This window comes from Misgurnus anguillicaudatus, chromosome 19 (assembly GCF_027580225.2).
Source record: "Misgurnus anguillicaudatus chromosome 19, ASM2758022v2, whole genome shotgun sequence".
NCBI classification, from domain to species: domain Eukaryota; kingdom Metazoa; phylum Chordata; class Actinopteri; order Cypriniformes; family Cobitidae; genus Misgurnus; species Misgurnus anguillicaudatus.
In genome coordinates this window covers 6,973,735-7,045,823 of record NC_073355.2, presented here as the reverse complement: position 1 = coordinate 7,045,823, position 72,089 = coordinate 6,973,735, and the positions used below count along the sequence as shown (strand labels likewise).

The 72,089-nt window shown below is 36.8% G+C and overlaps 4 protein-coding genes across 5 annotated transcripts; all 4 read left to right on the top strand.

Annotated features, from left to right (window-relative positions):
• The first annotated feature begins 23,656 nt into the window (after positions 1–23,656).
• Positions 23,657–27,871, top strand: ppp1r27a (protein phosphatase 1, regulatory subunit 27a). Its single transcript, XM_055185266.2, has 3 exons — positions 23,657–24,372; positions 25,909–26,059; positions 26,783–27,871. Exons 1-3 carry the CDS (start codon positions 23,955–23,957, stop codon positions 26,901–26,903), a joined length of 690 nt encoding a protein of 229 aa, XP_055041241.2. The 5' UTR covers positions 23,657–23,954; the 3' UTR covers positions 26,904–27,871.
• A 1,201-nt stretch (positions 27,872–29,072) lies between these two features.
• On the top strand, positions 29,073–31,918 carry mcrip1 (MAPK regulated corepressor interacting protein 1). Of its 2 annotated transcripts, XM_055185268.2 has the most exons (5): positions 29,073–29,166; positions 29,594–29,653; positions 29,746–29,861; positions 30,560–30,664; positions 31,153–31,918. In XM_055185268.2, the coding sequence occupies exons 2-5, from the start codon at positions 29,646–29,648 to the stop codon at positions 31,215–31,217; spliced, it is 294 nt and encodes a 97-aa protein (XP_055041243.1). In that variant the 5' UTR covers positions 29,073–29,166; positions 29,594–29,645; the 3' UTR covers positions 31,218–31,918. The 2 variants fall into 2 exon arrangements, with proteins under 2 accessions (XP_055041243.1, XP_055041242.1); XM_055185267.2 differs by lacking the exon at positions 29,073–29,166 and having other exon boundaries at positions 29,560–29,653.
• A 2,349-nt stretch (positions 31,919–34,267) lies between these two features.
• Positions 34,268–37,110, top strand: alyref (Aly/REF export factor). Its single transcript, XM_055184957.2, has 6 exons — positions 34,268–34,611; positions 35,891–36,052; positions 36,135–36,282; positions 36,361–36,427; positions 36,514–36,712; positions 36,807–37,110. The coding sequence occupies exons 1-6, from the start codon at positions 34,366–34,368 to the stop codon at positions 36,819–36,821; spliced, it is 837 nt and encodes a 278-aa protein (XP_055040932.2). The 5' UTR covers positions 34,268–34,365; the 3' UTR covers positions 36,822–37,110.
• Positions 37,111–37,949: 839 nt separating this feature from the next.
• Positions 37,950–67,727, top strand: arhgdia (Rho GDP dissociation inhibitor (GDI) alpha). Its single transcript, XM_073856866.1, has 6 exons — positions 37,950–38,109; positions 54,004–54,199; positions 60,916–61,003; positions 61,488–61,560; positions 61,710–61,773; positions 66,239–67,727. Exons 2-6 carry the CDS (start codon positions 54,013–54,015, stop codon positions 66,436–66,438), a joined length of 612 nt encoding a protein of 203 aa, XP_073712967.1. The 5' UTR covers positions 37,950–38,109; positions 54,004–54,012; the 3' UTR covers positions 66,439–67,727.
• The last annotated feature ends 4,362 nt before the right edge of the window (positions 67,728–72,089 follow it).

Here is a 72,089-nt window from a genome sequence, read left to right as displayed (position 1 = left end):
TCAGCCATGCCTGACGTAAATGCAGCAAGCTAGGGTAACCACAGCGCGTCCGACTTCACGTCTCCGTTTTCAGCTCCTCCCCGCCTGCACGCGGCTAATCTCGCCGATCGGTTACATCCAGCCACAGCCGATGTCGAACACACCTAATTATTCCTCTTATACCATGGTTACCACAGACATTGCTCTGGCCGTTATTTTAAGATATTTAACAGGTCAGGTTTGCGTTTTGCAGAAAAATAATCAACACCTGTGAAAAATTTTCAACCAATCAGAATAAAGCATTCACTCTAAAAACCAACGGGGCTAATAGCACTAAAAGTGGTTCACTGGCTCAAAATCATATAGGGGAACCATTTTAAGTGCCATATGTAGTACCTGTGTAGCACCTGTGTTGTGCTATATAGCACCATACAGTATGGTGCCATAGTGATGCTTTATCAACCCCGGATGGTTCTTTATAGGTGCTTTAGGTGCTATATAGCACTAAAAATTGTTCCCCTATGATTACGAACTTTTAGCTCTATTTTTTTAGAGTGTTCAACAGCCCTGTGGTATTATGTTAGCTAATGCATTTACAACTTTATTGTAAAGTGTTACCATTTATTCTTTACTGCAGGACTGATGTGACATCTTTGAGTGTCGTGTAACATGCCAATCTAGACGCTTTTCAGCATAATTCACCGTTTTGAATCAAAATATGTCATTTATGTAAATCGTGTAATTGGAAACTTATTGGAAATGAGTATACTGGAGTGAGGTGCCTCTCGAACTATTTTTCTCCTTAAACATATTTGGTTACCTGTAGCCTTTTGCCCAATCAGAATCAAGCATGGATCAAGACAACGTTTTACAGCACAAGAAACGATAGCTTGCCGAATGCGGCTGGTATGTTGTGATGCAGTTTTTCCTAAGATAAGCTATAACATCGAAGCTATTAATATGTCAGTTCAGAATGAATCTGAATACTTGTGCTGAGGTTAAGGCTAACTCCCACTGCACATGTACCTTTGATTTGATCATCTCTCATTAAAAGTTGCAACGTAAATTAATGGGACAGAGGATGTCTCTTGTACAGTGGTTGTAATATGGTGGGGCGCGTCCCCGCAGAGAGGTTGCAAAGGGGGCACAGAACATCAGTGATACAAACTTTATGGGTCATTGCATGTGCCAACCCCTAAAAAGTGTGACGACTGAATATCTGTATGAACATATAACTGTATGATAGCCATAAAATGACTTCTTCCATCCTCCTCATTTTATCTGTGTAAGGCTGGATTTTTAAAAGTGCCAAAGGCGCGTCCAGGTGGAGGATGACATCGAGCCCACACTGTCCAACACAAAAAGGATATTATTTTATTTAAAAACCAGACGGGTTAATTTATATGTTAAAATAGCAAAAAAATTTAAAGGGGAAGGAAGCGACATACTGTGATTATTACATTCGTAAACTTGTTACCTTTTTTATTGTGAGTTTGCAGGTACACTCTTAGAAAAAGGTTGTTGCTCTTCTTAGAAAGTACACTTTTGTAAGTAAAAGTAGCCTGTTGGTACCTCAAAGGTACACACTGGTACTTTTGGCTTAGAGGTGCATATCTGTGCCAAAATGGTTCATATTAGGTCCTTTTATAAAGGTACCATCCCAGTGACAACTTTCGTACCTTTTATCAGAGTGGGTGTAATGCGGCAACATTTTCTAGTATCTCTGGATGGTGCCAGGTTGCTTAAGGGCTTCAGTGTGACAGTCAGGAGCTTTTGAGCATGACCCCATCAATCACAATGATGTCATGAGCTGACACCAACAATAACACCCTACTGTGACTATAACAGAGGAATCACCCATATGGAAAAAAATATTTCCCTTTTATTATGCTTTTCTTACTAGAATATGCAGCATACTTCCAAACTAAAAAACATGCTTCCTTTAAATGTAACAAAAATGTAGTTCAAGGGCAAGAAAGGGTCAATTTACAAATACTGATAAAAGCTTGCATGTGCTCTGATTCATTTTAATATTTGTTAAATTAATAAATCTAGTGAGAAAACTAAAACAAACATTTCAGTAATCTACAAAATTTATTTTTACGTAAAGGACCATTTGAAAAATGTTTCAGAAAAACAAATATTATAAATATTACATTACGATAAATGTTTATTATACATTTGATTAAAATCTTGTTTTATACAGCTGTTTTTGGCATTATGAATATTTAATTTAAACATATGTTTAAATATGTTTTTTTTAACATAAAAGTCCTTAAAACTGTCCTGGCAGAAAATTACGATTTACAGTGTATAATGTATAAATTTGTGCCACAAGGAGTGAAGCATGTGCTCTGCGTTTTCACCTCTCTCATACTGGCTTATTTTAGGGAGGGGGGAACGTAATGTCCTGCTGTTTTAGTACCATAAAGTGTCCCTCACTCGCCCTGTCCGTCGTTCATAACACGAGCCCCGACTCAAAGAAGAATCCCAGTCCTGCCATTAGCTGCTATGCTAAAAGTGGCACGCTGACCCCTGTAAAATGTATTCTGGGAATACGTTGACTTCCACTTTGCCTTATGCGGCCAGTTCAGTGTGCTACATTATGAATATTTTAGACTTGTGACGAGAAGCTCCTCTTTCTTGGATGCACCCTTCGTAAGTTCAGCTAACTGCAGTTTGCATGTTGCACGTGTTGAGTGAAGAAAAATGATTCTCAAAGAAAAAAGTGTGTGACTATTATACAACAAATAACTGATTGCTCACATTGTTGTGTTACCACCAATTAAATGTTTACACTTATGTACAGAAACACAGTTAGGCAGTGACAAACCATAATTGTTTAACATTTCATATTTTTAGCTTCTTCTAAGTAGTCTTTTTTGCTTAGATGCCATCTCTTCACACTCAGTTCCAGTAAAAGCAAAACTGACGATTCTACATTTTTATGTAATATTGCAGGTGATCATTATACACAATTTATTAAAATAAATCATATATTTTTTCATTCATGTCCCCTCATGAACTTCAATCAAAATCTGCAGATCTACTTCCGCCCCCTTGTGGCGATCATTCTCAAATGACGTCAGTTAAGCCTCATTTTATATTAGCAGCGACTAGCAGTAGCAGAGCAACATAATCTCATTGATTTCAATGGAAGCTTGGCTACTTTGGGCGATAGTGACCGTTGGCGACTGGATGGGGTGTGTCCAGTAACGCAACAAATTTGAGAAAACTTTAACTTTATGCAAATGATGAGCGACTTTTTGGTGCGACTACCAATAAGAGCGAAGCAGTGGAGTTCACATCATCCGTCTCTCGTCGGTTACTGGAGTAGACGGTACTTATTTGTTTAGATAACCAGATTTAGAAACGCCCCCTAATGACCTCTTTGAAAGAGACAAGCGACACATAGCGACAAAGTCGCTTGTAATGTAAATGCGGCTTTAGACAGCTCAGGTGGGAGCATCCATTAACTCCGCTACCTCCAACTGTCAGTCTGCTGCCAGTTCTATTTCTGAATGAAACGTCTACTTTTCTATATCCAATCAAAGCAGAGTGAAAAACACAAGCCACTCCTACTATTTTCCCACACACAATATTCAGGCTGCGCCGGAAAGCTTTGATAGCTAACTTGTTGGCCGCTATTGCATTTTTTCAAACTCAACCAGGCTCAACCAATCACATTCCCCGCTCACACACGTGCATAGAATTGTGGGACAAGACGATGAAGGTTCACAACCTAAAGGTCACCCTCATATGGCAATTTTTCAAGATGTAATATTGGTGTGCCTGTGACGTTTTAGGTCCAAATACCCTATAGATAGATTTATTATACAGTGTTGAAAAGGTTTATTTTTGGATGTGCAGGAAAAAGTGCTACTTTTTGTGTCTCTTTAAATGCAAATAAGTCACTGCTTCCCCCATTAACTGTTATCTATACCTGAAAATATACACCGTTTTAATGACACAATCACCTTACTTCATTGTTCATAATATATGTGCGGTAATGAATTATGTAAAGAAGATTTAAAACAGAAATTATGACCTTACTGTGGTCTTCGGACGGTTGTAGGCGGGGCCTGCGCTTGTCCCATGAGACTATTAAGGTTAGGGTTAGGATTTCAAAAATAGGCGAGACAAAATTATGTTCAAATTACATATAAAAGTAAATTTCTCATATAAGGTGACTTTAACAAACTTTCTAAGGTGAATCCTTGTTCCCATCTATACTCAATTTAAAAAAATAAAAAAGCTCACTGGCTACTTTATTAGGTACACCGTTTAGTTGCTGTTCAGTTAACACAAATTGTTAATCAGCCAATCACATGGAAGGAACTCAATGCTGTTCAACAAGTTCAACCCGAGCACCTGATTGGGGAAGAAAGGGGATTTTGGTGACTTTAAACGTGGCATGGATGTTGGTCTGAGACTTGATTTCAGCTGCGACATTTAGATGGTAGGGTCAGAATTTAACGTAAACAACATAAAGGCATTGATGCCTTGTATCATTTGTTCAGGTTAGTGGTGTAATGGTGTGGGAGCATTTTCTTGGCGCACTTTGCGCCTCTTAGTACCAACTGATCATTTTTTAAACACCGCAGTCTACCCGAGTATTGTTGCTGATCATATCCATCCCTTTATGACCACAGTGTACCCTTACCCTTAGCAGAATAAGAGGTCCAGGGCCAGTAAGGGGCAACAATCTCAGGGTTAGTTAAAACAGGCAGAGGTCTGAACACAGAATATACAGGTAGGTAGGCAGGTTTGGGTAGGTAGATGGGTAGGTAGATATGTGGTTGGTTGGGTGGGTGGGCGGTTGGATGGACAGGTAAGTAGGTAGGTTGGGAGGTAGACAGGTTTGGGTAGGTAGGTAGGTAGGTAGGTAGGTAGGTTTAGGTAGATGGGTGGGTGCTTGTATGGATAGGTAAGTAGGTATGTTGGTAGGTAGGCAGGTTTGGGTAGGTAGGTATGTAGCTAGGAAGGTTAAGGTAGATGGGTGGGTAGGTGGATGGATTGACAGGAAGGTAGGTAGGTAGGTATGCAGGTTTAGGTAGATGGGTGGGTGGGTGGTTGGTTGGATGGATGGATTGACAGGTAGGTAGGTAGGTCGGCAGGTTTGGGTAGGTAAGTAGGTAGGTAGGTAGGTGGGTGGGTGGACAGGTAAGTAGTTAGGTTGGTAAGTAGGCAGGTTTGGGTAGGTAGGCAGGTTTAGATAGGTGGGTGGGTGGATGGATTGACAGGTAGGTTGGTAGGTGGGTGGATGGACAGGTAGGTAGGAAGGTAGGTTGGTAGGTAGGTAGGTTTAGGTGGGTGGGTGGATGGATGGATTGATGGATAAATAGGTAGGTAGGCAGGTTTGGGTAGGTAGGATAGATTTCTTTCATATTAATCTACTGAATTAATTTCAAACACACCCCTTTATATGATGAAAAACATAAGTACAGTCAACTTTTGATGCTGGTTAGCATGAGACATCGACTTAAAAAGTCAAGGAGACTAACTTATGCAACAGTGTTGGCTTGCTAAGCCCTGATATTTACAGTATATATTGTATGTTATTGACTTCAGAAATAACCAACCTGTTTAATCCCATTAGCAAAAGCTCTGGTACTACATGACAGATCTGCGAGATATAGAAGGTGAGATAAAAGCAGGCAGATCAATTTTGAAAAGATTATTAAATAAATCTGTTAACACAATCTACGACTGTAGTCATCATAAACATGTTTAGGCAGTGAATACTTGGCTGTTTAAAAGTATAAATTAATTTAATGAGTTTGTTTTATTTCTTATCATATCTTGATAGTAAATGTTGAATTCAATTTAGAGTTACAGAACTTTTAACAACATTAAATTAAATGTTTGAGTTCATAATAAAATCTTCAATCATATTCATTTTGATTGCAACAAATCTGATCTGTGGGATTATTATTTCTGTTAAACACTAGTGAAGACATATGTGAGACTTCTGAGTCTGTTTCTCACAATACATTTAAACTCTCTCTGCTGAAGTTAAACGGAGAAACAATTGAGATATCAAAGTATTTTTCACTTTGTGATTTTGCATTTTCTTTGGATGGTCTTGAAATGATAGGAAATCTTATGAGGTGGTTTGCTTTCTTATGGGATGAGCTCTGTTACAGACTCACTTTGCAATATTAGCAATAATAAAAAACTTGTAATGTAACATTTATCATATCAAGTTGTGATATTGTGTTGCATTATTAATCCAGTGTGAATTGTCTATGCCATTCAAAGAGTTATTTAAGCATTTAATAAAATCCCTGGTGATGTGTTTGAATGACGGTGTGCACCACCTGCAGTATAAATGTCTTGTTTTTGTAAGTGGAGTTTCCTACAGGTGCTTTACAAGTTGTGTCACTTTCCCGCTAGCATGTCTGCAAACCTTTCCCGTAGTCATGAAATTAAAGTTGAAAGATTAAATATAACTCAACAAACTCAAGGTCTGTCAGCAACTATATCAGACTAGTCTCATGCTAACACTTAAAATGTTACAGTCTTGTGGCTATTTAAAACCTGTATTTTAATAGCCGTTGTCTGGACTCTTTAATAGCCATTGCCTGGATTCTAATGTGTCCAAATGTTTTAGAGAAAGACAGGCTGTTGCATGAATGTCACCGAATGACATGACATCATCAGTTACCATCAGCATGTCCTGTCATCAAGGCACACTACATCTCTATTTCTCTCCGTTTCTCTTTTCCACTTTCCTCGAAACGCCCCGGTGGGATATGACCTGATGATGGGACAGGAAAGTGCCTGGAATAGGCCGTGCTTCATCTGCAGATGATATCTGTGGTATGCAGTGAGCTCATGTGTGTGGTTTGCTCCTCTGTAACCTTAATTTGGCCTGAAGATATATGAAATAGCTATAGTTTTAGAAAGAGATGGAAGACAGCATCTACTTTGCATTATCTTACATGCATAACATGCGTTCTGCATTTACATACTGTTTGTACCCCGAAATACTGCAAACCAATGACAAAATCCATTTGCATTGCATGTATTCCAAATATAATCTGTGAATGAGGAGTGGCATTTAGGGTGCGGTTACATGGCAACGATGTTACACAAGTTTGCATTTTCGCATAGAGACGACAACGTTGTTAAAAACGATCCCACATGGCAGGCCAGTGCTGATAATGTCACTTGGTGTATGAAGGTGTAATACAGTACCCATGCGCCTAACATCAATGTTTTTACGAATTAGCATTCTCGTAGTTTACTCAGAGACGATTTGCGGTTTTCATGAACAGCCAAAACGCATAAAAACTTTTCTGTTTTGGTACTTTCACCCATGCTCCCCCCTATTAGAATATTACAGATATTAATAACAGATTATTAGACTAGCTGAATGCCTAAAATAGGAGCAGTTATTCAGTAATAGCAAGAAACTTTCAGAGGCCGTAATCAGCTGAATGAATTAAGCTAATATTTGTTTACTAAAAGCTTGAAAAAAATTTGCTAACGTTATTTAATTTTCTATTTAGCGTAGTTTGGTACAAGAGCACCTTTATGGATGTGACATTTTCAGTCAAAATTTTAAATATTATTGATCACACACTCTCTGAAAATAAGGAACAATAATGTACAAAAGTTGTCTCTGGGGCAATACCTTTTCGAAAAGTACACTTTGTACCTAAAAGGTGAGTATTATGGAGCCCCTAAGGGGACATGGAGCAAAAATTAAATAAAGTTTAGTTTCGCGTGCGCACGTGAAACTATTGCGCGTGCATGTGAAACTATCGCGTGTGCACGAGAAAGTTTTGATTTCACGTGCGCGTGCACGAAAGTTTCACTTGAGCATCCAATAGTAAACTTAAAGAAACTAAATTTAAAGGGGCTGTATGTAGTTTTCAGCAGCCTCTAGTGGTGATGTTTCAGATTGCAACCAATAAGTTTACAGGCGCGCGCTCGAACTCATGAGCGACGGCCAGACTGAGATGCAACACACCGGAGAAAGCATCACACAACATGCTGGAAACTCAGGTAAACTCCCACTGCAACGTTAAATTGACTGCATTTAGCCTATGTAATGTGGTGTTACATAGGTACATTATAACAGTAAAGCCCGGTATACATTGTGCTATTTTAAATAGTCCTTTAGGATTGTTGCTTGCCACACTGTGCGATCAAGATCATAGTTAGTTCATGTCACACTTTATAATCTCAGTTTCAATCAATGTCAGACTGTACGACTTTAAAGACTTTTAAAAATCGGACGCATTTGTTTGCAGTTTTACGTCATCGATCGACGACGGCTGGGCGAACACACGCTAAAGCGAAGGCTAGCAAACCAAAACAACATCTAAAAAACTAAAGCACAAAATCGAAATATATTTACATGCTTTGTAGTAATGTTAGCTTACCTGTCCAATAAGATGAAAGCCAACTCCGGATCCGTTTTTATACCCAAAACAAAGCGGAAGTTTCTCCATAATTCAAATGCCCTGCCAATGTTAATCCGTGTTTTTGTCCGAAGTTGATTCGATTTAAGTAGGAACAATACATACAGCACCTTTAAAAAAATTCTGCACATGAAGGTTTCGCGTGAGTACATGAAACTAATCTTTAGATTTTTTTACTCCAATGTCACCTTAGGGGCTCGGTACAAATTAGTACCTCAGAGGTACAAAATAGTACATATTAGGACCTTTTTAAAAGCTACCGTCCCATGCTGAATGCCTAAAATAGTAACAGTTATTTTGTTTGTTATGTAGCTATTATGTTTCTTGATATACTAACGGTGCAATGCTTCAAATGTGTTTGTAGGTTTCAGTCAGGTCTGCATCACAAATCAATGACAGTTTTCTTTGCAAAAGTAAAATTACCAATACATGCATTTTCGCTGAACCATTTGTTATATAATCAATGGTAAATTTTTATTACCTGTACCATATATTTTATTTCCAATGACAAAACTTTGACAATGGGCTCTTATAACCAGCATGTTAAGGACAGCTGTGGCGGTGCCTGTGATCAAATAGTTGTGAATGGAGAATAAAAAAATAATATTGAGTACCACTGTATTTTTAATAACCTTTTAATTACCTAAATTAAATGTAAGGTGTTTACACTAATGTGCTACAACATGGTGTTCTTTGAAACATTACACCAATGTATTTTTCCTTCGGAAAGTTTCCTAACAGTGTACCATGTCCTGTCTTTTTAATTTTCTTTAACCTTGCTAAGCCTGCTCTCATTGGCTGAATGTGCCCCGTTGTGTAAGCACCACACAGTGACCGACTAACACACCCATGGTTTTATTAGGGGGGACTCTATCCTCACACAAACAATTGTAGCATCAACACTTTCTCTATGAGGTCAGATGCACACACTCGTGCCTGCAACGCTCCGAAACAGCTGCACGGCTCTTCTCAGAATCTTGGGCGGTTTGCAAGCCAGCATACCTGCTCAATGTCACTTCACCCTGGCCTACGGTTGGTTCACAGTTACACGAAAACAAGCGGGCATACAGGAGAATGCTGAGAAACAAAGAGTAACAACACTAAGCACATCATATAAGCTTTCGTGTAAACCTCTCTGTGCTGGACGTCCTGTATTTGAGGATTGTTTTTTGGAAGTTAAGGAATCAGAAACACTTCATAACATTAATATGAGCTCAGAACTTGAACACTGCTGAAAAAATCAGCCTAGACCAGTTTAGACCTCTCCAAATTTTCATTTCGAAAATAAAATTTCGGTGAAGTATCTTTATTAGGGAGCTCTTGCCTGGTCCACATTGGTTTTAAGTGGGCTGGTCCTGGTTTAGCTATTGGGCCAAAACAGAGAACAATTTAACATATTATTTCAATGCATTCTTTTGGCACCTTTAAAGAGACAGGAGCTACAGAGTGTGAAAAGTATTACGTTAACGTAAAGTATGAGAAAAACAATGTGTTTATTAAACTTTAATTTATCCAAATATATCCTAGCAAACCCCAAAGAGGCTTTTTTCTACAGCTCTAACAGAATGAGTCTGAAAGGTATGAGGGTTTATGATGTCACACTTCTTGTGACATGTTTAACATTACAGTCCAGCTTTACAATCTGCCGTCTGACCTTAACTGTGTTTCAACATTAACAGCCCGTGAAGAATTTGACTCATTTAACACGTTTATACGGCTTCACATGTTTGCCGAGTTACATGTTGACCTGTGCTGTCTGAGTGTTGTTATGTAACATATCTGGATAATTCAGATGGACAGTTATTTTCTTACTTAACACACGGTTTATTCTGGATTTTGTCTGCACATTATCCACTAAATCTAAAATAAATTCATTTTGAAACCTTAAAGGAGTAGCCAACCAATTCAAGAGTGTTTTGTCCATAAATGGCAAAGAAAAAAGAAAAAAATATGCTTCATATGGCTAAAAATATGTTTTAATTCATATGTATTTAAAAAATATATTTACCTTTAACCTTCAAATATAAACATATATTTCAAAATGCATTTCAGTACCTTTCTAATTTTACAACCGATATGGGAGAAACATTTTAAAAAAAAACATATTTTTGCAGTTAAAATATATTTAATTTTAATGTTATGTTGACAGGTTTGTAACATACAAGGTTTTTTTCAATGCGATGTGAATATAAATGCTTTAAAATATATTTATTTAAAAAAAAATAAAAATAATAAATTGATGAAAAATACTTTTTTCTAAAGATATATATTTTTCTAAAAATATTTTATCTTAAGATATATTTTTTCCAAAATATATGTTTTTCTAAAGATATATATTTTCTAAAAATATTTTTTTCTAAAGATATATATTTTTCTAAAAATGTTTTTTTAAAGATACATATTTTTCAAAAAAAAAATTTCCAAAGATATATATATTTTTCTTAAAATATTATTTTCTAAAGATATATATATATTTCTAAAAATATTTTTCAAAGATATATATTTTTCTAAAAAAAAATTCTAAAGATATATATTTTTCTAAAAATATATTTTTCTAAAGATATATATTTTTCTACAAATATTTTTAAAGGTATATATTTTTCTAAAACAAATTCTAAAGAAATATATTTTTCTAAAAATATTTTTTTCTAAAGATATATATTTTTCTAAAAATATTTTTTTCTAAAGATATATATTTTTCTAAAAATATCTATTCTAAAGATATATATTTTACTAAAAATATTTTTTCTAAAGATATATATTTTTTCCTAAAAATATTTTGTTTTTTAAAGATATATATTTGTCTAAAAATATTTTTTTCTAAAGATATATATTTTTCTAAAAATATCTTTTCTAAAGATATATATTTTTTCCTAAAAATATTTTGTTTTTTAAAGATATTTATTTTTCTAAAAATATTTTTTTCTAAAGATATATTTCAGCAAATATATATTTTTGGTCATATTTGTATATATTGTAATATTTGTAAAATTATATTTAAACTTGTTTTGCCGTAATACTATGTACTTAAACTATGTCCTTTGATGGGAAGTATAGCCTTTGGGTGTGCAGAAGAAGCATTTGCATTATGGTGACCTGTTATCAATATGTCAAATGCTCCTTAAATAAACCATTTTAGCCTTTTTATATAATTATTTTTTTCTAAAGATATATATTTTTTTACAAATATTTTTTTCTAAAGATATATATTTTTCTAAAAATATTTTTTCTAAAGATATATATTTTTCTAAAATATTTTTTCTAAAGATATATATTTTTCTAAAAATATTTTTTTCTAAAGATATATATTTTTCTAAAAATATCTTTTCTAAAGATATATATTTTTTCCTAAAAATATTTTGTTTTTTAAAGATATTTATTTTTCTAAAAATATTTTTTTCTAAAGATATATTTCAGCAAATATATATTTTTGGTCATATTTGTATATATTGTAATATTTGTACAATTATGTTTAAACTTGTTTTGCCGTAATACTATGTACTAAAACTATGTCCTTTGATGGGAAGTGTAGCCTTTGGGTGTGCAGAAGAAGCATTTGCATTATGGTGACCTGTTATCAATATGTCAAATGCTCCATAAATAAACCATTTTAGCCTTTTTATATAATCCTATTCATTTTTATAAAACTAAAATTTCAAGTTCTCAAAATGTGTCTCATGTTATTGATAAGAAAAGCAGATCTACCAAACTTGAACTGAAGTTTATCCTCAGTGAGCTGCCATGGACATGTGCTTTAGTAGTAAACAATAAAGGTGCATTTGGGACACACTAATTCAATTTAAATACTTTAAAGCACACATGTCTTCCCATAAAATGTAAGTGAACCCAATGAATGAATCTCGGGATTTAAGAAGTGTATTTATTGACTTAGCTTTTTCAGTCATTGAAGTGTTAATGACAAACTGTGTGTAGGTGGAGGCATTTTACAAGGTGTTTAAAAGGTTATGGTACCACAATATCATAGCTTTTTGTAAGTTTTTCGGTAATCATCTCCTATTTTTGACATTAAGGGAAACCCAATGGAAAACATGTGCTGAAGTCTAGAGAATGGCATTCACGAGCCCATCCCATCCAGCCAAAGGCAGCTGTAGAAAAGGCTTGTTGTGCCGAATGCAAAGCTCAGTTTATACCTGGAACCAAATAACAAAGCACACAGTGACCGATCCCAGAAGATTAAAATATATTCACTCTTCAATCTTTCTCAGCAAACATGATTTGTCTATTGTAAAATCAAATTACATTATAAGGATATTATTTATGAATTATTAATATATTAATATAAATTCTATATTAAGTTTTTTTTAGTTTGTTGTTGTTTGTAGCATATTTCCCAAACATTTGATCTTGAGCCATTAGAATCGGTCTTTACTATGTTATTTATAAATATAGGATTTTGATAAATGCCATGAAATCCCCACCTATTCATAACAACAGCATAAGTTATAAATACAGCCTTCCAGGTACTGCATTCACAACTTCATGCTAGCCAGCATCACGGAGATTAAAGGTGGATTACTGAATCCTGATATAGATATACATTTGTGTCTGACTGTCTGTCTGATTCTGTTTCAAAGGGTCACGGTCTGATCCTTCATTTGCATGCCCATTTGCTTATTTAGTGTTTATGGTCAAGAAGTAAAAATCTAAGGATCTGTTTGAAACCCTGCTATATAAATATATGGTCAGCGACTTCTATTTGGGCAAAAGAAGATATCTTCAGCATAATCTGGAGTACATCTGTGATGCCTTAAAGCAGGGGTGGGCATCGAGGGCCACAGTCCTGCAGAGTTTAACTTCAACTTTATCGAACACACCTGAATGTCATTTCCGAACAGTCCTGAAGACTTCAATTAGATTTTTCAGCTGTGTTTGATTAGGGTTGGAGCTAAACTCTGCAGGGCTGTGACCCTCAGGTTTCAGGAATTGCCTTAAAGGGATAGTTTATATGAAAAAATAAAATATCATCCTCATGTTGTTCTAAATCTGTGTGAATTAATTTTCTCTGATGAACACAAAAGAATATATTTTGATAAACGATGGTAAGCACACAGCTGATTGTAACCATTGACTTTCATAATAGGAAAAACAAATACGATGGAATTTAATGGGTACCATCAACTGTATGCTTATCATTTATCAAAATATCTTCCTCATCATTTATCACAATACTTCCATAATATTTGTTTTTTCTACTATGGAAGTCACTGGTTACCACAGTAGTGTGCTTACCATCATTTATCAAAATATCTTCTTTTGTGTCTTCCTCAAACTAAATGATGACAAAAAATGTATTTAAAATCCTGCCTACATAGGCAGCCGCAGCTTTAATAATATAAATTGCGTTGCGCTGGACCGATGTTAAAGGCACCTCTGAGAGTTTTTCCCCCCGCTTGGCAAGCCGACCGGACGTGACATGGGGGCGTGGCAGCATTGACGATCCTATTTTTTTTCAGAAGTTCGTGGTTGTGACTTCATTTCGATCGATTTCGATTTAAAATCGAAATCGTGACACCCTTAATAATGAACTGTATTGTTTTTATTATCTTAGAATGAAAGTCTGCGTCATGTTTCTACAGTAGCCCCTAAACTCCTCTACGTTGCCCCCGCTAAAATTTACACACACCACCTTTAAAGAGCCACGAAGATCCAAAATCGAAACTGACCTGTATTGCAGTGTGTCACGTAGCTGTCCATCAATGTAAACAATGTGCAAAGTAGTTGAACCAAAAAGTGCACGATTAATAAAGTTATTGGCTTCTAAAGTAGGGAGTTGACTCTCGCTGAATAGAGTCATCATATTAATTTGAATCTCCTGCCTGACTTTATCCACGTAATACCAACACTTTCTATAATAATCTCAGCCTACAGCCTTGAACGCGGGAAAAACGAAAACTATGACCTGCTCACAGCTAGTTAGTGTGTAAACATCATATCAAGCTGTGTTTTCAATTTGTGTTGTTTTCACTACCGATGGATGAAGATATATGAAGAATCTGTGGTTAAAATTACTTTTTCAAGGTGGGATATACTAACCATTTGGCTGTGAAGAATCAGTGGTTAAAATTACTTTTTCACTAAGGGATTTACTAAACGTTTGACAATGAAAGATGGTTCAGTACCCACTTTATTTGTAACAACCTGCGCCTCCTAACCACCACCTGTAAGTATGATTATAGCTACATACTAGCTTATGTATGTGTAAAAATGTTAATGTCTGTCGTCGTTTTTATAACCTGGACTAATGATGAATGATGTGTATTGATGTTGTTTTTTAAACTCTTAATATACTGTCAGAGAGTCACGTTAGCAAGCGGCTAAAGCATTCTACACTTACAGTTTTGCTATGACCTGGTTAGTTTACATAAATGCTTAAATGAGTGTAAAATGTTAGTTTCTATCGTCGTTTTTATTGCTTGGATTAATGATGAATGATGTCGATAATGTCTTCTCATTAAATCATGTTAGCACTAGGTCAATACATGCTGCACTATTGTTGGTCTGTACCACTGATCTGTGGTCTGTGCGGAGAGTTTGTCAGTTGACCAATCAGAGCAGAGTAGGCTACTAAAAGTTGGGTTTAGGCAGACTTGGTCGTTGAAATGTGTTTTTTGACCTTGCATGCATTTATACCTGTTGTCCGGGACTTATAAACAGTGATAGGACGCTTAAAGCTGGCATCTTACTGGCTCATCAAGGAATCGCTAACACTTTACAATAAGGTTGCATTATTTAGTAAACATTAGTAAATGCATTATCTAAAATGATTATCTCAGCATTTATAAAATCTTGTTAATGTTACTTAATGTAAAAACAGTAATTCATGTTAATTCATGGTGCATTAGGTAATGTTAACAGTTTCAGTGTTTGAGTATTGTTAGACAACGCGTTAACTAATTGTTAACAAATACAACCTTATTGTAAGATGATACTTATTTATTTTTCTTTGACACCCTTAAAAAATCGATACAGTTAAAATAGTTAATTGGCATTCGTAAACACCTGAAAGAAGATAAGCCTGTTTGACAGATTTTACAAATGCCTGCAGTCTTAACTGTGCTGTACTGGGACTGGATTTGTTGGTCAGCTCATGGTCAGCAGAAGTGCATCTAAATAATGCGGTACCTGACAGCAGCATCATCAGGCCTTCTACGGTAAAGCAATGAGACAATCGCAAATCTACCGCAGTGACAGCAAGAGTGACAGATGGAGGCACAGGGGTCAAATACTAATCTTACATAAGTCATTAACTTTATCAGATTAAGAACAGCACATAAACTGCCTTTTCGAAAGCATCACAATTATTACATAAGGAATAATTGACGACGGGCCATTGAATTATAAGAAAATAATGCACACCAAGGTGGTAATGCGGCATTCAAATAATTCAAAGGACCGGAGTCAATTATTCCTCTTATACCACGGTTACCACAAACATTGCTCTGGTACCTATTTTTAAGACATTTGAAAAGTTAAGTGTGCGGTTACCAGAAAAATAATCAACACCCATAGAACATTTCTCAGCCAATCAGAATGCAGCATTCAACAGACCCGTGGTATAACAAAAAATTAAACCATTGATGCACTTTACAGTGACTTTACCACAGGTTATACATTACATACATTCTTTAGTCACGAATCAGAGTAAAACACTTTCCCCGTCCTCATAATTTGATTAAAATGCATTTTCTATCATATAATATAAACATAATTAACAGAACAGATGTTCTCCAGGTATAAACTTTAAATAAATTAAGTAAACTTGTTCTAAAAGGTTTTGTTATGTCTGAATTTTAAACATATTTTTTATTTTAGTTTACTTTCCTTATTGCATTCAACTCCTGCCATATAAAATCAAGTCCCGCCCCTACATTTCCCCATAAATATCCTGTTTCACAAATTGAAATTGCTACGGTTAAACTTTCGTCTTTCTTTCACCATTTCTGTATTGAAAGTTATTTTCTTCATGTTTGTCAATATCAAATTAATACAAACTGACATTACCTGCAAAAACATAACAGCAGCGCAGATTAAAGGGGCCATGGCACTATACTTTCTTAAGATGTCAAATAAATCTTTGGTGTCCCAGAGCACACACGTGAAGTTTTAGCTCAAAATACCATATAGATAATTTATTATAACATGTTAACTCTTCCGCCGCAAGTGTTTTTTTTTTAAATTGCCAGCGCCAGCGTTTTTCATGATTTTCACAAAATTTTGATGCCTTCCAGAAAATTTTCTTCTTTGGATGTATAGGCATGCAATGTACCAAATGAAAGAACGGACCCTCTGCTTTCAAAAAAAAAAAAAAAAACGTTTCATCCTACCTTCAGTAGTTCTTTTGTAATCAGCTCTTGAATATGGGTAGGTTTCTGCAAAAACACCACATTTTGAGCAAAAAGCTGAGATAATTCAATTTTTGTGACAGACTTTTCATAGAGATCCCATTCAGAGCGATCTTTAAAACATACACGGACACGCAGCCACTTGCCATAGGGCAATACTTCCGGGTTCAAAAAGTTGCGGAAGGGCACCACCTGGTGGATAATAGCGGTATTGCGGAAAGCCGGAAATACTCGTCATTGGCAGGAAAGCGTTTTCTCTTGATTGACAAGATAACTCGTCAATGGCGGCGAAAGAGTTAAAATTGCCACTTTGTAGGTGTGTGCAAAAATGTGCCGTTTTTGGCGTGTCCTTTAACATGCAAATGAGCTGATGAAATTCAAACACTGATAACAATGATGGTGGTTTGTTGCAATTAAAACTCAATTGTGCTTTTCTCTGCACTAAATGGCAGTGCTGTGATTGGATAGTGCAGATTAAGGGTGGTATTATTATAATAAGAGCTCCTTATGACATCATAAGGAGAGCCAAATTTCAACAACCTATTTTTTCATGTGATTTTAGAGAATGGTTTACCAAAACTAAGTTACTGGGTTGATCTTTTTCACATTTTCTAGGTTGATAGAATCACTGGGGACCCAATCATAGCACTTAAACGTGGAAAAGTCTGATTTTCATACCATGGCCCCTTTAAAAATCATTATTATAAGCTTACAGTTTCGAATCTGGCTAAGGATTATTTTTTACTGTACTCGCTTAAAGGTGCCGTACAATGGAAAACTGTATTTATCTAGGCATAGATGAATAATTAGAGTACATGGTAATGACACATAGTGAGCCTCAAACACGATTATTTCCTCCTTCTTATGTAAACCTCGTGCATGCAAAAGACCGCTAGAAAACAGACAAATCTCAACATCGACTGTGACGTTACAGTCGAGATGTACACCCCAACATTAAATTACACATTAAATTAATTACAATGTTGTTACAATGCTAAAAACAAAGTTGTGACTGTTGAGTAAGCGCTATATGCTAGTGAATGCTATATGCTAACATTTAGGCTAAAGTTCTGCTATTGACGTTACAGTTATGTTTGGTAAGTCCATACTAAAAAAAAAAACTCAGAAACATCCATTAAAAATCTCCAAACAATTGATTATTCCAAATTCTGTATTTTTATCTAATACAGGCTCAAACATAAAGTCTGTTTACACACACAGAGCTACTGAAGGAGCTGCTCTGTGAAACAGCCAATCAGAGCAGAGCTCAACATTATTATTCATGACCCTTTCAAATAAGGTAATAAAAGACCATTTCATTCTAAAGATGTAAATCCTAGGGCTGTAAATGGATATGCAAAACCATCTTTTTTGTGCTTAATAATATATATATATACGTTACTTATGGAATATATATATATTCAGATAACAGCTTCAAATATCATATATATATATATATATATATATATATATATATATATAATTTTTTTTTTTTTTCAGATAACAGCTTTAAATATAAATTAAATACTAAAATCTGCATAGCAATTGCACCTCTGAGGTGCAAAAAAAAATCTTTGATAATTAATGTAGAGACACCCAAAGCCAAAGCCGTACACTTTGACCTGCTGTGTGAAGTGTAGGAACTCCTTGCTGTTTGTTATGAAGTGTGTAACACGTACGCTACGCTTCTGGGGTGTACAAATGTCTGCTTGTACTATGTATAGCATAATTGATGTGTGCTGGTGATGACCCTGTCACGTGAGGGTTCGCATCGTGTTGACACGTATCCAAGAGTGATGCAATGCACTAAGAAACAAACCCTTACAGCCAATCAGATCTTTTCTCTCCTCAGCCATTGCACTGCCATAAAAGCAAGTGTGTAATATGATAGCAGGAAAGAAACAACAGCACAGACTGAAGTAAATCATCTCCACCTTAATATATCTCAGTCTGGATGTGAACTTTGAGATCACGCTGGAAACCCTAAGCAGGGTTGTAGAAAATGTTGAGTTTGCTTCCTTTTGGTATTATAAATAGACTGACAGGGAGAAAAAATTTATATAATCTAAAAAACTCATATTTTTTAATTTTTTTAAATATACTCACATTTAATTGCAAGTTTCTATAGGTTTCAGACTAGTATATATAAATTCATCTAATTTTTAAGATTAATAAAATCATGGCCTTTAGCACTCTAACAAGGATGCTGAAGGCCATGACCTCTATCATCTGTTACTAGAGTACCTCTTGAGGTCGGGTACTGAGGTTTATTTTACTGCACAGCTTTCACTCACTAACCTTTGTTACATATAGTTAACCCCAGACGGTGAAATGAGAGCTAGTGCCTGGTGGGTATGAAGAAATCTTCATTTACTGACAGTTTTGGTGACAAAGCTGTAAACATCCCGTGATATTATTGTGCATTGGTCATGTTCGAATGATGTCAAAGCCGTGAAATGGTGTTGCTAATATGAGCCGTCGAGAAGAGAGCCAGTGGATTATGTCTTGCTATTTCTCTTGGCCTGAGATCACCTTCTTGGCAATGCTGGAGAATGAAACCAAGGCCTGTGAAATCTAGATGGAAGTGGCTCTAGAGGTCTCAGTGCTCATGAGAGGACAGCTGCAGTCCTGTGGATCTGACCTAAGGATCAAAGCCCTGTGAAAAGACTCATACCTCTGAGCAGAATGTGTTAGCAGTCACGTACATCAATCTGACCTCCTAAAGCCCCTTACAAGGTCAAGAAATCACTTACTGTAATAACATTATTGTCATGGATGAAAGGTGGTTTCTCAAAAATGTTGCAGTGTTCATCTCAATTGGTAGAGCATTATCCAGTGCAAAGGGTTCATATGAAGAGTTTCTTTGCAAAACGAGATAACCACCGTTTTTTAAATTGTTCAGAAATCTTGTTTTTTGGCTGTGCATTCCAATTAATTTCAATACAACTGCAGTTGTTTTGTTTTGATTTAAACCTTCATAACTTAAAAAATACAGCTAAGTAGCACCATAAAACAAAATAATAACATGATAACATAATAATAAACATGTTTTGACAAAAATGTTAAAAAATGGATTTATCTCGTTTTGCAACGAAACTCTTCATATAATGACGGCATACGCTGGTATTCAGAACCGAAACAAGTGTCATAAAAGTAGTCCCCAAAAACAGGAGAAAAGTGATAAAGAGTTAGGATTTCGGTTTATTTTTTAACTCTTGGGGATACTCCCTGGCTGTGTTATATTTAGGAGTTCATTCAGTGGTGTTCAGGAGCATCTTTTAACACCCCATCTAAGGTTATATGTAGAGAAACTGCGCCATGACGCGACCCTGGTTCAGCAGCACGAAGCAGTTTTGCCAATGCGGTGACTTTGTCACTAGATTTAGCGACTGTCAAGACCCCTTTGGCAACTTTTTTTTAAAGTGACTACAAATTAAGTGACTTTTCCTGGCATGGTTGGAGACTTTTAGAGACTAAAGGGTGGTTTCCGGGACAGGGATTAGTCTAGTCCTAGACCAAAATAAATGTAAGAGCTCTCCAAACGGAAAAGAACTTGCACTGAGATATCTTAAAATACATCAGTGCCCTTTGTTTTGTATTAAAATGCACACAAGTAATGTTTAGTACGGCATGTTTGTTAAAACTAGTTATATTTTCTAATTAAACTAAGGCCTAGTCCTGTCTTAAGCTAATCCCTGTCCAGAAAACGACCTCTATGTGAAAACATGTATCATTTCTACTGCTCTGAACGACCAGTGGGTGCTGCTGCTTATTTTAAACCACCATTATTGTGATCAGTGTTTGCTCTAGTTAAGCCCTTGACTCCTGAATTTCTCCAATTTAATTCTTTCTTTTCTGTTTTTAGTGATTGTATGTGTTTAAGTAGAAACATATGTGCATTGGAAAAGATGTTTTTAAAATTAAGTTTAGGAAGCTTTTGCTTTTTTGCTGGTAGTCATGCATTAGTTTAGTACAGGGGTGTCCAAAGTCGGTCCTGGAGGGACGGTTTCCTGCAGAGTTTAGCTAAAACTTTCCTCAACACACATGCCTCAAAGTATCTAGTCTGCCTAGTAAGACCTTGATTAGCTGGAACAGGTGTTTGATTAGGGTTGGAATAAAACTCTGCAGAGACACCGGCTTTCCAGGAGCAGGTTTAAACACCCCTGTACTACGTTGATACCCAGTATGCATTGCAGCATGAAGCTTTCTTTTGTTGTGTTAGGGTTAGTTACATTTTCACTCTTAACAAGTTATTCTAACTCTGCACTGGAGTTGATTTGATGATCACGCATGTACACTCACATTGAGTTGATTTTAACAGGGAGTTTCTTCCTAAGACCAAAATTTGCTATGTGTCATCTTCAGTTGTTTTAGAGACGTTGGAGTAGTGAACCTGCTTGGAAACACCATACAGTAGGGCTGTTAAGATTGCAGATGCTTTTGCTAAATGAGCCTAAGAATAATTCCCTTTGGACATCTGACAAGTTACCCATTTAACCAAATGCTTGCACACACTAAAAAATGTTGGGTTATTGTCAAACTTTGGCTTGAAAGGGATATACCCTACCATTGGTTTAAATTAATACATAGCACAGGTTCTCTATTGTGGATAGAGGATGTACAGATTGTAAAATATATCTTTGGAGAACCCCAAATTGTTCTTCTATGACTGTAGAAAACCCCACTTTATGTTAAACAATGCAGCTAGTGAAAGCTTTATCTCATCAGGCCACATATACAGAACCCAAGTTGAAATATTTTGTGACTATGTACCATATGACCTATTGGGGCAATAGTGAGGAGGTGTTAAATATAGCAGATTTATTTAGAGGCTCGTGACACTAGACAGCATCAACACACCAGCAGTGTACACAGCCAATGTTCGATGTTTGTTTCACCACAGATTTTGTTTTGCCCTTAAATCATATCAACATGTATAGCCATAAACATATAAAGCAGATGCTTACAGTTTTCTGGTGTGGAAATACCCCAACAATATTAGTAATAGTATTTTATGATCTAAATATAATCTGTCAGTAGCTGCGTTTCAATAAAAAAATTAGTGCTAAATTTCAACAAAAAATGAAAAAACTATTGCGAAATGACAGCATTTCCATTAACCGATGCAACCAAAGCATAATTTTGTTGTCTTGCTAGAAGTCATTTCATAAAACCATTGCGACGGGTGTGTTCGACTTCATATGGCACCGCGCAGACCGACATGCGGATGACATTAAAATACAGCGTCAGTGACTCTAAAGCATAGCCCATTCAACTCCCAAATCGCTCTTGCTGTATTTTGATGTCATGCACTTGGTTTTTGTGACACCACATGAAGTCAACCACAACTCTTCTGTCTTGTCCTCCCATAGATATGTACACTAGATGTCGCCTTTGCTACCGCAGTTAATTGGATCGAATGCGTCAAATAGAGCTGTCATCTTGAAACAGGGGAATCCCGCATCAGCGTCATTGTAGGCAATGGTGTAACAGAAATAAAATAAACATAAATTCGTTTCAACAGTCGGACATGTATTTAGCATTGAGTCCATAAAAAATTAAAGTTTTGATATTTTGAAAATCTACTTTTTCTAACTGCAATGCATAGTGCTAGTAGGCCTAACGTCCATACGCAGCACAAAAGTCCGGCATCGTCCATGAATTCGGAGTACAGGTGGAGATAACAGCGTTACCTAGCTACTTCCTATGACAAGACCCCTGTTCCAAGATGGCGGTGGTTTTGACGCATGCCTAGAATGCCAAGGCGACATCTAGTGTATATATCTATGTTGTCCTCCAACCAATGTGCCATATTTAAAGAATGATCATGTGACTTTTGCACACATCAGCTGATCTGTAAATGCAAAAAAAAACTTTCCTTCGCAGTTTTGCAATATATTTCTTTTTTGAATTGCCTTAAAAGACACCTCAACTGAGCGTAAATACTTTCTTGCGATATATGGGAGTTTATGCGAAATGGCTGTGTTTTCATTGGGTGCATGTTCAGTTTGCAATTTCAATTTGCGCAATTTTTTAGTTTAATGATCTGTAAGAATGATGCTTTATTTGTGCTGTTCATTGATTTTAGTAAGTTTTTTGATATTTGAGTAGAAAGTGTTTCAAGACAATATATGGTGTAAAAACGTCTGAGTGCTGCACACTTCAGGTTGAACGGTGGCTACTGCAGTTGAATTTTCCTATTGGATGTTTGGTCCAAAAAATAACTTGTGACGTAAGCAGATTCAAGATTCTTGATTCTTAGGTTGTTTTTATTGTCTTTTAAACGCAAAATTGAAAAATGAATTGAAATATAAAACACTTATTTTCAACTATTAGGTCGTTTTTTAGAATGCCGTCTTTATAGTATGGCCTACAGTTGGGTTACGTTGGGGCGCAAATGCATATCTTGCAATCAAGAAGTAGGAACATGTGAATGCAAAACAAATTTCTTTTGCGCACCTGCAGCCGGTGCATGATGTTTTCCAAGTTGTGTGACTGTTTAAAAGTCACGATCAACATGAGCGCCACTAATTCATGATATATTGAAACGTCATAGAAAGATCACATGTCTAGTTCAGGTTTTAGATTCAAACACCCATCGTAAAAAGTTCCCTTTCAGCTGCTCCTCATGTGTTCAGCTGGCATCGAGGATGACCTCATTACTTTGGTAAACACATGTAAATGTTATTGAAAGAGACCTTTGCTGCTGGTTAGACAACATTCATTGGGCCTGAGATTTTTATCAGGGGCGGAGTCTAGGGGTGACCAGCATGTGAAAGTAGGGTGGGGTTACGCTGCAGCCACTCACTGCTAAGCAAAGTCACTCGATACAAGGGGTGACAACCCCAAAATAACCCTACAGAGGGTATATAGGGACCAGCTTCAACCTTCACTGTTAGGAGAGTACACTAAACGCACACTACGTGGGACCTGGACAAATAAACTAAAAAAAGCATACAGAGAGATCCCCCAAAAAGGAACCGATTACTCTGGAAAAGTGAAAGTTTTTGGACCTGAAGTGTGACTGTTTAAAAACTGCTGACGAAAGGTTGATCCCAAAGTGTTGAGGTTCAGGACGCCCCCCAAAAAGGATTTTACTGTTCTTTGGAAATTTACTCAAGTCTCATCCTCCTCTCGTGCCCAGAGCCGTGAGGGAGGCAGAGCCGTGGCGTCTGCGGGAATGAAGTACAGCTACCAGTACCCGGTGTCCCAGTACACACGCTCAAACACACAAACGCACTACACAAACACGCATTACACACCTTCACACTACAACAGCAGCTCGTATTCACCCAGTCTGTACGGTTCGACTAAGTACAGCCCTTCTACACTCCACACTGCATCATACTACACCCCACCGGCGTACACCCCGGCAAACAAGTCCACCTATACTCCCCTCTACAGCAAGTCATCCCGACAGACCAGCTCGCCCCGCACAAGTGTAAAGTCTACTCCCACCGTTACTGTCAAACCTGCCCGGGCCGTGCGCTTCACCAATGATGTCATATTTCAGGATTTAATCCGGCACGGCGAACTGGAACAGATTGGTCGATTTTTAAGGGCGAGGAAAGTGCGTCTGGACACCATCTTCCATTCCGGTGAGTGAACCTCACCTTGCATGCATCCGACAAGATATGGAAAGTTGTTTTGATATGTTGTCGTGAATGTCAAATGTGCAAAGTATTCAAAAAGAACCCTTACCTTACCCTGATTTGCAACAGTAAGCTTATAAAAATGATTTACAACGTGTAATGCGAAATGCAGGAAAATAAGTGCAAACAACTTGCAGTTTAATGTTTCAAACAAAGATGGCAATAAATGAAAATGTTACAGACTGCAGCTTCAAGTTTTTTTGTTTTTTTTAATAAACACTGCAGCTTTATGACTCTTTTAAGACATGGCTCTGTTAATTTGTGAGGGAAATGCTCTTGTTTGGCAATTTACATGCATTTGGGAGATATTTTATCCAAAGCGACTTACAATACAAGCTAAACATTTTCATCAGTGTGTGTTCCTTGGGTTTGACCCCAAGTCTTTTTGCAGTGCTAACACAATGCGCTACCACTGCTTAACGCTCTACCACTAATCTATGCAGGAGCAATTTACTTCTCCTGGTAGATACCATAACTACAGATATGTCAGAAAAGAGTCAGTGTTTTCATTGACAGTGATTTGAAAGTACACTTGTATTATCATAAAATACTTTAATGCTATTAGCATATTTGCAATACATTTTTTCATTTATCATTTTAAATGCTTTTAAAAACTTCAAATAAAGTTACTAATATTAATATATAACTAATAGTTGAATTGAACAATTTTTTTTTTTTAAATATGCTCATTTTCCAGCTCCCCAAGAGTGTAACATTTGATTTTTACCGTTTTGGAATCCATTCAGCTGATCTCCGCGTCTGGCGCTATCACTTTTAGCATAGCTTAGCATAATCCATTGAATCTGATTAGACCATTAGCATTGCGCTAAAAATAGGCAAAGAGTTTTGATATTTTTCCTATTTAGAACTTGACTCTTCTGTAGTTACATCGTGTAGTAAGACAGACGAAAATTAAAAGTTGCGATTTTCTAGGTCGATATGGTTAGGACTTGATGCCGTAACATGGCTGCAGGAGGGTCAATGACATTACGCAGTGCCTGAAAATAGTCCCCAGCTATTGAAAGTTACCAAGGGGACTATTTTCCGGCGCGGGGTAATATAATTGGTTATTTTTAGCGTGATGCTGGTGGTCTAATCGGATTCAGATGATTGTGCTAAGCTATGCTAAAGGTGGTACCGCCAGACCTGGAGATCAGCTGAATGAATGAGAAATGAGAATGAGAAAGCGATGGCAGCATGAATGCCATAGCCAGTAATGTATGAATGCTAATGGACAACTGACAGATAGTATTGTACACCTCTTCAGTGAGTGAGTTTGAAGTGAGACTACCTGAAAGGCTGAGCAGATACTGTGCTGGAAATATTACAGACTTTGCCTTTGAAATACATACATATATCATATATGACCATGATGTCTGGGTGGTCAGGATGACTTTTATTTCCCAGATCATTTGATTTTCTGTTTAATCTGGAAAGAGAAATTAAGCTGCAAACCGTAACGAGAGTTGTTGTATTTCTTAGGAATGGCAGCCCTCCATGAAGCCGTGCTCTCGGGAGACCTGGAGTGCGTGAAGCTCTTGATAAAGTATGGAGCTGATGTTCATCAGAGGGATGAGAATGGCTGGACACCATTGCACATGGCGTGCAGTGACGGTTTCCCTGAGATCGCCAAGTAAGAGCTACTTTTAATACTCACTCATTAAACTAGCACACTGCCTAACTGTCTACTATCTTTATACAATAGGCAGCTTCCTTCTAGGGCAGCATAACTGAGTCGAAAACTCAAATGTGATTGATGTGAAGTGCTAAATATAGTCACACAGCTTAGGTAAAGCACACAGGAGAACTATTATATCCTTTATAATATGCATTTCTTTCTCTTAGATCTTACATCTTTGATGGCTTTGTAATTGAGCACATTCTGGGATTGCTTTCTCTGCAAACAATCAGCCTGATATCATAAATTTTTGCTTATTTTTCCGTGGCATTCTCATGGATTGGTTACTCAACTGTTTTGTCCTATTTTCTTACCGTTGTCGCTTCGATTTGGGTTTAGGGACATCCTTACCCAAACCCAACTCTAACCCCAACGCCAGGCGACAATTGTTTAAAGTTTAGAAAATATAAAAGAATAAATCAGAAAAAATAGTATAAACCAATACTTAAAGTTACATACTAAGGCAAACACCAAATCTAACCCTAAACCAAAGCGACAATGGTTTGAAAATAGGAAAAAGCTGTTGAGCAACCAATCCGTGAGAATGCCACGGAAAAAGACAGAGTTTTGGGACAGAGACAAATTTTAGATGAAAAAATCTGTGCCCCATTTTTATTTTTTTGCAAATGTTAGCAAACTTAATAATTTATGCTAAATTATGTGTGTTTTTTTCACTAGGTACCTACTGTCACTGGGTGCCAGCGTGGAAGCAGAAAATGAAAATGGGGAGAAACCGGCAGACCTCATTGATCCAGACTGCAAAGAATTGGTCAAACTGTTTGAAACTGGTTGTGTCTAAGAATGACAAGAACTTGGAACGGATGAAGAACTTGGAAAACAAAGCTAGCTTTTAAAGGACACTTATTTGATATGTGATATTTTTTCATATATTTTCATTTTGTGTGGTTTAAAGGTCTGTGAGAAAAGATTTTTATGTTTTAGTTCTTTTACATTATTGACAAATGCATTTCAGTATGCATGAAGTCTACAGACAAACCATCCACCTGTTTGTTTTGAATGCCAATTTTTTTTATTTAAAATAGGACATTTAAGAAGAAACACTGTAAGTAGGTCCATGTGACTGGATTTGATCCTTTTAAAGGGTTTTCAATTTTATAATGTAGGTGTCACTTAACAAAAATCCAGGCTCTGGGTAGGGGTGGATTAAAATAAGAGGTATTTGTTATGTCATCAGAAAAAGCGAAGAAAGTTGTTAAGAAAGTTGGCAGAGAAAAGTTACAAAGGCATTTTATGTATGGTAAAATTGAAATATGGCATGTTCGGCTGCGAAGAAATGTGCATTTCTTGATTGCAGTAACACCGTACATTTGCACACATGCCATCCATGTTTACAGATAGATCTTCTCTGTGTGCTCCGCTTGGTTTACTGCATTGGCAGCCTATCTACATCCAAGCCATTTTTGTCATCTCACCATTGTTCATTTTTACTTTGATTTTATTGCTGTTTGGTACTTACCAGCGGTTCCCTTGACATGCTCACAAATGATCATATTTTCACAATTCAGTGTACAATATTAAAGTGATGTTTGATGACATGTTACATGGACACAGTTTGGCACAGCTCTGTGCTTTCTGTCTGCTGGGCAGCAGTAGAGCACATTTGAATGATATCCTGCCTATAGACTAGCATATGATGAAAGTTTGCATTAATGTTGAAAGGGAGGCGACTTCTGACATTTGAATGTCTCTTTTTAAAGTCTTATTTTTTACAATGCTTTCATAAATAAAGCTCTTTTTTACAAATAATTTTGATTCATTTTTTCGCTTCAGATATTGAGTGAGTGTGTGAGCGAGCAAGTGAATGCGTGGTCTTTGCACTTGACTACTTGCATGATGTATTTCCTGTATTTTCCTGTATATAGCCTACACTAAATTAATGAAAAACAGTATTCATGACCCCTAAATGATCCCTAGGTAAATAATGGTGCAACAAAAACCGTACACAGATACAGTTTTCCTCAAATTATAAAAAAAATTTATAAATCAAATAAATTATTGATTAGACCCATACGGCAAAAAATATATTTTAAAATATATTTTAATACTGTAGAATATTTTGGAATAATTTTACAAAAATATATTTTTGCACTGATATATTTATTGGCCCTTTTTTGTATATTTTGAAATATATTTTAAAGTAAATAAATACATTTTAAAGCATTAAAAATATATTTAGCCCTCAATTTATTTCAATTCAAAGAAAAAATTCATGTTGCATTGGAAGAAAATCTCTGTTTATGTTACAAACCTGTAAACATAACAGTTTTAAAAAGGTTAAAATTAAATGTATTTTTAACTTCAAAAATATACTTTATAAAATTAACTTGTATTTTGCATATATTTAAAATATATTTAGGCAAAAAATAATAATTTTTTGCCATTTGGGATGTAAAATTAGAAATGCATTTGCTTGCCCTTGAAATACATTTTGAAATATATGTTGATATATTTCGGTTAAAACTAAATATATTTCCAAATTAAAAAAATATATTCAACTAAGCATAACATTCAACAAAATTTATTTAGCATATATTTATATATTTTTGGCCAGATAATTTTTTTGTTTTTGCCGTATGGGGATAGCCGACTAAGCAAATAAGAGCACGCTTTAAAATGTAGTTTATCACAATAATGTTTTGTAAGTGAAATTGTATTTAAATATAAGCTCCGTGCTTACTTATCGTGCACGATTTGTTGCTTGGAACGCGCGAGTTTAAAGTTAGCGGTGAACATTACGGCTGAAATTGCATAGTATCATATACTATGACTTTAAAATATTAACAGATAGGCCTACTATAATTTTTCTAAATACAAAATTGATTTAGATTAGTTTGTTTAACTTTATTAAGTGTTTTAAACAAATTACAGTAAACTGAAAGCTAAACGGATACGTTTTTTGCTAAAGTTCACGCATGCGCATTTCACTATGATTTCACTCAGCTTCTTTAGCTGACCCGGAAATAATTGGTTGGCATTAGCAACGTTTCGGCCGAATCGGCCTGGAAAGAGAGATATCAGAGGAAAGAAAAACACAAAGACAGGTTTGATCATGTTAATCAATGTCGTTTCCATTATGTGGCAGTTATTCGTAATTTATTCGCTTTGTCTGAGTTTGAAGCGGTCGTTTAGAAATTTTCACTGTGGAAGTAACTTACAATGCTAACAGACTAGCCGCCAGTAACATAAACAATAACAAAAACACAAACACTGAAATTATAAATCATGTGCATTGATGTAACTTAACTACTATCCTGTCGATGTCGAACTAGTTTTATAACTGTGTACTTATGTGTAATATCTCTGGTTAGTCATAAACTCCAATGCAAATACTGATGATTTATTCATTGATTGTAATTGTGTGATTGATTTGGTCATATCCGCTAATAAACTTTGTATGTCGCATTCGTTTAAATTTATGTGACATTTGTTGTCTTCCTTTCTTTTTTTTACCTTGAAAACACATTGAAGAGCCTCCTTTTAAGCCTCATATTAGGATTGTGAGGCAAGTGAAATTAACAGAATGACCAGGTAAGCATTTCAAAGTAGTCTTAACGTGAACTTTATGTACTGTTATGTATTAAATGCATGGGTTCATTTGATTTATTTTTCGTCTCGTCCAGCTCTTCTGCTCCTAGAATGAACACATACAAGAGGACTTCCAGTCCTCGGTCGCCAACGAATACAGGAGAGATCTTCACACCAGCACATGAAGAAAATGTGCGATTTATCCATGACAGTAAGGCTACTACTCACTAAACTTTATAGCCAAGCATTTCATAAAATGTTAGTTTTGCAGACATTGAATCCACATTTTTAAATATAAAGGCTGGTGACTGAAACACGACCACTTTGCTATATCACTGAAATACACATTAACATTAAGCCTACGCAATTGTTTCGTTACTTTTACGGAGTAACAAACACTGTAACAAGAAATGATAAATATGCGTATACAATGCAAACAAGGATTGAACAATGCACATTGCTGTAGAAAAGAAAAACATTGTAAATGTGCAGCAGTGAAATTCATTAACAACTTGAGATAAAAATTCATAATGCTTTTGTCTGGACATTGACAATTTTTTTATATATTTTCTATCTCATCTTTCAACATGTTTAGGAAAAGAGGCAAAGTACAGATAATATTCACATTTTCTGAAGTAATGCATGCAGAGCAAGAATCGATTCAGGGATTAATCAATATTGTTTTATTAAATTGAAGATCGATTAAAATAGGTAAATAAATAAAAAATTAACCAGCCCTGTGAGCACTTTGACAAACTGCTGTTAATTTATCATTAGTTGTATACAATAGCAAAGGATTTATTTTTACACTACATTAACATGACATTTCAAAGTGATGCATTGAGAAACCATATAAATTGTTACCCCCTTACTAAGACGCAATTGTTTTTGTCATGTTTTTCTCTTCAGCTTGGCTTTGTGTTTTAAGGGACATTAAATCCCCACACAATAATGAACGTAATGATCGAGGACCACAGGAGTATGTGGAGAAAAACCCAAATCCCAACCTAAAATGTAAGTCAATTATCATGTAAATGAACAATTTTAATTTTCATTTTTAATGTCCTCACAAAAAACTTAACCATGTTTAAAGGGATTGTTCACACCAAAATGAAAATTCTGTTATCATTTTCTCACTTTTGTGTTGTTACAAACCTGTATAAATTTCTTTGTTTTGATGAACACAACAGAAGATGTTTTGAGGAATGTTTGTAAACAAACCATTCAGGGAGCCTATTCACTTCCGTAAGAATACCATGGAAGGGAATGGGGCTGAGGAACGGTTTGTTTACAAACATTCCTCAAAATATCTTCCTTCATGTTCATCAGAAAAAAGAAATTTGTACCAGTGAGAGGGAGATGAGAGAATTTTCATTTTTGAGTGAACTATCCCTTTAAATCCATTCCACAGAATTCCCAGCCCCTCAAAAAGTTGAAATGCATTACATGTAGGGATGTGTTTTTTTTTTTTGCAAAGCTTAATTTTTTATTCTTTCTTTCAGCTTTTATACCGTTTGACCTGAGTGACCTTAAGAAGCGAAACACACAAGACTCAAAGAAGTCTTAGACCATTCCCATTTCTTCCTGATCCAGCAGTTTTTGTCCTCCCCATTACATTTGGGACCTTTTTAACTATACCAATCTTATGTCGCCAAAAGCCACAAGCCAGGATATTTCACCATCTTTGTCCAAAAAGCCTCTCCTCTGCCTCATGGACCTGTGGCCTGGACTTAAAGGCTGATATGTATTTATGAGTTAAATTTTAGGAGCCTTTTGAGTGGCCATTCCATGCTCATCTGGACTCTTTTTTTTTCCTGAATACATGCATCTTTTTTCACAGATGAGGCCTGATGTAAATTTTTGATCCTCGTTTTTGAGTTTAGATTTTGTTTATAGTTTTTTTCTTTTATTTCTGCTGTTGATATGACAGATGGCAAAGGCAAAGAACCGTTTACTGCTTCCACTATTGGGCAATCTCAACACAGACTTTCTCAAAATGGGATGCAAGGAATTTAATCCTTTTCTAAAGTTTCTACCCAGAGAATAGTTGACAGTTCTGTTAGTTTGATAGATTGATGAAGAGAAATAGGACGGTTTGTCTTATAGCACAGGCAAGTTTGGTTCGCCAAATATTTTAGTAGATATACTTCCATTTTTTTAACTATGAATTGATACCTTTGATACTTTCAAAAACTTTGAGTAAATGTTTTCCACATCTTTCGTTCCCAGACTTTAAAATAAAATAAAATAAAGATTACTTTTATGTTACTTCAGTCTTACTTCAATTTTTTAAAACTATTATTCAAAATCTATCATGAAAATTGAATGGAATTCATTATTTTATGCTTTGAAATTCATTTTAGTTTGGCCATTTATTTGCTAGTGTAGGTTGCCAAAAATGACTTGCACAGAGGTATTCATTTAAAATGTAAGATGTATTGATTAAGCATTAATATTGATGACATGTCTTGTACTCCTTGGGTGTAGCCGAATTTTGTCCCGTAAAATGCTTCCTAGAATCATAATGTCTATAAAGGTATTTAAAAAAGGATGCATTTTGTGTTTAAGGACTAGGAAAGTCCAAAATAAAATTGACTAAAGTTTCCTAAACTTTAGAACTAAAGGTGTAGTATAAATACTTCAGATTCACTAGCATCAGACATCCATAATACCTGTTTTTAAGGTACTGATTTGGGATATGATAATCTTATGATCATATTATAATCAGTTTTTAAAAGGCACTCTGAAAGAAAAGATGGTGGAGTTTAAAATCCCTTATTAAACATGATGGAGTAAACTATTCATATTAACCAATCTGACTTAAGGAATGAATTTACAAGCTTGACCTCCTTTTCATTATATCCAGGGTTCCCACAGGTCATAGAATTTTTGGAATATCATGGAATTTTTAAAGGTCTATTCCAGACATTGAAATTCAGGGAATTTTATATATTTTTGTCCAAGTCATGGAATATCAGGGATTTTTATTTGTTGCTTTTTTGTTTCAATTTATCAAAATGCAATCCGCTTGTTAAGATGTAATGTAAGGAATACCGTTTCCGGGCCAAGCCTTTAGCTGTTTATTGGCATTGTTTCTTTATTTCACGCATTTAAGCAACATTTTTAATAAACTTATGGTGGACACTACCAGGCTCATGGCATCCTGGACGTAGGTCATTGAAAGTCAGCTTTTTGGTCTGGAAAAGTCAGGGAATTTGAACCCATATCTTTTCAAGTGAATTGTGATGAATTATTAATCACAATTTCTCACATTCAAAGTGATTTGTTTAAATAACATCTGTCTGAATGATTCATTTTTTTAATAATATGATCTAATAATATTTTCTTTTATATTCTTACAAGGTTGTTTTTCCAAAGCACTTACTATTTCTTACATTCCTGACCACGTTAATAAACAGAGGTTAATAAAAGTATATTGTGCAACTAAAGGAAACTACATCTTGCATCCTTGTTTGGGAAAAAAGTCCAGAATACAGTAACGCTTTGAACTGAAATATGGAAGATGTATATAGCCTAGAACTTGAAGATGGCTCTGTATAAGTGAACAGAGATGATGCTATATAAATCATATGAATTTGTCACCTAATATAATATAGTTTGTCACACAATATAAATTTTGATCCGTAATCAATGGGATATACTATAAACAACAGAATGTCACATATCACAATCATTTAATTTGAAGTATTGATGTAAATTGCTGATATTTATAAGAATATAAGCAAGATTTGTCCATATAAGTTATTACTTGGTTTATGGTTATAAAAACTGAAAGGTTTTAATACATTTCAAAGAAGGATTGTTTGTTATGTGTTTCAGACCTTAAGCTTTGACTAAAAAGCTTATTTTTATAAAAGGATCATTATGTACATTATGTACCTCCTTTACACAGAAACAAAGGACAACATCCAACTATGTATTGTACATACTATATTAATACATTTTTGCAGGATTCCCACTGAAACATGAAAATATCAGGGAATCTTTCGTAATTAATTGTATTGGTCAGAAGGTTTGGCATGCCTGATGCACAATTTATGTAAGCCTAATATGTCATTCAGTACAGATTTGAATGGTTACATTAAAGTAGCACTTTAGATAAAAACTTTAGTGCCAAATCAAATTAACACCCACAGAAAAAAAGCTACACTGCTCACTATTTTTTATTTTATTGTATTGAATACAAAATTATAGATACAATACAGGCAACTTTATTCATTGTACATGAAGAAATTGAAGTGAAAGGCTCAACACATTATAACCATTAAAATTAAAAATCATAACTTACACGAACTTAAATAGAGAGTAAAAAAGGGAAAAAAGAATTAAGAGCAATATCACAAAAAATCGTAAAATATCAAAAGCAGCTTTATTGCACTCTGACCTCTCATTTTATCAATGGCTTAGCAAAAACACTTTTAACTATTTTGGATATAATAAGTAGTGGAAGGGATGCTACACTGTTCATTTTTAATTAATTTTTTATTTTGTATTTTTTAACACGGCTCACTTTCAAGCAGGACTAAACAGGAAGTGATCATCACACTGATTTACGTAATCGGCGTCCCCGCTATAAATGTAGCGCAGGCGCAAACGACGTTATTTCCTTTCTCGTAAGCGAGTGGTAGTACAGGGGCAGCGTAGTATCTTACACGTACTGTTTTTAGCTAACGATAGTGTTTAGGGGCCATACAATGGCAGACAAGATGGATATGTCCTTAGATGATATTATCAAGCAAAACAGGCAACGCGGTGGTGGCGGGCGCGGCGGGAGAGGAGGCCGTGGTGGCCGCGGAGGCACAGGCGGCGGCCGCGGCGGTGGAGCCGGACGGCTCGGGAACACAGGCGGAGGCTTTGGAGGCCGAGGCGGAGGATCGGGCCCCATGAGGAACCGCCAGGGCCTGAACCGCGGCAGAAGCAGACCCACGCCGTACAGCAGGGTAGGAGAAATCGGAGAACATCACGGGCACTTCCACATGCCTGTGTGAAGTCCGTTTTTATCTTTTTAGGCTGCCTGGCCAACATGGCGGCTAGCGCGCTGTACATGCCCCTGGAGTTTCTCTGGGAATGTAGTGAGGAGAAGCTCTTTAGATGTATGTTGTGCATAAAATGTGTTCTCTCCCTAAGCCCGTTTATTTTCGTATGAGAATAAAGTGTCTCGTGAATCGGCCTTCTCTACTATGACGAGGTTGGAGCGGCTTTCCTCTGTCCTGCGACGGTCGGCGCCATTTTGAAGACGACGGATCCCTTTCATTCACACGATGTTTTTTCACCATTGTTTTCCACAACGCCCAGAGGCCTTGCGCTGTTCTCCGTGTGACCTTCGTTGGGATTTGAAGATGAAGTCATTTTGGTGTAATAATCCGATCTATAAGGAGGTCTTCACTCGGTGGAAGTCTCTTTGTTTGGGAGGGGTATCATTAAACGATAATGTAGTGTTAAAAGTCAACAAGATGCTTGGACTTTAACAATCTTGGCTTAATGATTATTTCTATCTACAACTAAAAATTAATTGGTGTAAGATTAGAGAGAATTGTTTATATAATCACGTCAAAATGGCGTGGGTACAAAATGGACGTTCGGCGGTCGCCATTGCTTCCACACCACTTTGAAATACCAACATGGACACTTGTGTTTTTTAAAACACACATTTTTTTGATCATCTATGGACATGTTGTGCTTTTTACCTACTGGATATCAGCCAAACATCTGTATCCACCCAGCTGAGGCCTGCTGGGATCTATTTGGAGTTAACTGCGAAAAAGACTCTTGAGAATTGCTGATGTAGACAGGTTGCTACCAGGAGGGTGGGCAATTTATCAAGGGTATATTGGTGTTTACAACAATACGCTGCAGTGTATCCATTGATATTAAATTGCTCTTATTTTGTTACTTCTATATGTAATGCATGAATACAAATCTAGCTCAAAGTTAAATCCATCATTTAGTGATCTCTAAGAAGATCTAGTGGGGTGTGTACACCGTAAAGCTAGAACTAAATTCCCAACTCCGTTCAGGAGATGGCGATGTACCGTCTGTTTTGTGTCCTGCATTGGTTTACTTGCTTGAAGTGATGGGGTGGGCAGGGACTGCTGGAAATTACAGTGAGCGCACTGGGTGCCCCTGGCCTCGAAGTGGAGCCCCCTGCTTGCCCCAACACCCAGCCGAGTGGACTGGGGACCCGAAGTCAGCAGGTGCGTTCTCTCTCATCTGTTGCAGCCCAAGCAGCTCCCAGACAAGTGGCAGCATGACCTGTTTGACAACGGCTACAGTGTGAATGCCGGAGGTGGTGGCGGCGGAGGCAGCGGAGCTGGCGTGGAAACCGGAGGGAAACTTCTCGTGTCCAATCTTGACTTTGGCGTCTCGGATGCAGACATTCAGGTACTTGAGTTAGAAGTTGTGCAATGCATGATGCAATGCGTGAAACACTGTTTTTGCTAAATGTTGATTTGTTCAACTACAGGAGCTCTTTGCGGAATTTGGCACTTTGAAGAAGGCAGCGGTCCATTACGATCGGTCGGGACGCAGCCTTGGCACTGCAGATGTTCACTTTGAGAGGAAAGCTGATGCCTTGAAAGCTATGAAGCAGTACAATGGCGTTCCTCTTGATGGTATGTAGTTGTTACAGTTCAGCCTTGTGGAGTGTAATTGGATGGAGTATTTCATTTTTCATCCTTTGTTTCTTTCAGGTCGTCCTATGAACATACAGCTCGTTACGTCACAGATCGATGCACAGAGACGGCCTCCGATGCAGGGGTAAAGATGAATGATAAAAAAAAATTCCTCATTGCCATTTTCTCCCTTTTTTGTTACTAAGTTATTTTCCTCTGTTCTTTCTAAAGTCTGAATCGTGGAGGTGGTGGCGGTATGAACAGAAACAGAATTGGAACTTTCAGCACACAGAAGGGCCGGGGAGGACGTGGCGGCGGTGGTGGAGGAGGATCCAGAGGCCGGGGACGAGGAGGCAGAGGTGGTAGTGGCAACAAACAGCAACTTTCAGCAGAAGAGCTGGATGCCCAGCTAGATGCCTACAATGCTAGGGTGCGTTTAAGTAGTGTAAATACTTCTCATTGCTTTGTAATAGTATCTTGTGTCTTGATAGTGTCTTATGGCTATTTCTGTTTTCTTCATGCAGATGGATACCAGCTAAATACCAACACAACACGCTGCTTTCCCCCACTGTGCTGACATGGGAGAGTGACTGTCATTGTTATAGCTTTGAACATGCCGGATGTTTTACATGTCTTCAAAGTGATTTAAAAATTGTGTACTGAGCGTTTTCTCCTTTTAAAATTGCTTGTTTTATACCTACTTTTATTTTTTTGTTTTGGTTCCTTTTTGAGAAAAACCTGGTTGGACTGTAGGATATCAGGATGGGATTGTTTTAACCATCCTTATGTAGATCATTGTAATAAAACCTGCAGTATTTAGTAACCACATCCATGCTTCTGCTTCCTCTTTTATACATGCTTTAAGATTTTATTAGAATTGTTGGAAAGTGATTTAACTTGCTTCAAACATTTTGACTCAGTTTGGTTTTACATTTTGTCAGATGTCTACAGCTTGTTTGGTGTTTTCTTCCCCTTTAAAGCCAGTCATAAATCAAGAACAACCTAAATGAATAGTCAATTTACTCGCCCTCAAGTTTTTATTGTGCTGAACACAAAGGAAGATATGTTAAGCATCGTTCATAAACCAAATTGTTTTGGGGCATCATTGATTTTCATTGTTTATATTTTACAACCATGGAAAGTGCTGCTTTATTACAAATATATTCCTGTATAAATGTTTGAAACGACTTGAGAGTAAATGACACCATTTGGTGTAATGAACTATATGGGTAGTTAACACGTAATCCTTCATTTATCAGTAAATTGATCTTGTTATATGTAAATAAATCACATTGACTTTAATGTATACATAAATCAACATCAGTTTATACTTGTAGCTGATGTACTGGGCTCGATAGATTTTAATAGTAAGGCTATTTTAATTTGTTAAATGCTTTATACAATAACAACTGGCTTGTGTTTACAGACTAACAAAGAAATTTTTACGTAGCCCAATGAAAACGGGCACGCCCAAACGTTTATTTAATGTGTGCCTACAAAGTTGACTTATTTTAGTTCTTGAATTAATCTTTGTCAATTGAATCTATACAATGGTTAAACCAAAGGATTCGGTAACATTTTTAGGAATATTGGTAAATAAATAATTGTAGTAGTATTCGCAAAGAATCAGCATGTCGCTGCTGCGTTGGGTTCGCTGTCTGTGAGCGAGCATGCGCAGAAAGCAAAGTCTGGCATGACGCGCTCGTGCTCGTCGGTATTCCCGGAAGTGTGTCGCGCTCTGGCATCGCCACCGCTCCCTCGTCGCGCCATTGAGAAGTCAGGGAAGCTCACTCTAACCTATTGACTCGCCGTAGCCGCAGGTTTACGGTAAGTTTCCGAAAGATAAATTTCATAGAGATGGCAGTTTCTACACCGAGAAAATATAAAGTGACGTTGACGGTTGCATTGACGGTTTCCCGTGTAGTTTTGCGTCTTTCGGGGCTAACGTTACTCAGCAATGGCAGGTTGACACAAGACAGCAAGTTGATGCATGTATTTCCTGCCTGCCGCATTTCGTACGTTTACAATGGTCTTTAGAAACGATAAATAAAACATTAAATATATTTCTATTTGTATGATTTAGATCCGAGATTTTTAGTGATTAAGTCAAATTTGTATCACGATCTTGGCACCTCAGTCTTGTCTGAATTGATTATCAGGCGTTGTCTGATAGTCTGTGACTGAACATTAAAGTTAACGAGCGTAAGCTTAGCCTGTTTGTGTTTTATTTTTTACGAACAAGATTTAGTTTAACATCTGGATGTATGTTTTCTGAAATATGTTTTTGACATGATGTTTTCTGGTGGATATCATAACGTTAGTACGTTAGGGAAAGTTAAAATGCAGAATTTTTAAATATTGCTTTGTACCCTCAATCCACCACCTACATTTTTAAGGGATATATCTGACAATCCATTAAAATACTGTCTTGTAAAGGTATTGACGTGAAAATATAGGGCCAAGAAGTCTAAAGCATTTTCTTAAACTTGTATCTTCTGCTGCTTAAATTGCGAACGTTAAGATAAACGTGCACATAACAATTAATCGATTGTTTAGCTGTAAGTAAATGTTATCTTTGGATGTTAGAAACTTAACGAAAAGCTTAAAGATTTTTTTTACTTCCTGCTGCTGGAAATGATAGTCGGTTATTAGCAACATTAGCCTGCTAGCATGAGGAGGAACTTCCTGGATCGAAGCTGCAAGTTTAGCCTGACACTCGAAGAAAAATACTTTTCTTTTTGCAAATGTGCTAACGTTATATCTAACAATTTGCCTCGGGTAAAATAACTGATCAATTATTTAGCGTTGGTTATAAAACAGATGAATGGCTGTAGGGAAGATGTCATGATGTGGGCGACATGAGGTGAACACCATTGTTATGTTTTTTCTGTGTTTCTTTTCCTTTTATAAGATTTTATCCGGATTAATTTTATTGCGCCTGGCACCGGTTGTTAAGTCTAAGTTAACTTAACCTGGATTTGGCGCTAATTGCGCTTTTGTGAAGTGTCAATTAACCTGCCTGTCCAAGCCTACATTCAGTATTAGGAAGTATTTACACAACGATTTTATGTGTTTTGTCTGTAGGAATATATTTTCAGAATGGCTTAAGACTTTATTCGCAAAACGACCGGCTGAAAAGCCGCGACAAATCAAAGCTTCTTTCCTTCCTGTGTAGCGCGAGAGTCGCGAGTGGCGCGATTTTATTCTAGTTCCTTCTTTCGGCATTTAGTTTACGAATCCTACTATGGCGTACGATTAACACATGAATTTTAATTACATGGCGTGTGACGTTCACCCATGAGGACATGCTGATTGGCTAAATGCAGCAGTGGCTAGCGAATGATTTTGTGGCAACGGCTTTGCTCATGAATATGAAGGAGGTTACGTGACAACGCTCCGGCAAAATTCAAAGATGTGTCGCCGGGAGAAAATTAATATTCATGAGTGCCGTAGCCATAGTATGTTGGGTAATTCAGTCTCTAGGGAGTTTGTCAGGGCGGTGTCTGCTGGCCGCCTCAGTGTTTAAAATGACTGTTGAGTACAACCATTGGAAAATGTTATTTGTTTGAATAGTTAAATTCTTAAATACTTGCAAATTTTATTTTTTAAGAAACGTTTCATGCCTTCACCTCAATTTTTACCTTTTAGATGTGCTTGATATAGGAAATAGTTACATGATAATGTGATGTATCAGACGTTAATAATAGACATAATGCATTTGTTATAAAAATATGATGACTAATGCTTTTTCATTTTGATGATCTACAGACTGGATGAGATTAGGGTTAGAGTTAGAAGAAGACTAGATTAGATAAAATTAGTAAATCTAATTGCTAAGTCGGTTTCATTGTGAACTGAAGACCAACTACTTTAAAAGGAAGTTCACCCAAAAATCATTTACTCTCTCCTGTTGTTACAAACTTGTATGAGTTTCTTTGTTCTGATGAACACAAAGGAAGATATTTTGAGGAATGTTTGAAACCAAATCGATCATTGGCCCCATACACTTCCATAGTAGGGAATACTATGAAAGTAAATGGGGCCCATGAACAGTTTGCTTACAAACATTCCTCAAAATATCTCACTTTTTGTTCACCAGAACAAAGAAATTAATACAGGTTTGTAATAACTGAAAGTGAGTAAATGATGAGATAATTTTCATTTTTGGGTGAACTATCCCTTTAATGCTGTTTTCTGAAAATTCTGAATGCATTTATAATAAACAATCAAAGACGGGTGCACCTGTCCACCTAACAGCGTTTTTTATATTGCCCTAAAATGACTGCAGTGTAAAATACTGCAGCACAGGTTTTCTTTGGGTGTTACAACCAAGTAGAGATTTAAATGTGAAGGGTTGGAAGTAACTCATTGCAGCATGACCAGTTTAATATTCCAGCACTTTTAGGTGGAAATTAGGTTGATAAAGGGTTGTTTTTGTGCGTTTGACCATGCATTTGCATGATTTAACTATGATTAAGAACTTTTGTTCATTTAGCATTTCTTTCCTTTTGTTAATGTGAAGAATGTGTCTATTTCATTATGTGCATTTCCGTTAAAGTAGATTTTTATTAATGATTTAATAGAAATTATTGTTGAATATGTTTCGTATATGTCATTGTTAGAATTTGTATATTTATATAAATTAGATGAGTAACAGAACAAAATTTCCTATACGAGACCTTACAGTCCGACACGCAGCAGTGAGATGGACTTCAAAGAGAGCTTGCCTTTGTGAAGCCATGTAAAGGTCACTTTTGTTCTGGCCATTACATTGAAGATGGGTCACTGATGTGACCACCTTCATAAGTGCTCCCAGAGCTATTCATGGCTTTTATTATTGACCTTATTTAAGGGAGACCTAGGTAATAGACTTGTGTATCAATATTTTTTAATATCAGTCTGTATTTTAATATTTATGTATTTTTAAATAGCCTTATTTTTATCATTTAAGATAGATAGATAATACAAGAAAATGCTGTAAAAAATGCTTATCTAGTTTGAAGTTTATACAGCATTTCTTAAACAATTTCTTTAAATTTTATTTATAATATTAATACATAGTATTTAACAGCAATATACGTTGCTAAAATGTTTTAATAAACATAAATTCTAGATTTGATGTACTGTTGTAAAGCCTAGAAATAAAGCTTTCTTGTATCTTATCGTCCTCAAAACTTTATATTTTGTATGTAACCCCTAGCTTGCAATAAATGGTATTGTTAGCCTCTGTGCTGTATAAGCTAGCTTACGTTATGTGGAAGAGATCTGGGACAGGAAACTGATGAAACAGGAAGTGGAAAGAATACAAAGAAGCATCGCGGCATTTATGCATCTGCTTTTTGGTGTAGTTTAAACCTTGTAGCATAGCTCTGTAGTTTTGTATGTCGAAAGGGGTTTGCCTTTGCTCCACCCCCAATTCCCCCTTCCCCCCAAACACCACTTTAGTGTTTGACAAGAGCCAAGGCAGGGTGTGACTTGTTCAAGTAGGGGCCATTATGATCTATTCCTGTCGGCTTGCTTCTGTTTTCCCTGTCTTTTCTCAAGCTTTCTACAGCATAAAGGCCATGGATGCAATTACATCCAGCGTTGCTAATCTACAGGTATCTGTTCTCCCCTGACATGTAAAATATGGCCATTTAGGGCTCTTAACATTTTACATCGCTCGTTGTAGAGTTCCTCTTTGTCCTCGTGTTTGTTTTCATCTAAGCTAATCCTGAAGTGAAATCAATATTAGTAATATACACAATAATGAGAATGCTCTGATTCAGGGGATGAGTGTGAAATATAAGAGCTAAAGTTTGTTGCTGGGGAAGTCAAAATCTGAGCAGATACTTGACCAACAAACAGAGGACCTGCTTTCAGGCATGACCTGCTTTTCATCAGCACTATACATTTCTTACTGCCTCGCCTTTATTCTCTCTATTTATTAAACTGTCAGCCAACCTTTAAACTCAAACTGTGGTTGTGTGACTGACAGGTAAATCTATACTGAGGTTTGTATGTCCGAATGCATTTGAATCTCTCGATTTTTTTTTTTTGACCAGCTCTATCTGGACTGAGGAGGAAGTTTTGAGTCCTGATAATTACACAACACATCAAATTAAATTAAAAAATAATTGCAGATAATCCAGATAAAGTGCCATAGACTGGCACAAACATTCACCCTTTTGGCTGTAAAATAGAAGCTCTTTATTTCAAGATTCAATCACAGCTGATGGGATTGTTTGTCATAGAGCTGTTGTGGAAAATGACATTTATGGCTAGGGCTGTCACAATGGTTAAATAATCGTCTCATCACGATTGTTTGACCTCATCGCGATGATTTCAAATCACCGCAATGATTGCACATCTCTCTAAAAAACACAAGGGGGAGCTGCAGGGCCTGTATAAACAAATACTTTTAAATATGTGTTATGTGTATTAATATTTACTGCCAGGTAAACCTTGCAAAATATTTAATTTAAATAATCGCAACAATGTGTGAAAATTATTTCATAAACAAGCAAAAAAAGTACGAGAATTAAATGTCAAAGCAATAAAACAGACAATTATTCGCCACAATTTATATGACAATTAACCGTACGCAAAATTTCATAATCGTGACAGCCCTATTTATGGCCAGATTTACTAACAGCTTGCGCTAACGCCAACCATTTTTTGTATTAAAAAAACTACCAGAATTTACTAGACACGCAGAGAAAAATTTAGCATGGTTATTTTTGCAACTGACCTTATTGCATATGCATTTGTAGAAGTTTCTCTTTCATACGCAACATTTATGGGGGATGAGAATCACGCAACACGATTTACCAGTTTGCGCTTGTTTACCATCATGTAACTCCCAAAATGCACGTCTTAAATTGTGTTGGTCATTATGGACATGAGATGTTGCACCTTGTGTGCGTTGTCAGTAAATCACCTGTAGAAATTTCCAGTGCCATCTGCGCTTTTTTATATTACGAAGAACCATACACACGTAGCTCCAGGAAATGGCTTAACGATATATTTCTATTGCGGTTCTTCTAATCTTTTCAGGTATTTTCATGATAATAAAGAATATGTATAATGATTATGTTTGACGAGTGTTGCTTTTTCAAATGCATGTTAAAAACGAATCAAACTAACAGTGATTTCAGATTGATAAGGACTTACTGATCAAAAGCCATAGTACATGAAATGGCTGTGAATAATAACGGCTGTGCGATTCAGAAAAGTTATGGCAACGTATTATTAGTGTATATCGGCATTTATCGGAGCACCCCTAAGTAGAACATAAAAATCCTAAAAATCTTTGCGTTATTTTAAAACATAGTGTGTTACCTAACAAGGCAATATTTAAAGCAGTGTTCCCAAAGATGCGATTTTTGGCCAAATTGTAGAACAGCATTAAATGTGTTTAATTTCGTTTTATAAGGTAATTGTGAAAAGCGTAGGAAAGAAATCTAAAATGCTAGATTGAAATTCAGTTAGAAATTTATCTTCAGATAAAAAATATTTAAATACATTTTTATTTAATGTTAAATATATTAATTTTATTTAATAATGGTTTTACCTAGGGCTGCACAATTAATTGATAAATGTATCTCTGAATTACAATAATTTATGGGTGAAACAATTCCATAATCACCAAACGTCTCAATTACAGATTTGTGTCCATTTGTGCTCATTTCTATGTGTTTTGCCTGTATGTTTGGTCACCAATACAGTGAGATTTTAAAATTGATAAGTTGACGTATCCTTTAGCCATTCATTTTGGATGTTTTACTAACAACATAACTCCCATAATTATTTGTTATTTACATTATATGATGTAGTTTTGGATGTTACCACGCAGTTACTTCACAAAGTTATAAAACATTTCAAAATTTAAATGTAAAAACTATCAATCGACAATAATAATTAACACAATTACAATATCAACATGAATAATCTGCAGTTATGTTAAAAATGTGCGGCCCTAATTATAAACCCAATATTTCTGTGTTTTATATTTTTTGCTTTTTAAAACATTGCGGCATTGACTTAGTAACATGATAATGACAAACTCTGTCGGCATCAATTGTTGTCAATTCTCAAATGAGATGAGCTATTTGTGTAGCATTTTTGTACACATTTTTTCTCAAGGAAACGCTCATTGGAAAAGAATAGACTGTTTATAGCTGAACTGAAGTATTCCCTAACTTCCAGGCAGAGTCGCAGCAGGACATTAACAAAGTTCCTCTTGTTTACACTGGAATTTTCCAGACTGTCTTTATCATACATCACTTTAAACAAGTGTTTTCTTAACTTAAACATAAAGCTGTACACAACAAATCTACCTCCACGTAACCTCTTTAATAGAGTTATCTGAACTAAAACACGTATGTAGAAAGTTTGTTGTTTGGTTTAACAATGTTATTGTAAAGTCTAAATGATACCACCCACAAACATTGTAATTTAGCCTAGTGTAAAGCCCTGGGGTGTTGTGGTATTTTTAAATTGTTCCCATACTGACTCATCCACCCAATTACATTCAGTCTTCCTGGTCTCTAGCCAAACTGAGTAAATGCTTGAGTAATGCCCATAATTCCCCTGTACTGCTGTGGTCACACATCATTTTGTTCTTGCACTTTTGTGGCTGTAAGATGAGCATTAGGTTATGTTGTTCTAGTCTTTTATTGGTTCTCAATGTTCTTTATCATCACATTATCTTGTTTCTTAACCGAACAATGATTGAAGGTGAAATAATATTACATTTTATGCAATCATTTTTTTCACATAGCAAAGTTTGTAAAGGTATACAATCTAGGTTAAGTAAGAAAGAAAGCCTATTTTAATGCACTATACAGTGTGTTTGCATTGGGTAGTGCAGAATTGTGTTAACTTCCCAACAATCCATATAGTCGACATGTGACGTTTTAACAGATCAGCATGTCTTGTGTATGTTGTCTCCAAGTTCTTCAGGTTCACAGTAGTAGTAGTAGTAGTAGTAGCAGGGCTCAAAATTAACTTTTTTATTTGGTAGCACTTGTTCTCCCAACTTTAAATAGTTAGGAGAACCAGCAAAAATTTAGGCGCATCCATCCAAAAATTAAAAAGCACCACAACTACAATGTAAATGTTAATAGATTTATTTTATTAAAAATAAAACACCACCACCGGGCTTTACACGTCCTATGGCCAGCATTTAAAAGTTGGTCTTCTATTTTATTTTATTTTTTGCTGCATAAATTCCTAAATTAATACCCAAATGCTGTTGAAATAGTATAGCAGCAATAATAATTTAACGAAATAGTATAGCAGCAATAATAATTTGACAATTACAGGTAACATGATTAAGATTACATAGAAAATCTAGCAAACACGTAAAACACTGATTAATTGTGACATTACAAAAGTGACCCTAATATAGAAGGCTAATATATATTGGTATTGATAACTGCATTACCAGGATGCTTTTACTACTAAATAGGCAATGTTTTAAAAAAAAAACATACCATCAGCATTGTCGTATTCCACAGCAACATGGACCACAAGGATGTTTGTCGAATGTCCATTCACCAGCGCATGCGCACATACACCATTAAACACACTGACAGACAGGTCGGTGTCTACATCAATAATAAACACATTTGTCATGACAGGTCTTGTGTTTTTGGCACTTTCGCCATGTTTAAGCAAGGTACGTCTGGCGCTTAAAATGTTTTGATTCCGCCATTAACGCCGTTTTACAGGATTTACAGTAAACACAGTAAGTTACATTTTCATAGCGGAGACACTTGAAATCTTTATGCCACTCTCTCTGAAAGGTTTAACGTCAACTGGTATTTTCCGGTAATGGAGTTACATTTGAATCCGGATCGTCGTCAAAAAATACAGTAATAACCTTGGCTGTAATCGGCTCGCTCTCGTCATGCTCGCGACGCGTTCGTCTTTTCAAATTTCTGCGCTTCACGGCAACAAGGAATGACTGACGCTCATATTAGCCAATCTGCGGTCTTCATTAAACGCAAGAACTTAATGGTTAAATTTGATTGGTTATGTATCGTTGGAGAGAACACTGAACCTGGGACAGCGCCAGCACGCAGGATCACAATCAACTCGCGTCACAACAAAATGGGCAGTCGCACAATTGCTCCCAAATATATTTTAAGGTCGCACAGATTCAATTTTGGTCGCAATTTCGAGCCCTGAGTAGTAGTAGTAGTAGTCAAGAGTTAAAATGAAAGTGAGCAATTGTGTAATTTGTGTAGATAATGGTAGGAAACATTTACGCATCAACACTTGATGGACATTGTTTCATTTATTAAATTGGGTAGACTAACTAGGCCTGTGTGTGTTATTGTTCATAGATCACGAGCAGAACACATTTCTGGATCACTTGCATGTAAAACAAGCAAAATAGACAACGAGAGGAGTGAAAAACACCATCTTTACTATCTCTCACTCTCTCTCTTGACACTGGATTAGGTTTAATTAACACCAGTGATCTTCATAGCAACAATCTGCATTACAAAACACTAATATACAGTGCTTAAATCTTTTAAAGATTGTTATAGATGATTTGTGAGTTAATGTTTAAGATCCAGAACAGTTTGTTTGTTTCGTTTCTGGTGCTTATTATTCAGTTTACCTTCTTTTAGTGTGAGCCAAAATCAGTTTGAATCTGATTTGCAAAAGTAAACCAATATGTGGTCTTATATTTTGGATACTCTGCATTATGGTACATTCACACGGGGCGAAAGCGTTAAAGCTTGACGGATGGCTTGTCTTAAGCGTGGCCTACAGCCAATCACAGTGGCCGCAACACTTACTCCAGTCTTGAATAAACGTAGTTTATAAGGCGATCTGATTGGCTGACGCATGCGTTGGCGCTTGAAAAGTTGAGAAATGTTCAACTTCTGCCGCGAGCAATGGCAATGACGCAAAGTTGACGGATCCACAATTCAGTTCGGCAATGCATGACGTCGCCCATGTGAATGTATCAATAGGTCTGGACCAGAATATTTAATTATTTGTTTGGGTGGCTTGACATTAGATTTTCGATTTAACATTTTTGGTGTTAATACAGAGCCTCATCTAAGCAGGAATTGCCCTTTATGCTCCCGCTCTATAGGGGGCGCTGAGAGGTTGACTGGTTTGCCAACAGCCACCAAACACCCATAAAAAAGAAAAAATGTTAATAATGTTGTAAATACCATTTCATTTCTTGCAAAAAATGATCGATTTGCTTCACATCAATATATAATTGGTGATTACGTTTGTATCGGATATATCTGCTTTTAGCGTTCAAAGTGGTGGATCTGTTGACTTGTATGTATATGACAAAGCACTATGGTTTCTGCAAAATATCCTTTTTATTGTTCTACTGATGAAAAACGTCACCAACATATCGGATGGCCTGAGGGTCAGTAAATAAACTTGATATTTTTATTTTATTTACATGTCAGGTGACGTTCTCTTCGTACTTTTTGTTGTTTTGGTTTTGTTTTTCAGGGCTGAATTGATAAACTGATCAAGTGAAGCAGCTGTCAAGTGGGAATGCTAGCTGTTGGCTTTGTCCAAAAATTCTAATGTAGAGCAAACTGTCACAAATCTTTGTGTTTAAAGATCTCAATAAAAGTTGGTGGTTGTCTATCCATTCAGATTTTATAGTATGTATTATTCAGAGAGTTGTAATCTTTGCTGTCCTCGGTAAACATTATAATTAAATATCATAAGGATGATTTTTTTTTCAGGGAAATCCTCTTTACCTGACACAGTTTGGCACCCCAACCCTCTTACCAACACTGCCTACTTTTAATTAGCACTAATCCTCTCTTGAAAATCTTATCAGGATTATTGTTGCTCAGTAACGGTCCCTAATCATAGGCTTTATAACCCCTAGACATGTTAAAATGTTAGCACTGGATTATCACCAATTACAAAGTTGACCCAAGTCAAACAGAATGGAGTGAAAAAGTGGGCGGGGCATGTGTCAAGTTCATGTCATCATTTCCACGGTCAAGTGCGCAAACTGGCAATGACACATTGCCTTTTCTTACCGCACAGACAATTTGCAAAAAGTTCGTATTTTTACAAATCTTCAGCTCGGTTACATACACGCTGCTTGCTCTAACTAAAAAAATGACTTTGTTACAGCCGTGTTCAGTGGCTAGCCCATCTCAGTCAGCTGTGTGAAATTACCCTGTGCTCTCTCCTGCGTATTAATGACATGGAGACGACTGCCAAATAGCTAACAATGCTTGTACTGGTTTATACTGTTGGCAGCGACTCCTGAGGGCCCTTCTACTAAAGTGATGTAATCTGGACATGAATGGGTTCAGATGAGTTGTGCTCACGGCAGGCTCTCGTTTTCATGTTTTGCTGATTTTTCTGCAGAAACAGATTGCATGTTTGTTGTTATTAATTAACATTGCAACCAGCCGTAGAAAAAAAGCTACTATCATCTTCCACTCATATTTTGATGATAATAATAATAATTAACAATAGTAATAATTATTAGGGATACAGTGCGATGCGAGCTGCGGTACATTGCAATACTTTTTCTTTTTTATCAAAAATTAAAAAAATAGTTTTTTTTAACTTTTTTTAGCCAAAGTGCTTCCACACGTTGGCTTTAAAAGCTGCAGGTGTTTTTTAATTTTCTGCCTTTTCTCATTCCCGATAACTTCTGAGACATTGGCCGAATGGCCATATATGACAGACAACTGGACAGCGACAACTACAGCAGTGGCGGAGGAGGTCATTTGATGCACACAGAGGGTTTTGATTTTATTTTATTTTCTATACCGATACTAGATATTGAAATATTGATACACTATCGTGGGAAAACTATCACGATAGTTAGCTGTATCAATATTTTCTCCCCGCAACCGTAGCATCGGTATTGATCGATGCATCAATTGAATTTGTAACAAAACATCGATGCCACGTTTAAAATATTTTGACACTCTCTGTGTCCTTATTCCTTGACACAACATCCACCTACGCATTTATGCCAATGCGTGGGTTTTTGTATATTTACGTGTGTTAGCGTCAGCAAGTGAATGCAATGCAACAACAAAGCGGTTGTAGCAGCAAAAACATAGCGAAAGACGTTGTGACTGCTATCGGACGCAAATCGTGGGTTTGGAAATATTTTGTATTTGGAAAATGGACAAACAGATTGGCAGAAAATCTTTGCCAGCACCAGCTGAAACACTAAAGACTTTGACTGTTGCCATCATAATAGGGCTGAACGATGTGAGGAAAAGTTGCGATGTGCGGTGACATTGTTTAATGTTGCGATGATGATGTGAGTTGCGATAAATATTTTTTCATGTTTTAGGGGCCATTCACATGTCGCGCCTAAAAACGCCTGGAAAACACTAGACACGTAGGTTATTGTCACATGACCTGCACGCTGCGCTTGTGTCATTCTGAAAAGTTAAAATGTTTTTGAAATACCTGGAAAAACGAGCGTGTCGCGACCGCGGCGCTTCCAGAGCACACATACATTTGAAATAATGAACTTGAGCGCGCAATAGACGCAATATGAGAATCACCGCTTCCACAGTACCTGTGTTTGCGGCGTCATCTCTCCTAAATCCAAAATAATTCCATGATATAACGTTAGCTGAAGTGCTGTTCCACAAGGTCTTCGTCTGACACAACACATTTTCCTCACTCTTCTCTCCTTCCTCTGCCATAGTTTTTGCTAACAGGCACAGCGTCGCAACTGACACACCTCACAAATCAATCTGAGCGTAGCTGACTTGGGGGTTCCCCTGATTGGCCTATAGCGTGAACGCGCAAACCATCGCTGCGTCCGAAACCGCCTACTTCCATACTATATAGTAGGCAAAGTAGTGCTTTTTGCATACTATATAGTATGGTAGTAGGCGATTTCGGACGCAGCACATGTCTTCAGGACTAAACGTGATAGGTCAAACGTTTATTACATGCGCTTACTGTTTTCCCTTGAATCCCTTCATTCATCGTGTCAAGGCTGTCTGTTGCGATGTGTACATCGCGTGAGTTCATATCGCGATGACGATGAAAATTCGATGTATCGTTCAGCCCTACATCATAAGCTTGTTTTTTGTGACATTTTTTCCTCATTTTTTTATTTATGTATTTAAAAAAGTCTATTTTCTTAGTTTGTTGTTGAAAATGTCCCATTTGGGACAGAGAATGTGCCTTTTTTTAAAGAGTTTAATTTAAATTTCATGATATATATTTGGTTGCATTCGTGAGTTATTAAAAATGTAACTCCTTAACTAGGTTCGTAATATTAAAATGTAAATTGAATAAAATCGTAATTGCATTGAAGAAATGTTTGATGTATGGGCAAACATTGCATCGTTTGCGGAGAGAACCGATACTGTATCGTAACGCAATGAACTGTACGATTTACTTCTGTAATTATTATTGTTATTTTTTAGAAAGCGATGGTCATGTCTCTCTCTGTCTCTCTCTCTCTCTGTCTCTCTCTCCTTCTCTCTCTCTCTCTCTCTCTCTCTCTCTCTCTCTCGTATTGAATTAAATCAATGACATAAAATCAAAATCGCATCGTGAGACCACTGATGAGCATCATAGTTAAATGCTAATATGACCGCTAAGATGCTTTATTTCCATCAGTATTTCTCGTCTCAGAGTCCTGCTTTAAAACAAACCCATTGGGCCGTTGTGCCAGGACACACTGTTGGCTTAGCATCCTTTTCACTGTCATGGGAGTACGGAGGTCCAGATTGGAAAAAGCATTGCGCTGTTATCTAAGTTCCTGACTGGCCTTGACCCAACCAATGCACTGCCAAGACTAAGAAAGACAACTTTGAAGACTCTGCTGAAACATTACGTTGTTTTATTGCTGCTTTCAACATTTTAGTAATTACAGATTAGGCCATTTTAAAAACAAGGTAATGAGAGAGAAGAAGAAAACAACAGGATTGAAGAGGCAAGCATGTGCTGGACTCAAACTTGCAATCTTTGCACAGGTGCCGCTGTATATCAGGTCCAAGCATCGGGCATGCATGAGAGTAATGCGGTATGATTGAAGAGAGAAAAAGTTTGGCTGTCTTCAGAAGGGCCATGCAAACGACATCTTGTTTCAATATCTAAAGGCTAGTACTAATGTTCCAGTACACCGAAAGCTGCAAGGCTTTATATTATTGCTGGATCATTATATGTGGTCCTCATTACATCTGTTTGTAACTTAAGCTGGCAGATCTTAATTCTTTGTTTGCAACAGGTTGCCTTGTTTATAAGTAAATTAAATGTTTATGCTGCTGGTGTTCAAGTAGATTTTCTCTTCTTGATGACATGAAGAGGCTCTCAAGGGTTACAAATCTGTAAATCTGCAGCCTCTAAAGACAAACGCAATTGGCACTTTCCACCAATAGGGTCACGTTGATGTCCTATTACTTTAAACATTTAAGACACAAATACAAATCCCATGTGTAGTGTTGTTTTGGCCTTTTGTTTTGTCCTTTGGCCTCAAGACCGCGGAAGCATGGCAGTGGTTTGTATTTGTTACAAACTTCAGTCCACGTGACTGAAAATTTCTTTTGTTGCACATTATTTATTCGTGTTAACAAAACCTATCCACAAAAAACGTACAAAGGATATGAAATTAACGATTCACGATTTTACATTTCCTTTGGTGTTAAAGTGTGTATTAGTATATGTTAAAGATATGGAAACGGTACAAATCCCAAAGTAAACGATGAGTTATCATCTCCAACGTAAATCTTTTTTCTTGGACTACAACAAACACACAGATTGTAGGCAACAGTTTACTTTTTGGATTGGTGATGTAGACAAGACCGACATTATCATAATTCCTCCCGCTTCGGACTCAAAGCCTGTAAGTTAACTCCTGTTAGCGTTGCATTGAGCGAATCTTTCATACATGGTAAGGAGCGTCACATTTCCGGCGGACGTCAGGGGGCATTCATGGCCAATCACAACGTACAAATTAGCTGGCCAATCAGGGACACAGCGATTTTCAAATTGATGAGTTTTGTACAAAATCTATGCGTTTCAGGAAGACGGTAGCGTACTTTCCGGAGTATAAGCCGCATTATTCAAAAATGCGTCATTAAGACGAAATACACATATAAGTCACAGTAGACTATACGTCGCGTTTAATTATAAACTTATTTCACAAAATCTAAGCCGAAGAACTGACATTTAATCTGGAAAGGCAAGTTATTCAACTAAACAATAGCAGACAGAACAGCAGACTGAATAGATGTCTGTACGTTAAAGTAATATTATCAGTTATTTAAACCATAAACCATAGCATACAGAACTTACCTGGAAGGTTGAATAGGCTAAATTAACTAAACAAACCAACTAGCGTGAAGTTCGCATACTCATCATTCCACATCACTGAATCCATTGAATTACATAAATACAGAAGCAGCATATGGCGGACTCTCGCGGCAAATAAATGTCAAAATTAATTCATACTGACTTATAAGACGCAGCACCAGCCAAGTTTTGAAAAAAATAGCGGCTTATAGACCGAAAAATACGGTATATCTGGAGTTACAATAATGTACGGCATGTTGAAAATGAGTTTTTAACCATAAACCACGCGAACACGTGTTATACTAAATACACAAAATAACTTTGTTTTTAGCAATGAAGAGGGTGCTCTTTAAAGAAGCAAACAAAATTTATAATGTGATATAAATTCCATCTAAAAACTTAATTAAAACATGTATTCCTTCAGTCCATTACTACGCACTGTATATATATATATATATATATATGACAATTACAATTATTATATCTTTCATAATAAGCATATTAAATTAAAACAAAACATACTAAACAATATTATAACAATATTCAAACATAATAATACGTTTTCTTGGCCAAATACGTTTTAGTTGTCATAGTGAGAACTATTGCTCCCTTTATTTACATTTTTACGTTTACATACGTGTCATATAGTGCATCGCATATCAGTAGTTGTAATTGTTTAGCAACAGGAATGCTGATACGAGATTTATTGAAATGGCTAAAAACATTCAATATTTACCTGCATCACAAAGAGTTCGCTGTTAATAGATCGATTAGTTTACCATCCCCTACATTTATCAACAATTTCCCAAAAACCCGAATTGGTCTTGTGCTGTGACATTATTGCTCAATGGAATCTGAAAGTAAGATTATGTCACGAGTGTGATTTTGCGCGTTATACCTTTATACCATATAAGGAAGTGAAAGTATGCGGGTGAGACGGGCTAGACGTGCTGCTGCAGCTCTGCAGATGAGGGGAACAGGAAACTACAGACTGTGAGATCTTCTGATATTCGGACAGCCCTTGCACGCGCTTTAGTGTGCTAGCACGAGCAAGAAGACAAGTGCACTGCATTGCAGCAGAAGTGTTGCAATCTCGCACATTCATTTCTTTACTGCGGGACACCACACTATTAAAATACAAGTGTGCTACGCCTGGCACACTGCCATATGATTCTGTATCTGTTGTTTTTTACCATGTTATCTTTTAATATTGACTGAGTAAGATCATGACAAAGATAGAAATCAAACTTTGTTTCTTAACTCTTATCTTGAGTTAAATTCAACTACTGAGAATCATCAGTCTTTATCAATCAATGATCAGAGCGTCCATATTCAGCATTGCATTGTCCCCTTTTCATAGTCATAATCTTGTTATTTCGAAATCCATTGTAGAAGAAAGTACTTTGGTGTCTTTGGATAAACCTCACACAAGTGTCTTTCCTGCAGTTGTCAATCATGGCCGAGCAGGAGCCCACACCAGAACAGTTAGCCGCCATCGCCGCCGAAAATGAAGACACAGAGTCCGTCAACTACAAGCCACCAGCACAGAAAAGTCTTCAGGAGATCCAGGAGCTGGACAAAGACGATGAAAGCCTTCGCAAGTACAAAGAGGCTCTGCTGGGCGCTGGCGGTGTGACCGTAGGTGTGTGCAACCTTTTTTCCTATGCAAACACATCAGACTTAGATCTTAGTATTACAACAATTCTTTTCTTATTTGCACTTCTCTGTCAACACACTTTGATATTAGTTTGATTAGTGTGTCTTGGCTTATGCAGCGGCTCCAGGCCAGCTGATCTCCAGAGCCAAACCGCTCTCCCGCTGTTGAACGTAAATTATCCAGTAAGACGTTATCCTGGAGAAACAGTCTCATGAGCTGTCAGATCCAAGGGCTGCGGTTAGGGGCTCTAACAACACTGATTGGAGGGTTGGGGATATGGTCAGGGCCGTGAGCGTTTGATTCGGGGAAAAAGTATCACATTGATGTACCATTTTCAAATTAATTTATTACTCGGGATTTTTCATCATTAAGGGGGTGTGCACACCAGAGCTTTTAAACGTGGTTAAAAACGCCAGGCGGACGCTTTTTTTAGCTGAGCGTTTTGATTGCTATAATACTTCTGCTTTGTTTATCAGTCGTTGAACGATCTGCCGGTTGGTTGTTGTGATGTTTATCCCGGCCCTCCTCCACCGTCATTGGACGACCGAGTGAGAACTGACCCAAAGTTGAATATTTGTCAACTCTCAGCACTCAGCGTGGAAATAAATACGCCAGATGCTACTGTTTTTGAAAACCGTTGCGCTTACATTGGAAACAATTGAAAACATATGCTGGCCGCTGGCGTAAAAGCTTTGGTGTGCACGCCACCTGAAGGTGCAGTAGAATTTAAAACTGTATTTATCTAGGCATAAATGAATAATAAGAGATCTGTACATGGTAATGAAATATCGTGAGCCTCAAACACGATTGTTTCCTCCTACTTATATAAACCGCATGCATGCAAAAGCTGGAAAACAGACAAATTTCAACATAACACCAACTGTGACGTTACAGTCAAGATGTACGCCCCAACATTAAATTACACATTAAATTAATTACAATGTTGTTACAATGCTATAAGCAAAGTTGTGTGCTAGTTAATGCTATATGCTAGCGTTTAGGCTGAAGTTTTACTATTGACGTTATAGTTACGTTTTGCAGGTCGATACTAAAAAAAACACAAACTTACCACTCAGAAACGTCCATTAACAATCTCCAAACAATTGATTATTCCTCAAAATCTGTATCTTCATGTGATACAGACTCAAACATAAGATCTGTTTACACACACACAGAGCTACTGCTAGGGTATGAGCTGCTCTGAGAAACAGCCAATCAGAGCAGAGCTTAACATTATTATTCATGACCATTTATAATAATAATAGCCCATTTCATTCAAAAGGCAAATCCTAGGGTTGTAAATTGACATTTTAACAGATTATTTCAATGCATTCTTTGGCACCTTTAAAGGAACAGTTTACCCAAAATGAAAAACCGAAATTGAAAAAAAAAACTGAAATTTAAACCGGACAACATTCAGTGGAGTGAAAAGTTGATGTGCACCTTTTAAATTAATATAACTTATTTTTTTGTCTAAATCTTGGTCTTGTTTTAAAAAAGACAATTACATTTTTTTCAAGTGCCTGGAGATAAAATATTAAACAGAAAATTTGTTATAGCAGTTTACATTTGTTTTAATATATAAAAATTATGGAGTAACATTATCTTTTATAAATAAAATAATATAAATGTTTCACGACAGAAATGCTATAAACATGGAGCCATAACCGTGGGTTCACACCAGCCACATTTGAGGCGTCAAAATCGCGTCTACCGCATCTAGTTTGCCGGCTGAACATTTTGAGTTTACTCGCGTCATTCGCGCGTGAAATTCTAGTCATCGAGACATTCACGCGGAAGTTTGGGAGGGCCTTCCATAGGCCTCTGCGACTCCGCTCGCTCCTGTAATCACTTCACTACTAGTGCAAGCTCCTGATTGGTTAAACGTGGCGCGTTTTTCTGCCAAAGTTCACATTTCAACTCGCCGCGGCAAAGCTCAATTCGCGCCATTCGCACGAACTAGATGCGCGAAAGAGGGGGAATCGCGTCTACCGTGCCGCGCTAAACGGCTTATTCGTGCAGCAATACCTCCAGAAGTGCGCCGACGCGTCTTTACATTTACTTAACATTGAGATCACTCATGCTTGACGCCTCTACCACGGTGGTCTGAACGCAGCATAAGTCTCAAGTAGTTTTATTCTTGTTAAAATCACAAAAAATTAGGTTTGTGTCACTTTTACCAACAAAGGCCACTAGGTGTCAATGGTTTGCTGCATACTCTTGTCACAAATTAAGAAATTACTGTCATTATATTATAGGGCTGTGCAAAAAATATCGATACAGCTAACTATTGTGATACATTTTTTTTTCACAATAGTGTGTCGATATTTCAAACTCTACTATTGATATTTCTAAAAAAATATATATCAAATTCCTCTGTGTGCGTCAAATGACCTCCTCCGCCGCTGCTGTTGTTGTCGCTGTCCAGTTGTCTATCATATACGGCCTTTGGCCAAGTTAGCACGAGTGAGAAAATGGCAGAAAATTTAAAAACACCTGCAGCATTCAAAGCCCTTTGGCTTAAAAAAAATTCAGCTCTTTTTTTTACATTTTTGATAAAAAAGAAAAAGTATTGCAACGTATCGCAACATGCAACTAGCCCTACTATATTATTATTATTATTATTATTATTGCTAAAAGGTATCAACATCAAGAGCTATCCAGTGCATTGTGATTGGCCGAATACATCAAGCGTGTGACGGAAATGTTACGCCCCTTACCATATTTGGAATATCAGCGTTTCCGTGACATGTGGGCGGCAACAATAATACAGCGAGATATAAGTTATGTCTTTGGGTTTAAAACTTTACTCTTTGTGACTTTATGAATCTTCTATGCACAAACAGCTTTTAACACTCCAAAGTAATATATATATAACATTATATATTTGGCTGAACTATTCCTTTTATGAAAGATTAAAAGTGGGAATCAAAGCAACAACTTTAGAGATGACTCGAAACATTACAACATTTGATTTAATGATTTAAAGAAAACATGTGAATGTTCATGTATGTGAATAGTTTGTTACTTTAACATATTTAGAATGGTAGATCTTTGCACTAAGTACTTTATTATTTGTGAATTACAGAGTTAAAACATGTTGTTGTTGTTTTTTTTATAAAAACGCTACATTTATGCATTTGGTAGATGCTCTTATCCAAAGCAACTTGCATTGCATTCAAGTTATATATTTTTATCAGCAGTTTTGAATGAGATTATCACTTTCAGCGTGACTTTGTGGTGTTATTCTTTTAGCTCAACGACAGTACCTCACGGCCCTAATAAAATAAAAACAATCCAGGACGGAAAATCCTGTTGATCCAGGCATACAGTATGTCTGATACGCTGTGCAGTAGCTGCTGTACCCTCTGAAGAGCTCTCCGAAAAGAGGTCACGTTACAAGAGCTCCTGCTCTTTATGCTTTGATCAGCAGCCAGACATACTCTTCATCTGAAGAGAGGCATTTAATCACAGGTCTCTATCTCACTATTTAATATAAAGCAGCACCCACAGAGACCCCAGCTGCTGACCCCAACTCATGCTGTAACATTACGTATAGTGCACCATCCTAAAACTGTTACTGTAGCCTAATGTAAAAGTGAACTGTTTGACTCACACTCGTGTCCATGTCAGATTAAAATGCAGATAAAGGGAACAGGACACGTCACACCGGGTTTGATGTTTTTTATGGCAGACATGATTGATTCTCAGTTTTCAAGATGTGGCAGCAGAAGGAGATTTCTGGTGAAAAACACCCTGAACTTCAGTCTTGGAGTTATTTATCTTCAGAAGACGTTTACAGAGCATGTGTTATATGGGTCACTTTTATGGTGCTGTTGGGGATTAAACTCTTTCTTGGACACATTCACAAAGACCATCTGATGCAATAGAAATATTAAGATCTCTGTAGTTGGATTGCAGGTCTTGTAAGTGTAGTCGGTCATTCGATGCCTGTTGCTTATTATCCACAATAACTTGTAAAACGTAAAAGGAGAGCTAATGTATTCCTGTGGCTTATCTCGTAGAGCATTGCATTAGCAGCACAAAAGGTCATGGGTGCAATCCCATTAAAACATACTGATGAAATGTCAAACTTAAATGCACTGTATGACGCTTTGGATAAAAGTGTTTGCCAAATGCATTATATGGACCATTAAAATAATACATACATAATGTTTCTCTGACTGTAAAACATCTCATTAGACTTTAGTGGTTGTAGTTTTTTCCAAAACCAGCACTCAGAGAAAATGACAGCAATTTAGTTTACATTTACTTTAATGACTTCGAGTAAGCCAGTGTAAAGCAGTCAATTCCATTGTATTTATATAAATTATTGTAAATAATAATATAGGGCCTTATGAAATCAGTTTTAAGTATTCCCAGATTCAGTGTTTTCCGTTGTTTTTATTTCTTTATTTTTTTAATGGTTAAATTAAATTTAAAAATGTAAAATAAACTTTTACTCTTATTTTTACCTTTTATATATATATATAACTTTTACCTATTATGTGTGTCGCTTGCGGTGTAGTCACACAAGTAAATGTTTTTTTTAAGCATCCAAAGCTCAAATTAGATAAAGATGACTGGGGGGGGGGGACATTTGGCCGGTGGGCCACCAGTTGACTAGCCCTGCATTAAACAAATTCAATTTAACAACAATTTATTGAACGTTTTATTCAAAATTACATATAGGCAGATGTATTTTGGCTGTCAGTACAAAAATGCTACTGACAAGCAACCGAATGTTTAGTTTTTTCTTTAAATCATACAACTATACTCATCTTGTTTTATTTTTCAGGCATCTGTATTAAATGTAAATACAGGGTTCCCACGGGTCCTTGAAATCCTTGAAAGTTTGTGAATCTGCGGAAAAAAAGTCAAGGCTTTGGGAAGTTTTTGACAATATACTTGCATAGATACAGGTCATTGAAAGTGCTTGAATCTATTTTATGCAAGAAGTTTTCTGGGGGAAAAATCCATATTATTCCCTGTGTAGTGTAGGATAATTTCATAAATATTTTAAACTTCTTAAGCACACGTGCTAAACTGTTCGCTTTAAATTTTGATTCATACCAAAATGCTTTTTTGCATAGTTTTGCACATGAAAACGTCTCGGGTTGGGTATTTAACTGTTGTTTCCTGAAAAGGGAACAAGACGCTGGGTCTCCCTTGGCATACTTCTTGCGTCCCTGTAACGCCGTCTTTGGCAATATTTTCAGATAGCGTTATACTTCCTGGCTCCCGCATCACCCTGTCTTTGTCTTTAAACCTCACCATTGGTTAAATTTGATATACATATTCAGACGCATTTACCCCTGGAGGCGTCCCCAAAGTGTCACCGCAGTGACGCAGCACGAGTTCCCTCAAAAGGTAACACGAAGTAACCTTGCTCTCACTTGAAATGTGTCCCCACATTTAGTCCTTGAATTTGAGGGTATTGGACCGGGAAAGTCCATGAAAGGTCCTTGAATTTGAAGTTAACTAAGGTGTGGGAACCCTGTAAATATATTAGTAATGAAATTGTCTGATTTAACATAAGCAATAAATACTAATAAAACACCGCACAGTCCTCACTGTATGAATAAAATGTCCAGACAGCTTTAACCCATTAATTGGTGCTGTCCCGTGAGCGGGACACCTACGTTTATTTCAATATTTTCTATGTAAATGTTAATATATCACGACTAACTATATATTGTTGGAAAGGTCTAAGAATGTAGTTTTCATATTTCAAAACCTTTTAGCAGTAATAATAATGCAGTAACTGTAATTTATTCATTTGTGACACAAGTATGCAGCAAACCAGCACAAACCTCAGTTTTTTGACAATTTTATGTATTAAAAATTATACTGTATTGCATTTTTATTTATTACAAATAAATGTAAACTGCTTTAAAAAAATTAATATTTTCACCTCTAGACACTTCCCTAAAAAACGTTGAAGTGTCTTCTATAAAACCAAAAATTACCAAAATTAAAACCAAAATTAGGCTTCTAGACCAAAAAAAAAAAAAAATGCCAGAGTTATATTAATTTAAAGGTGTATATCACCTTTTCACCAACCCCCCACTCAAAAAGGGCTGCGCCAGTTAAAGGGTTAAAACTGTTTCATACAGATCAACGTCCAGCTGTTTATTGTTCACTTAAACAAGAAAACTTAGTTCAGTGGAAAATGTTTCCTCGCATTTATGTCTGATTAATGAAAGAAAAAATAGCATTTATTAATGAGTTATAATCGAGTAAATTCCGTTTTTATGCTTGAATTCTGTATTGAGTTTCTGCACGAGAGCGCCCTCTGGTTTTTGGATGTAGCGGCATTTCACCGTAATTCCTTGAGAAGCATAGAAAGCATCATCAACCGATATATCGGAGCGGCCCAATCTTGAGTTATTTTCATCCACATGCAGACAATGTTCTGTGGCTATTTTAAAAGTTGCTTTACTGTTGATATAAAGTAGGTGAGAAGTGATCAAAGTAATCTTAAAAAGTAAACTTTTGCAATTTTGATTCGACAGCCACCCAGTTTACATTGTTGTAAAACTAAAGCATATGGGTGTGTTTATTGGGTCACCTCCTCAGATTCTTCTCATCTTTTATTATATCATAGCACCTGATATCAGGCTACGTAGGTTAGCACGAGGCATAAAACACGAACAAACAAGTATTTCGTCTGAGATGTTTTCTGTTCGTTCTTTCCTCAGATCCTAACGCTCCTAACGTTCAGGTGACACGGCTAACGCTTATGTGTGAAACGGCCCCGGCCCCGCTGACTCTTGACCTGCAGGGAGAGTTTAGATAACTCTCATATATTCACTGATGTCTAAACACACTGATTAAATACTCCTGACCCATCGGCCATTAACCTGTCAAGTATATTTGTCTTGCGATAAGTTTGTAAACATTTACTGTTTAATCGAGTTAATGGAGCTCTAAAGGAAAACTGAATTATCTATGGCTGTTCACAATTCATAACATTATGAGTGAATGTTATATCTGTTAACTCATGTGATTAATCTTTCAAACGTATGGCAAGATTTTATCTTCTCCTCACATGACCCAGATACAGATGGAGACTTAGTGCTAAACACAGCCATCTGCTGGACACAAGCTAGAACTGCATGCTACTGACACCAAACTAATACAACAACAATTCATCAATTTTATTTTGCATTTTTTTATGCATATCTTTATGCAGATCTTAATACTTCAGTTTTCTCCATCTTGATGTTTCTTAGCATCTGTCTGTATGTTTGTTGTTATGTTTAACAGGAGATCTGGAGGCTTTTAAGAAGCAGTCATTTATACTAAAGGAAGGAGTGGAGTACAAGATAAAGATCACCTTCAAGGTTAGTTTACTGAGTCCCTTTTGGGTTATTTTAAACAAACCATAAGACAACTGAATACAAGCGAGGGTCTATATTTTGAACTACACACAGCAATCATTAATATATGTATATGTTCTGTATATGTAACCAGTTAATGCATCGGTTTACAGGTAAACAAGGACATCGTGTCAGGATTGAAGTATGTACAGCAGACCTTTAGGAAAGGAGTAAAGAGTAAGTATTTATAAAAAAGACTTTTACTAATTAAAAATATATGGGTCATTCTACAGAAAAGGTGGAATTCGGGTGATGGAAATTTGCTTAGTTTCAACATACCCAAAACTTCTTTAATAGCATTAACTAACTTGTCAAATCTATAAATCCGGGGAGCTTAATCTATTTTTAACTTTTTAATACATTTTAATAAAGAATCCATGAGTCATTTATTTGTCATTGGTGTTACCTGTGATTTAAACAACATTAATGTTGATACTAAATATTTTTTCTCATTACAGCTTGTGTATTTAGTTAAAGGTTGAGTAGAGGAATGATAACAGCAAGAAAAATAATTGATTATTAATATTTGTTTAATTAAATTCTTCATCTTTACCCAGCATTGTAAGAGATTATTTGATTCTCACTTTGACTTTTTTCTTTAAAACCAAGAAAAACAGAAATATTCAACCAAAAAGGCTTTAATGCTGACTGAAATATCAACAATAGTCCCTTTCACACATACAGTCTTTACTGGTAATTTACTGGTAAATACAGTTAACAGATCATGTGTGAACAGAACCTTTCCGGTAAATCAGTGCTCCCAATTTACCAGTAAAACAGGTTGTAAGATTACCAGTAATTTACCGGTAAGCGCTATGTGTGAACGAAAATTATAGGATTACCGGCATTTAGAACGGACGACGTTAGACCGTGCTGACAGCTTCGGGCCAATCATAGCGTTTTAATACAGATGACACGTTTACCCCGCACTGTTTACGGACGTTTCCACACACATGCTGCTTGAAAGTTGAGCACACCTGAAGTTTACGTCCACATTTCTTCACCAAAGTTGTTTAAAACAGCTTACCGCCGAATTGCTGACGTCCTTTGCACACCCTCTGTGAAGCCAACGTGCAAACAGTACTGTTGTTAAAAACGCATTTTCAGTTTGACGTCGTCTCATTCAATGTTGTTTGGTCATGAGCAACTTCGCGACTGTTTACCACAGACGTGAAAACAACAAAATATGGACCGTAGATATGAACGACGTGGATTGTTTACAACACTGAGCTCGCCGCGTGCTACAGGTACTTCCGCTTTCTCAACGAATTTACCGGTATTTTGATACTGATGTGTGAATGATGTCTTACTGGTAAAATAACGGAACGCCACTGCGTGTGTGAACAGCACATTTTTGTATTTACTGGTAAATTCATTCTGGTAAATTCATGGTAATTTACCAGAATTACTGTGTGAAAGAGGCTAATGTCTTACATCCCATATCAACAACAAAATATTACTAGAAAGTACAAGAAAATACATTCATAACACCAAAACTTGGTTTAACACCAATGACAAAATTAGATAATGAATATGATAAAACTTATAAACTTTCATAAAATGTTCCATCTTGTTTTGTTTTTATGCTTTTATGTTGGTCAGTTAAAGGAATAGTGATTAGAGAAGTAACACTAATGACGATAACACCAATGATGGTAACACCAACGACAATTTACAGAAAAAAACTAACATTTTAACAAAATGGCTGCCATGAACCATGTGCCGTTTTATCAGAGATGTTACAATCACATACTTATTCAGTATAATGTATTTTTATGCAAAAGATCTTAACACTCCCAGCTATAAAAAAGAGTAACACTGATGACATCCAAAAAAAATCTTGAAAAACTTCATTGTTGCATTGTTTCAAAATAAAGGTGCTTTGGTAGGGTAACCCCAATGACATAAATTTGGTGGACAAATATATATTTGGTATTATTCATATTAATAGTGTATTTTTACCCTTTCAGTGTTGTAGTAAATTCATACAGGGTTAAAGGTAAATGTAAATTAGATTTGTTTTATAAATAACATGGTTTTAAATAAGAAGTACAGAGTTCAACTTTCATGTATGATCAAAGGGACAGGGCAATTTTCAGGACCAGACATTTAAAAATGCATTTCCACCTTTTTTGTAGAATGACCCATATATATTTTCTGGAGAATCATTTAAAACCAGCGTTTATTTTACGACAATATGACCCTGAGATGTTTGCTATCAAATAAGATCTAAAGGGTTAAGTCTGTGTTTGTCAAGCCTGTCCTGATGCCTTTTTAATGTCACTCTTATCAGACAAACCAAATTCAGCTCTTATAATCTTTACCGATGACCTGGGGTCAGTATCAGAAAGGAGGTTAAGTGATAACTCTGAGGGGCGGTTGCACCAACAAGGATTAAATTAAGCAGAGTTCAGAGCTAATCTCGGGTTTGTTGATCTCAGTTTAATTTTAAACCTCTATTAAACCCTTCATCTGCGATTTATTTGACAACTAACTAAATTCAGCTGTTCTGTAACCAAAAACACAGTAAGTCAACTCAGAGTTAAAGTTTTGACTAAGGGTGGGTTGCACCAACAAGGATTAGGCCTAAATCTGGTTTAAATCAAAGCTTTTTTATAATTCTGTTGCACCAAACTTTACACCTGTTTAAAAATAATCAAGTTGTATAAAAATAATCAAACTGCCATTTTGATCCAGGTTTAAATCTTACAGTAAACCTAGGCTATCTTTAATCCTGTTGCACCATTACTTTAAACTCTGTTTTAAATCTCAGTTAGGAATTAACTTTAAACTTGCTTATGAGGAGGTTTAAAAAAAATTCAATTAAATGTGTGGTTAAATCATTAAAAACAGACATCGGGAGTGTGGTGGCGTATACAAAGATGCGTTTATTATAACGTCTTATAACGATTTTTGTGTGAGCATATCATTGAACAACCCTGACCACTCGCTGAGTTTCACGTCTTTGTAAATGAAAGTTTAATGCATTTTAGAAAGGATTGTTCCAGTGCACCTATACAGCCATTGTAGAGGTGGGAGGTGAAACACAAACACCCGAAAATTCTCGGGGCGGCCGCATATGTCCAAATTTCAGTTAAAACCGTTTTATTTCATCATAAACAATCTGAAAACAGGGCTTTAAGTCTAAAATACCGAACTTGTCCTTTAATCTGTGTTTAAATTTAAGTGATGCAACAGAACTCGAATTAAAATTAAACCGAGATCAACAAACCCTAGATTAGCTCTAAACTCACACTAAGAGTTGGTTTAATGTCCTTAGTAAAAAGGGGCCCCAGATCAGGACACCCTTGAGGCTTCAGAAACACTGGGTTAACCCATTAAACACCAAATGTGGGTTACAACCAAATTAACTCCCGCAAAATGCAGGTAGTCACAACCGCATTTACAGAAACTCTGCATAGTGTGTACATAACCGAACTAAACAACTAGTAGTTAATAAAGTGTTTAAACGTGCATCATTGACATGACAGGTCTCTCTTCTAAAAAAAAAAATGCTTAGAAGGGGGAAAAGTCTTCTGTATGCGCGTTGCAAAAAATGACAGAGGGATGAGCGTTTGCTGACTAGTGTTGCCAGATCTTGCATGAAATAAACAGCGAACGAGAAAATCCAATAATAAACCGTAATAAATCCAATTGCTTCACATCAACGATCAACATATTCGGACCGGTGGCTTCTAACTTTAATAACACCAAAAACTTGATCGCTTCATAAGCCAAAAGCCATTTAAAGTTTAAAGGGGACATTTCACGAGATGATTTAAAGATGTAAAATAATTGCCACTTTGTAGCTGTGAGTAGGTGTGTGCTGTTTTTGGGTGTGTCCTTTAAAGTGCAAATAATGAGTTGATCTCTGCACTAAATGTCAGTGCCGTTGTTGGATAGTGCAGATTAAGGGGCGGTATTATCCCCTTCTGACTTAGTTTTGGTAAATCATTTCCTGCAAGCATGGAACAAAATAAGTTACTGGGTTGATCTTTTATACATTTTCTAGGTTGATAGAAGCACTGGAGACCCAATTATAGCACTTAAACATGGAAAAAGTCAGATTTTTATTAGGGCCAGCCGATATATCGGGCCGATATTTGCGAGTTTTATGTGTATCGGCATTGAGTGAGCAAAACCAGTATCGGCTCCAAATATCTGCTCAAGAAAATCGGCAGCCTGTATCGGTCATCGGCTAAAGCTGATGAAACAAAAATCTGCATCGGCACTGAAAAATCCATATCGGTCGATCCCTAATTTTTATGATATGTCCCCTTTAAGTGCCACAACAGTACGCAAGTACAAAATAGACGAGGACCTGGCAACACTGCAAGACAGCGCTCTGTGGAGCAGTCTCACAAATGCGTACAACACACGAGATGGAGGTTTATTGCAAAACATAATGCTGTAATATTATTTCGGTCAAAGCTGTGAATAATAAACATGCGAGACGGCAGAACGTTACTATCGGTATCACATTTAAATGTGGTTGTCACTTCCAAAAGTTTGCAGTGTGTTCGAGGCCTAATTTCGTTTTAAATCAAAAATGTCGCACATTTTAAGCAAGCAGTAAATGAAGACGATTACCGTCAGACTTCCCATCGCAATGCTAACCCTCAGTCCTGTGTCTTGTTTTCAGTTGACAAAACGGACTACATGGTGGGCAGCTACGGGCCTCGGCCGACCGAGTACGAGTTCCTGACGCCCTTAGAGGAGGCGCCCAAAGGCTTGCTGGCCCGCGGCACTTACACCATTAAATCAAAGTTCACCGACGACGACAAGCACGACCATCTGTCCTGGGAATGGAACCTCAACATCAAGAAGGACTGGAAAGATTGAGCCGTTTTCAAACCCTGCTGATTTTCCTTCTTATCATTCTCCCTTCCTCTCCAACCTTCTCTAGTTCTCCCCATCATCATCATCATTAACTGGTGATTTAAAGGAAAAGGATCTTTCTCACTCCGTCCACTTTCCATCTTTCTCCCTCTATATTCCCGTTCCTTTCTCTCCCAATGAGTATTGAGGCTTTTCATGAAATATATATATGTGAAAACAAACAAAATCGTGCACAATCCATATTTTGTGTTTTGCTTTGTTTGTATATAAAAAGGAAAAACAGGAAAAATATTGAGAAAAAAAAATTATCTCGGATGCTTTTGACATGGTTATTAGTAATCTTCACTGTACCTGTGCCCTCATTCCTTTCTCCGACATTCCTTTCTTTCGTTTTTTTAAACCATGATCTGCCTTTTTATAAAAGTATATTGGAAGCAGTTTGTCACTCAGTTTTGCCTTTGGGAACGTGTCCGATGCCTTTGAGATGAGCTGTATAGGGAGGGGTTAGCCGGATAGCTGTAAAAATGTAAGTGATGTGGTGGAGCAGGTCTTTACTTGCCTCTTTGTATGTATGCGTGCGTGTCCACGTCTGACTTAGGGTTTGTGGGACGTCATAATCTGTCCCGTCCGCTACTAAAAATCAGCCTTGACCCTGCTCTAATGTTTCAGGGTTTCCATTGAACCGTTTCATTGCCATGTGGCCTTAAAAAAAATGAATTGTGTAGCAAGACGTCGATGACCTGCCTGGGTTTAAATCCAATAAGATATTTGTCTTACGAGTTGATACTGAGCAAACTCCATCCACATAATCATACCTCCATGCTTGCGCACAAACCTCCCAAAGACGACTGGTGCTCGCTTTGGAATATTGTACCCTTTGCTTCCGGTTTAGTGAGTTGTTGGCTTGCGCTCTGAAGCAGAAAAGGGCTTTTCGATCACAGACCTCAGTATTGAACTACTCGACCGAAAAATGACAAACTACACTGACTGTGCCTCCAGTATTGACAACCACGAGGTGCGATCAAGCGAAGGATGTTAAAACTCTAAAGATGCATTTGTAGGAGGTCTAGTAGTGAACCTAAAGTTTCAGTGTAGTGTAACCTCAATGCTCGATGCATCACTTGTACTGTTTCATACACACACAAACACACTTCATGTCTGCGAGGAAGAAGCCTGTTGTGCTTGTCCAAACCGCTGCTTCTGTCTTCATTTGTTTGGTTTTTCAGTGTACTTATCTCTGTGATAGCTGGAGATTACTGTTCACCTGTCAATATTAAAGTGTTCAGAACAGACTTCATGTTTCTTTTGTCTTCCATTTACCAATTTGATGCTGTACCATTGTTTGTTTAGTTTGCCACAGCAGGGGTAAACCTCATTCTGTGAAAGTCACCAGATTTATCTAACGGCATAAAATAACAACTTTAATGCTGGTCTTTGTCTAATTGTAGTGATATACTAAAATAAAAAATGTCAAAAGTGTGTGTGAACTTTATTCTGCTAGTGTCGCCAGGAGTGGCATTGCTGCGTTTCCATTACCACTCAAATTGGACCAAAAAACAGCAATGGAAACACGGCAATTGCGCATAAAGTCCCATATCACAAAAAATAAGCTCAGGTGAGGTGTTTTTTTTTAGGCAATTCGAAAAAGAATATGTCGCAAAACTGCAATGGAAACATATATAAAGTCACATGATCATTATTTAAATATGGCACGGCATGTTTGATTGGAGGACAAGACAGAAGAGGTGTGGTCAACTTCGCAAGACCCGACAAGCACATGACATCAAATTACCGCGAATGCTATTCGAAAGTCGACTGCTCTGTACGCTAGTGATGGGAGAAATGAAGCTTTTTGAAGCTTCGAATCAATTGAACCAATTGCTTCGAAAATTGATTCAGTTTTTCGAAGCAGTTCGAAACACCACACATGCTGGCGACCCCTGCTGGTCAATATAGTGTAAAAGCAGATATGTCCTAACATTTGACACTTTTTAACAAAATAATAGCAAGATTTGTATTAAAATGTGTTTAAAAAATTATTTAAATTAATTAAGACATAGTTAAAAGTCTATTGTGTGTTTTAAGTTTTATTTAGGGCAAACAAATCATTAAAACTAGCTACCCTTTTAATTATGCACATTTTTGTCATTAAATCTGTCTATAAACAAAAAGTAGACAACATGGCAGTGTTATTAGTCAGAAGGATAAATGTTTTATGAACTTTCATAATAAAACTGACCCGAGTTCACCGAAACATATTTGACACTGGTCAGGTGATTAACTCCCCCTAGTGGTGAACCATCAGATTTTCGAAACGTTTCGAAACAGTTATGACGTAATGAAGCCTCGTTTGCTAAAATCACGTGACTTGGGCCAGTTTGAAACAAGCTCCGAACCACTGATTCGAAACAAAAGATTCGTAAATGTTTCGAAGCCTCATTAAGCAGTGCTTCGAAAACGACCATCCGTGTGTCTCAATTCGTTCCCTACCTCCCGAGGTCGTGAATCAGTATCGTGTACACAGTTTCGGGCACTGGTAAGGACCCTATAGCTCACTTCACATTGGGACAATGTTCACTTATTTTTCTGTCACGTGGCTGCTTAAGCGCGTTGTAATCACTCACAGCTGTTACTCATCAACAACCGGCAAAACCAACATCTCTCCGACTTAATTTTAAAAACAGTACATTGTGAAAAATGCTGTCATTATTCTCTTACATATCTGTGCATAAAATTGGAGGCATATAATTACATTTTAAATGTAATAAATATATTTACAATTTTAAATAAATATTATTTTAAATATTGAGTAGATTGTGGTTCCTTACTGTGTAGCAATGTGTGTTTATATTTACAACTAAAACAAACGTTTGTCTTAATAAACTTTATGAAATGTTACAGAACTTTTATAGAGTTGGATCACGTGATGTTCGGTTGGCGAGCTTCAGAAAAGGTCACGTGATTTCCGGTTAGGGAACATAGGGACCATTGATGCTCACTGGTTTTTGCGTTGCATTGTGGGAATTTTTAGGGAACGAACGTTCCAGTGCACTGGAGGGATTTTGCGATTGAGACAGCCCTTAAAATGGCCGACTCCCTGATCAGTGACCTGACTACTGAACAAGGGAGCTGATTGAGACACACGGCATCACTACTGTACGCTTTCGAGTCGCTCTCGCGGTATTTTGATATCATCCGCATGCCGGTCTGCGCTGTGCCGTATGAAGTTGAACACACCCGTCGCCGCTTCATGCAGCCCTGCGCAGATCGATCATCAAATGACTTGAAGCAGTCCAAGCCGGTTACAAAAGGTGTGTTCGACATCGGCTGCGGCTGGATGTAACCGATCGGTGAGATTAGTCGCGGGGAGGAGCTGAAAACGAAGACGTAGGCTGTGTCCCAGTTCAAAGGCTGCGACCTTCTAAGGACGTATTTTAAGACCGATTGCGTCACAGCAGCGCGACTTGAGGCTGGTAAGGACGTCCCAATTCAAAGGATGCTGAAGCCTCAAAATGCGTCCTCATTTCTCCACGATGTTAAAGCAACACTATGTGGTTTCCATGTAAAATGACTTACAGCTTCCCCATGTGGTTGAAAAGTGCAACAGTGCCTGGTATCAGACACTCTTCTGCAGGCAGGGGGAGGGGCGGGGCTGTGTGCTCTACCCTCCACCGCCACTTTCAGAGTGTGCTTGTAGCAGCTAGGAGGCTGCTCAGGTTGCAGCAACAGTACAATTTGTCCATTTAAAAGTTGTTCTAACACTGAAATAATTTTAGAGACATTATTTAAAGGTAAAAAAACTACATAGTGTTGCTTTAAGGATAGAACGAATGGATCCTTAACAGCCGAGGATATCCCAAGATTCATTGCGCGCCTGCAATGGCTGCATAAAACGGCTGGATATTCTAAAATAAACAATTAAAACCTTCATTAAATAAAAGTGTGTATTTATCAAAAAAGTTTGTCACTGTTTTAGTATTATAAGTTATGTTTTGTGTTAATATTATTATTTTTATGATGCATATATTTCTAAGGTTGATTAATTTAATATACTGTTGAATAGTTTAATCTACATCAACGTGTCATATTTTCTAAACTAAATTAATATTTTTCTGATTTCATATTTATTTTAATAAGTCAGAAACGTCTCCGCTGTGTCCTGCTGACAGGCGCGTGCAGCAGGTGACGCCAATTATGGGTCGTCCGAAGGTTAGACCGTCTCATTTCAGTTCTCTTCGCGAACTTCTGAGGCTGCCACCTTGAAAGACCGAGTGCTCATCTTTAAGGTCCCATGCTTATAAGGTCGCAGCCCTTGAATTGGGACACAGCTGTTAAGTCGGACACGCTGTGGTTCCCGTTTGCTGCATTTACGTCAGGCATGGCTGATCACGTGCCGTTTGCTTGCTTTATCGCAGTAAACATGATTTGTAAGATGTAAACAACATAAAAAGTGAATTATACTGTTTTGAATGTCCGTGTATGAGCATGTGTGGAACTGAAGAGGCTTACAGCATCTGTTTTTACAAGAATAAAGTTCAACATAAGCATATTATTTAAATACCAATGTAGTGGGGTCTACGTTTTTTATCCATTTTATTTTGATGAAGATGACACAATATAACAACGCGACTACATGAAAAGAGCTTTAACTATTATAAAAATACAGATTTGTGAGCATTTGTGGAAATGAGGGCGTGAAAATAAACACGAATCACACGTGATTCAAAGTTCACTGCTAGGCGATATATTTTCTTTAACAGAATTCACCTTTCAAAGCCTACAGCGAACGGCCGGTTTGGACTACAGCCCTCTACTTCCTGCTTTAATGACGTCACTAGAACAGTTTTTCTGACTAACCTTCGCCCACAGGAATACGTCAGTTGCCAGCTAAGCTCACGGCAAGCTAAGCTGCTGTCAAATCACAACACACTAAACAAACTACACAATCAGAACTCGACACGTATTTCTGAAGGAGGGACTTCATAGAACAAGGAAGACATCAGCCTGTTTTGAGGACAGTGAAAACAGGGCTATACAGATAAGTAAATTGTGTGAAAAATAGTGTTTTTTTTACACGTGAAACATGAACACGTGTTATATTGCGCAGTGTAAACACAATCAAAGCTTCAAAAACACAGAAAGAACGGGACTTTTAACTTTCTCGGATTGCTTGACGCGCCCAATCGGATGCAAACGGTCACTTTCGTTCGTCACGCCAGAAGTCGCCAAGCTTCTATTGAGATCGCATCGCTCTCCAACTGCTAGTCGCTGGTGGTCTGAATGGGGCGTTGGTCGTGTAACATTGTTTAATGGAAACACTGTCACTTCGCAAGAATTTTTTGTCAACATTTAGAAAATAACGTTAAAGTTTGCGCAAATCTTTAATGAAAATGCAGCTACTGCTAATGGTCTAGGATTACTACTATAGGACTCCAGATGCATAGCATACAATTGTAAGTTTTCACAGAAGGAGGATTACCATCTAGAAATATCCAGTCTTATTCCTTATCTCACTGGAATTTGTACGTATTTAACAAGTTGATTAATTCGTATTAATTCATACGAAGTGAATCGAACAAAAACAACCCGCAGCCTAACGTCACAGAGACGAAACAAATCATACATAAACGTTCAATGTGGGCCACCTCGTAAAA

Coding starts and splice junctions, on each gene's coding strand:
- alyref (XM_055184957.2), top strand. CDS start 34,366: ATGGCAGACAAGATGGATATGTCCTTAGATGATATTATCAAGCAAAAC. Junction 36,283..36,360: donor CAATGGCGTTCCTCTTGATG/GTATGTAGTTGT, acceptor TGTTTCTTTCAG/GTCGTCCTATGAACATACAG. Junction 36,428..36,513: donor AGACGGCCTCCGATGCAGGG/GTAAAGATGAAT, acceptor TTCTTTCTAAAG/TCTGAATCGTGGAGGTGGTG.
- mcrip1 (XM_055185268.2), top strand. Junction 29,862..30,559: donor TGTGCGATTTATCCATGACA/GTAAGGCTACTA, acceptor TTTTCTCTTCAG/CTTGGCTTTGTGTTTTAAGG. Junction 30,665..31,152: donor CCCAAATCCCAACCTAAAAT/GTAAGTCAATTA, acceptor TCTTTCTTTCAG/CTTTTATACCGTTTGACCTG.
- ppp1r27a (XM_055185266.2), top strand. CDS start 23,955: ATGAAGTACAGCTACCAGTACCCGGTGTCCCAGTACACACGCTCAAAC. Junction 24,373..25,908: donor GGACACCATCTTCCATTCCG/GTGAGTGAACCT, acceptor TGTATTTCTTAG/GAATGGCAGCCCTCCATGAA. Junction 26,060..26,782: donor GGTTTCCCTGAGATCGCCAA/GTAAGAGCTACT, acceptor TTTTTTCACTAG/GTACCTACTGTCACTGGGTG.
- arhgdia (XM_073856866.1), top strand. CDS start 54,013: ATGGCCGAGCAGGAGCCCACACCAGAACAGTTAGCCGCCATCGCCGCC. Junction 54,200..60,915: donor CGCTGGCGGTGTGACCGTAG/GTGTGTGCAACC, acceptor TTCTTTCCTCAG/ATCCTAACGCTCCTAACGTT. Junction 61,774..66,238: donor CTTTAGGAAAGGAGTAAAGA/GTAAGTATTTAT, acceptor TCTTGTTTTCAG/TTGACAAAACGGACTACATG.